A 50,916-nucleotide genomic window follows, 5' to 3' on the forward strand; every position below is an offset into this window, starting at 1 on the left:
GTGTGTGGCACAGCCTGGGCAGTCCGTGGGCAGCCAGGGCTTTCTGTGCTGGCACCTTTTCCCTGGGAGGAATCCTCATTTGGATCAGGCTTGGGGGGGTGGCCGGCAGTGGCGGGGTGGGCTGACCAAAGGGGAACCAGGAGAACTGGCTGCTAGGAAAGACGCTGTTACAGAATGGGTTCTCTTGGTTCCATTCAGGACAGGGTTATTTGTGCAGTAGCCAGGAGGGGTATGGAATGTTGGAGAAAATTGGTCTGCTTTTGAAGGACTGTTCTGCTCCAGTGGTTTGGAAGTTTACCTGTGTTAAGTACAGGATCCTGAGAAAGCGGCAGAATCCTTGAAAGAGAAATGCTGTGGCAGTTCCAGAGAGGAGCAACTTCGTGCAGTGCTCTGGACCCTGGCTACTATTTATCAGACACAGTGCAATACTAAACAGCACCCTCAGAGGGAGAAGGAAAACAGACCAACAGGTGTCGTGGCCACTCAAGCTGCAGGTGAACCAAATTAGCAACCCGTGCCAGTAGCAGTCACTCCTGTACAGAAGAAAAAATTCAAGACCAAATCAGTTCACATAGAGAGGCATGAAGAGGCTTGGGGGAAAAAAACAAGGTGTGAGTGCATTGGCTTGGGGGTTTCTCCTGCCCGAGTCCATTTCTAGAAGTCACCAGGCATTTTCTGTCCATAAAAACCTCCAAAAGCCCAAGATTCAGCCCAAAGAAATCCTCCTTCTCCTCCTACTTCCATCCCTCCTCCTCCACCCCTTCTCCTCCACACAGGACCAGTGCACATCCTTGGTCCTCCCTTCCCCCCAAATTAATCGAATTCCAGGGCAGCATGGTTTGCCAGCATCTGAAAAGAGATTTAACCTCGACAGTTTATGTGATATATAAATAATTGTGATTCGTGAAACAAATGGGTGATTACATCAAAATAAAACAAATGGATTGTAAAACTTAATTACACCCCCATAAAGAAATAAAACAGACCCTTACAAGGTCAAGAGGCCTAAAACTTCCATACTATCCTAAGAATAAAATATGGTAGAACTTTAAATCTTTAGGCGCCTGTTCGTCCAAAGATGCATGAATTATGACCGGTTGTAGAGATAACCCTTTTAGCTCTAGCTGTAAGAAAACCCATATATTAAATACTTAGCAAAAACCTGTAGAATGTATATGTATATGATATAATTAATATGCATGAAGTAGCTAAGATAAATTCTAAATGTACCCTGTAGTAAGGATGTGCAGATTTGGGAAACTGGACCCATTTCTGTCACCCAGCCGGCTGCTTGCTTTTACCATATAATAAACTCTTATTCGAAACTTACAGAAACTCGAGACTTTGTTTATCACAGTTTACAAGACTCTGCGAAAGCCTTTGAGGGCATCAGCCCTGACCTGTGCTGCCGTGGCTCTGGCAGCTGCCAACCCGCAGTTTATGCTAGAGGCTCCCCCACAGCCGCGGGGGCACCGCGAACTGCTGTACACCACCGCAAGGGCTCCAGAGCTCCTCAGTTCAACACTTTCAGAACTTCAGTTACTGTCAGTAAACCCAGCCCCTCTCCCACCGAAGCCCCAAGCCCACACGGGGCCCGCACACCGGGGCGGACCCGCCGGGCCGGCCGGGGGCGGAGTGACACCGCCCCGACAGCGCCCGAACGGAACCGAGCGAACCCGAACGGAGCCGAGCGGAACCGAACCCAGCCGAACGATGCCGAGTGCGGCCCCGCCGAGCCCCAAGGGCGGGCCGGAAGCAGCCGCGGCCCCGCCAGGCCGGGGTCGGGGCCAGGGCCGGAGCCCGCCGGGCTGGAGCGGGGGTGGCTGCAGGCGAGCCCGGCCTCTCCTCGGGATGCTGGTGGTTCCCAGGGGCTGGCGCGCAGGACGGCGCTGCCCAGGGGGATGGGGGGCAGACCTGCGCGCCCGCGCCGTTGCAGCGGGCACAGCCCTGCTCGTGGGTCGGGGAACACACCCCCGCCGGGCATCTTCGTGCCTTGAGCTGATCGGGGTGGCCGGAGCGCGGCAGCCTCCTGGCCGTGTGCCCCGGGACGGGGGCAGGCGCTGACCCTTCGCGGTGTCCGTGAGGAAAGCTGTCCCGTGGAGGGAAGGCGCCGATCCCGGCGGGATGAGCCGGAGCGGCGGCGTTGTGCTGGCAGCGCCCGCCAGGGGGCGCTGTTATAACCGGGGTGGGGAGGTGGGCGGGGATCCCGTCCCTCTGCTGGCGTTGGCCACGCCCCCTCCCGTTGGCATGGCAACGCCGCGCGAGACTCGGCTGCCCGGGGAGAAACTGGGATCGGCCCCGGGAGCCGGGATCGTCCGGGAGCGACACCCGGGATCGGCCCCGGGAGCCGGGATCGTCCGGGACTGACACCCGGGATCGGCCCCGAGAGCCGGGATCGTCCGGGACTGACACCCGGGATCGGCCCCGGGAGCCGGGATCCTCCGGGACTGACACCCGGGATCGGCCCCGGGATCGTCCGGGAGCGACACCCGGGATCGGCCCCGGGAGCCGGGATCGTCCGGGACTGACACCCGGGATCGGCCCCGAGAGCCGGGATCGGCCGGGACTGACACCCGGAAGCGACACCCGGGATCGACCTTTCTAGGTTTGGTTTGTTTGAGTAGAAAATAATTGTGTTATCTCCAGCATATGCTCTCTAATGCATCTCCATGTGTTCTCATCTCTTCACTGTGTATCAGAGTATATTAACTGAAGGCAGCATCATTATAACACAGCAGTAAAACCTGTTAAGAGTCACAGCCAGATTCAGGCATTTCTCACTCTCCTGTTGACTTTCCTGGTAGCTGTAAGCAAGGCACACAATCCAGTTGGCTCCACTTTTCCTCTCTGAGGAAAACGTTAACCTTTTTTTCCCTTATTGAAAATAACTTTAGATTAAAATAGCCTTAGCTGGTTATGCACGTGCCAAGTAGGGTTCCTTTTTTTTTTGCTTTTTTCTTCTGCCACCCTTCCCCCACAATTTTTATGAACTGTTTTGTCACTGTTCTCCATTCAGGAGACTGGAAGGAATTCTAACTGTTGTGTTTATGGTTCTTTGAAGGCTCACTTAGCACACCTTTTGAATGAAAGAAAGAAGAAGAGTAGGTCTTCTAAGAAGAGTAAAATGCTCACTTCGGATAGGCATTCAGAAATGCCTGCTGATGCCGTGCTACTACCCTGTTATCAGCAGAAGTGTGATGGAAAAATGCCCATCAATGACTCCACAAAAAAGGCACAATCAGACAGGTAGAGAACAGAAGCATAAACCCCCAATTATATGTTCATGACTATAGGAATGAAGTTGTAAGATTTGCACTGGGAGCAAGAAATTTCTGAATTCTTGGTCATGGCACTAATGACTTGCAATAGAGTGTCTCCTTGCTCGATGTAAATTTAGTATAATGAGCTGCTGCCTGTTAAAGTGCAGGCTAACAGGCTGATATTTGCAATGGCAGGCATGCTGTGTGGCTTCCCTTTGCGAAAGAAATTGCCTGTCTTCTTCGCTCAAAGCAGTCTGACACATCTTTTTGAACTATATTTCAAAGTATGTTGATGATTTGCATGATGATGGTGATGATGATGCAGTAAGATTGTGTAATGAACAAGAAAGCAGTTAATGCATCCATCCTTTTTACCCTAACCCTGCTGCTGAATTCTCCTGGATTCTCACTGACCCCCAAGGAGAAACACAGTGCCCAAGCTGATGAGAAGAGCAGTGGGCAGATAAAGGCTATTTTCACATTTCTTGCTAGTTCCTCCTTGAGGTTTCATAGACTCTTATACCTTTTAGGGATAGTATGTTTGTGTTCATAGTTTGCATGCACTAAATCTAGCATGTATTGCTTTAATGCCATCATAACAGATTTGAAGTTGGGGTCAAACCACACTGGATAATTACTCAGTTCAGTTCATGTCAGAAGAAGCGATGTTGATTCTTTGAATCATATTCTTTGTAGTTAAAACAATACTTCTGTTCACTTAAATGTTGCATTTTACCAATTAAAGTGAATATTATACTGTTATGCTAGTCCCTCTTCTTACACATTTAATACAAATCAAAGCTTTATTCTCTTCTTTTTTCAGAGAACCTACAACATCTCCAAAGGCCTGGAGAAATGTAGATACAAGTTCAGCTGAGGAAGTCAGAGGCCTACCTGATATAGTTGGTAAAATTGTTTTCCCTTAATGTAAGCTATTTAAATTTGCATTCATAGGAGACACTATACATGCAGCAGTTTTAGCTGAACAAGGTATAAAATCAAGCTCAGAAATGACCTGGCACGTTTTTGATGATTTGTAGGTAATTTTGAAGGTGAAGAGTCTCCTCCTAGAAAAAAAAAAATGGTTGTGAAATTGTCAGTCAATCACAGCTTATGTTTGGATGATAAATTCCAGTTCTGATGTAAGCAGATCTCATTCTTGAAATGATGCAACTCTTTTGCATCGTACCTGAGCTTTAGTTGATAGCTTCCATGCTTTTATCCTGAAAAATCACAAGTTAATAAGAGATGTTTTAAAATACGCTCAAGTATTTTTAACCTCCGTTTGCAAAGATTTCCCCTCCCGTGCTGCACAGTGTAAGAGCTGCACAAACTGCAGCAGTCACAGTGTGGATTTAGGGATTTCTTCCTCGTGCATCCCATGTTCTGCAGCAAGAGTTCCAGGCTCCATCATCCTCATCTCTTTCTTGGCAGTTCCTGAGGAAAAAAGCAGCGAGACCTTGAAATGTGTGGCAGAACGACGGCAAAAGCGTCACGATCGAGCAGTGACCAAAATGCAGCAGGAGCTGGACTACATTGGCAAAGTAAGGCAGGATTTTTTAATCCAGGTAGCCTAGAGTGCTATTCTAAGGTCAGGGCCCAATATTCAAGTGATCACACTGAGTTCCTTCTCTTTTTAGGAGGTGGAAGCCTCTGTTTCGGAGCTTCAAAAATTCCTTCAACTAAAAGTGATGAAATCCGATGAAAAAAGTGAACTTCTGTTCGAAAAGATTGTGTCTGACACGGCTCTAGAAGGTTTCTCCTTTGAAGTAAGGCAGCTCACAGCATTGGCTCACCTTCAGTTATTTGTACCTGCTCTGTGTAACAGGTTCTCGAGGCTCACTGGAGTCTTAAGATTTGTTTTGGGTTTTTTAAGTTGTTTTTTTTTTTTTTTTGCATTTACTTTTCAAAGAGATTGAGACTAATTTCTTATTGCAGGGTTTGGAAAAACTGTGGAATATGATTCACCAGGAATCCTTGAACAGAAAGAAGTGGATTAGGACAATGGATGAATCCCTAAAGAAGATTGAAAGGAGTCGAGCCTCTAAAGTGAGATGCAGCCTTTATAACTGTTACTTAAGGATAAGATTATTATTTGCTGATAATGCAGAGCAAAGAGTAGCTTGTTTCCATAGGAGTCAGAGATCTGCCAGTGATTCTGTTGTGTGGTGATTGCTTTCCTTTCACCAGTAGACCATTCAATCATTTTATACCTGCATAATCAGAAGAAAATACTTTTTTTTTTCAGTTTCAAGGTGTTTCTTTCTTGCACAATTATCTGTACTAGAGGTGAGCTGCTTTTATTTTCATGCAAGGGTTTTTTTAGGTCGAACTGTCACCTGCTCTGTTATTTTTTGGGGCCAGCTGAGAAAGACCACAGGCATGACCTAGCTCAATTTTAGTTTGGGTAGCCTGGGTATCAGCAGGAGTTGTGTTGCAGTTGTGTAGGTTTTAGGCTGACTTGTAAAAGTCATTGGATAACACAGTAAATGTTTGGATAAATAATAGATACCCCTTAAGGAGCTCCTTGCTGCCTTGTTCTTGGAGGCAAAGAAAGGCTGTTTGTTCTACCTGTGCCAGTTTGTCCTCTTTGTAATGCAGACATAGTGAGTAGGTCCAAGAGTATCACCAGTAACTTTTTTATTGATGTTTGTTTGGTTATGAAAAAGACCAGAGATGGTGACACTTCCTTAAATTTTGTTTTTCCTTAAAACAGGCACTGGTGGATTCACTCCAGATATTTGAAAGGAAGCTGGTGTGTTTTTTTTTTTTTTAATTCGTATGGCAGCTTGTCTGCAGAGTGCTCAGTTTTCACAGATATGAAAGAAAAAACAAATGAGTAGTAACAAAGTGGAAAGTTTTACTTACTTTTTAATGAATGATTTTAAAAAATCAGTCTTTGTTATATTTAAGATTAATATTTTAAGGTGTATTTCTCAATCTGTCTATCAACCAACTGAATTTATTTTAATGGAAAAAAATTGTTTTGTTCATGTAATTTTATAACTTGGGAAACTGACATCTGAGTTACACTTTTTTAGTTGATGCTTTTTTTTATTCTTTTGTTGCACAGATAGCAAATATACTGAAAAAGTATACAGTGAAACTGGAGGAAATTTCCTTCTTCTTGGCAGCTGATGTTCACAAGCTCATCAATGAGGAGGCCACGGTAAATGTTTTGTCTGGGGCAAGATAGCAATCTGAATGTTCCCAGAATTTCTTTTTTTTTTTTCCCAGTTGAAATTCATTTTTTCTACTTATCAATCACTGACATATAAAAGAAGTTTCTCTTTTGCAGAATATTCTTTATCATTTGTATTCTTTTCTCCCTCCTTTTACACAGAAGAGACAATTTATGTGGGGTTTTTTATGTTGTATGCTGATAAAATACTCCTGATTTTATTTTTTTAATATGCAGAATATAAACCGAGCCCTGTTGGGTAATGAGAGGGCAACTGCCAAGCTGCTCTTTAATCTAATGAAATCAGAGCTTGAGAAGGAAAAATCACATAAATTGAAATGGCAAGAGAGAGTCAAGGACTGGAAGCTCATCCAAAAGAACCGTGTAATTCAGAGTTTCAGGTCAGAGATTTTACAATCATATTTTGGAGAATGAATAACACAAAGTGATTACTGTTCAGTTGTGTTTTCTATAAACAGTAATGTTTTATCATTTTTTTCATTAAACATATGATACATATCACATGGGATAGCACATATATCACATTTCCACTATACACATCATTTTTTCCATCCTACAGAGAATTTATGGCAAGTGAAGAAATACAGAATCCTCCAGCTGTGAAAACAGAAATGGAAAATATGATAAAGGAGCAGACTGTACTCAGTGAGAGGAGACTGGGGGTTTTGCAGCACATTGGGTATGGCAAAAGAGAAACAGAATTCTTTCTGGAGTTAATAGGGGACTTGGCTACAAAATGCACTTTGCTTTCTGTCAGTGTGTGATTGTAGAGTTCAGAAGCAGGCAGGTCCTAAACTTTTTTTTGGTAAAGCTCTTTTTAATGGAAAAAAATGCATTCTTGGTTTTCAGTGCACCAACTACACTAAATAGGGGATGATGGAGAGCTAGAAATGCAGGAGTACAAAAGTAAATCTTAACTAATATTTGAAGCATGGTATAAATGAGCAGACAAGGACGGGTAGAGAACTACAAGTTGGTGCTTTAGTCAAGCCATTGTTTCTGCACAGGATTTCATTTGTGTAATAAATTAGGGAAGAATCTGGATAGAAATCTGTCTATGTTTGAATATCCATCCTGACAACAAGCATTTTTGGATGCAAGGCATTACAACATTTACAGCTTTTCTTTTAGAATGAATGTAGGAACAAGTTAGTTCCTTGTCAGTCAGTTGTTCAGTGGCCTTGAACAACAGCAGTCTCCTTGGTTTATTTTCATTGCTGAGATGGCAGTAAATAAAATAAAGTGCATGGAAACTCTGATTCATAATTTTATCTTTTAACAACTGACTGGTTTATATGTTAAGACACTTGACTCTTGTCTCCTATTTTGATAGCACCTTGTTGCCTCCAACAGACATGAAATCTGAGATAAATGAATGGTACAGAACTTTGGAGAGTTTAAACCAAAGTTTAGGTAAGTTGAGAAATCATAAAAACAATCTGGAATTCAGGCAATTCTTCCTTTTTTTTTTCCAGGCAGCAATGAAGCAGGCAGTTGCTTTGAAAGTGCATGTTTGCCCTTTTCTTTGTTCCATGTGTTTTCACATACCTTCTCAGTTGCTTTGAGCTGTCAGTAGGACCCAAAGAAGTTTTCTGGGGCGTCACCTCCCTTTGGCCAGCACAGGCACTTGTGGCATGGTGAGATCTAGCAGGAACTGTCTTGGTTAGAATTAATCTGGGGGAGACAGAAGGTTAATTTTGACATGGAGCAGTTCTTAGTTGTACAAAAATACTCCTTTTTACCTGTTGGAGAAGGAGAGGAAAAGTGTTGGAGATGTTGCCTCTCTCTGAGTCCTATAAAGTGCCCTCCCTCTGTGTGTCTGCCTTCTTTTACTCCAGAGCACATCCTGTCGTGATATTTGTAGCCTGTGTAGTAGCAAAGAAGTTGGTAGCAATTGTAAATAACTTGCTGCTTTTAAGCACAATGATAAACAGATTTGTATAAAAAAATCTTCTATAATTGATCGGTTGTGTCGCACAAGTGTGCAGTGCAGACCCGCTGGGATCTGTTCCTGTGCTGAGATTCAGCACAGGGCTCCTGTCATATTTCCATTTCACACTGCCCTGGGAAATACAGGAATCCTGACTGTGGTCTGCTCCATGTTCTTCAGACACCCACAATGCAGAGTGCGTGAAGAAAATGCGCAGCAAGTATGAGCTGGTCCTGGGCAAATGTCAGGAACAAGTGCAGGTCTGCAAGGTGAGCTTTGGGACTTCCTGGAAGGATTGTTGATGGTACAGTGTCACTACAGTAAAAAATGTTTGAGGATCCACCAGACATTGAGATAACAAGTGAAATTACTTTTTAACCTCTGTCTTATTCCATTAGAGAAGTTGCTGTGGTGTTTGTACTCGAAATGTGTAAGAGCCGTAACAAATGGCAGTAATGAAGGAAGTACTGTCCTACATTTATGTGGAGGATGCAAGGACACTCAGCCTTTGTGCTAAGTGTCTTATTTTGGGAGAGAAATTCCCCCTCTCTGACTCAGTTTCTTTCCTTGCCTCCAGTAGAATTGTACTGTTTACAGAATGTGAGATCTGGGGGGTTGAATCTTTCTCTGTCCCTCACAAGAAGAAACACCAGAAGTTTTTAACCCATACTCACTAAAAGCCACACAGTATTTGTTATATGCATGTCAATAACTCATCATTTTTTTGTTTAGATGAGCCTGTTGGATATGAATGTTTGCACAGTAAAAGATGTTGAAATTGTGCACTCTGACATGCTTCACATGACTGAGAAACTAGAACGTAGGTTTGAAGAAGAACTGGAGCATATGGATGTACGTTCATCACATATATTTTTACGTTCATCACATATATTTTTACTACTCCCTGGTATTAGTCTGTTCTTCCTGCCCTCCCACCTGCAGTGCCATCTGCATCTGAGGCTCTTGATGTCACTCTAGAATGAGATCCACAGTGTGAGTGAACACCACAAAGAAAAGAAGCTTGGTGTGATTCAAGGGGAAGAGTTCGTAATGATTTGGTTTACATTTGTAAAATAAATATATTTATATCATAATTTATATTTGTAATATACATATATATGTCAGGGATGAATTTTGTAAAGCCCAACCTGCCTTAAATGATCTCCCAAATTTCTTTCGGTCTCATCTTTTATTATTCTCTACAAGAAAATGACTGGGCAGTCGTTCCTAAAATGATAGATGGCAGAACTTGGTGATTCTGTGCTTTACAGTATCAGAAGAATAAACAGAAGTTTTGATACTCTCAGCTTGTAGAATAAAAATCCACGTTTTTTTTTATCCAGTTTACTTGGATGGTTTTTTTCCTCTCACTGTGTTGAATACTGACAGTGTACTTCCAGGCAGCCTTTTGTCACGTTACATATCCTCTTATTCCTTCATTTCACCTTCCAGCAGTTTAAAAATAACTTAGTCACTTAAATGTTTTTCTTTAGGGAGACTTTAAGGAGATGGCTAAACAGCATGAGCAGCATTGTCAAGGCTTGTACAGCTATTTTCAGGAGGCCATGGCCCTCTGGGATGTCCATAAACTCCGACTGTCCCAGCAGGAAAGTGAACTTCAGAAGAAAGTAGATGAATGCAGATGGGAACAGGATAGCATTATACAGGTACAGACATAAATCAAGGATGTGGTATGATCTAAAGAAAGGGCTTCTTAATGCAAAGAGCCCTCTGGAGTTCAAAATAAAATGAAAAATTTAATCTTTGACTTTAATGCTGGAATTTCTACGTGTCAGTTCCATTCTGTCAGGTACATCTTTGCTAACTGCTTGATTCACACTGAGTGGGCAGTCATATCATATTCTTGATATGGCAGCAGTGGTAAAGATTATATTTTCATTATAAAGAGACTGCAAGTTACTATCATAAAATCTTGTGCAGGTACAAAGTCTGATTGGATGTCAACTTCTCATAGTTATAACAAGCAACTTAGGGTGACAGTGTCAGAAATGTTAATTATGTAGGAAAGGTCTTCATAGGCAATGAGTTTTACTAAGGTAGCTTCCCTTCTTGTTGTAAAATATACATACATAAACTTGAATTCAAATTACTTGAATCCTAAATAGTTATGGAGATTTTAGTATATACTAAATGATTTTTACTTGTGTTTTCTGTGTGGCCTTAGACGATGAAAGTTGATCTGGATATAATTTTGGAAAAAATGAAAATGGCAAGCTGTGAAGAAGAGCTGAAGAATTATATGGAGAAGGCCCTTTCTTCTTTAGATCATATTAGAACTAGGTATGAATTTTTTTAGTGTAAACTTAAAAAATAAAGCATACTTTAATGTTGGTTGTACTACTTAGACCTTGTTTATGCTGTATTGCAAAGATGTGGAAAAACACTGCTTGCTACTTCATGTAAGACTGTAAAATGAAATAATGTACATACTGAACAAGGTTAAGGCAAATAATACTTATAGTTTATGAGCAGGACCAAGGAAGACTGGTATCACTCAAAAACTACACCACATGAGTATTGTTGTGCCTTGTCCATGCCTTATTCAGAAGTTAAAAGTAGTAGTTCAGATTCTTGACTCACAGGAATCAGAAATTGGTCTGCACCATCACCTGCTGTCTCAGGTTTGATCTTGTTGGAAGTTGCAAGGACTAGAATTCGCTAAGAACTTTCAGATAGCCAAAATATTTATTTTGGTAATATTTCTGTGACCTGTTTCATGATTAGGCCTTTGCAGCTATAAAAGTCATTATAAAAACTGACACATACCATGCTCAGCAGCAGGTGTGAGGATTAAACAGGCTGAGAGGAAGCAGCTCTATTCTCACACCCAGGAGGTCGAGTGATGTGGACCTTCACACACCTCCCAGTGGGATTGTGGTCAGAGCTCTGGAGTTGGTGCTCTTAATGCTCCTTAGAACGATTTAAAAAAAAAACAGAGGTAATGGAACAAGTTAAAATACAATGTGAGGTTGCAGAAAGGCAATGTAACCTATTGTTATGATCCGGTTATTAAGATTATTAGAAATGCCTCTGCCAGAATCAAGGTGCAAACAAGAGTTAGTCAATAGTATGGGTTTTATTTAACAGTAAATGTGAGGCAGAGAGATAGAAAGAAATAGGAAAAAGGACGGGGGAGAAAGAGGGTGACAGAGAGAGATTAAAATAGAAAATGTATCACCAGTCCATGAAACCCGGCAGCATCCCATAGGTCCTGTTCTTCTGGTCTTCTCAGTGGTGAGAGTCCCACAAAACTTAGAGTCCAGTGGATTAATATACATTAAGGAGATGCTAATCACCTCCCTTGGGGTGGGGAAGCTTTGCAGTCTCCTGTGACAGGCTCGTTCAAAGCTGAGCACCAGTACAGAACAAATATGGAGGACAGTAATTTGACCTCTCATTTTTAATATTCCTTACATAAGCACAGATTTTGAATGATTTCCCGTCCAAAAGGAAAGATGTGAAAGGCTTTATTGTGAATATTTCTTAATTTTCGTACATTTGTATATTTGTAATGGACTAATCTCTACTAATAAGCCAAGATGTGATTGTATTTGGTATAAACATATCAAGTGCAACATTTAGCCTAAAGGTTTTATGAGATTGGTGAGACAGATTTGGATTTAAAGGCACTGTAGTCAAATTTATTTTATTTTTATACATTATTGAATCTCTTAAACAGTGACCTTAAATTTGACAGGAATGAGACACTCAACCAAATTGTAATGGATGAAGTAATGGCTTACCCAGGAGCTATTTTGCAGGAGTTGATTTCTTACAGCATATCCATCAGCCAGCATTTTAATGTGAAGGAAATATTCAAACAGGTAAAAAGAAAATTTTATCTGGTTAAAATCTTGTTACAGACTGCATTTCAGCAAATTCATTTGCCTTTTAAACAGAAAACTGCAAGGTAACAAACTTATATTAGTGAATTTGAGTGTCACAGGTTCTTTAGACAATAAGTGATCCATTCAAGACTATCATAACTGACTGACATAGATATATTTTGAGAAGGGATGTGGATTTCTTACTAAGAGGTAAATCTGTATTTTCAAATGGTATGGGGTGTTTTTTTTGTTGTTTTGCTTTTAGAACTTGCAAGGTGAGCTGGCCTCCATGGTTCAAGATCAAAGTAATACCTCAATGGTACAAACAGGTATTTTTGCTTGCTTTTTTTTCAATCTGTATCTCTTTGGATTGCAACCAGTAGAACTGTGCTTTAACTGTAAATGACTAGTTGAGGCAAGAAAATGAAAGAGAGGAAGTTGTAGAATATCCTGAGTTGGAAGTGACCCACAAGGATCATCCAAGTCCAAACTCCTGGCCCTGCACAGACACCACAACAACCCCATGTGCCTGAGAGCATTGTCCAAATGGTCCTTGAGCTCTGGCAGCCTTGGGGCTGTGACCACTGCCCTGAGGAGCCTCTTCAGTGCCCAGCCACCCTCTAGGGGAAGAACCTTTTCCTGAGATCCAGCTAAACTTCCTCTGACATAGTTCCAGCCATTCCCTCGGGCCCTGTCCCTGCTCACCCGGAGCAGAGATGGGAGCTGCCCTTCCACCACCCCTCGGGAGCTGCAGACCCCAGTGAGCTCTGACCTCAGTCTCCTCCAGCTGAACAAGCCAAATTACCTCAGCCATTCCTCACAAGGCTTCCCCTCCAGTCCCTTCACCATCTGTGCCTCTCTCCTTTGAACGCTCCCTAAAAGGTTTAGATCTTTCTTCCGTTGTGGCATCCAAAATTGCCTCCAGGACTTGAGGTGCACCAGCAGAGAGCAGAGAGAAGAGAGCAGAGCAATTTTTCAATTTCCCTTTTTCTGCAAAGAGGACAGGTGCTTTTTCTGGCTGCTTTATTGAGGCAATTGGCTGGCTCTTGATTTATCCAACTATCATTCCAGAAGGGAGACCAAAACTGATGTTTTTTCCCCGATCAGATGGAGAAACAAACCCAGCTGAGCATGAGGAGAGCTTGGCACAGGAAACTGAAGAAACAGAGGAGGATGGAGAGAGCATTCCTCATAAAAGTGAAGACACTGAACATGCAGAACAAGGGGTAAGTGTTACAGAGATTAAGTGAACAAGAGAATAAATTTGAAGGTGAAGGCAGTCTTGCCCAAAATAAGGAGGAATAGGAAGTCTTTTTGCTGAGGATGAATAGAAAGTCTTTGTTTGCTTAGTTTGTCAAAGCCCATAGGGATTTAGATCCTTTTTATGGACAAATAGAGTGTATAAAACCATTTACAAGCACTGCTTTTACCTTTGTAAAAACTCTTTGCATAGTTTTTTTTTTTTAATCTGTCTTTCTTTCATCACAGTGTTCTTAAGCCATGGTGAATGCTTTAAGCTGTATTTGTACCTAAGTATTGTTTTTTCAGGTCTTTAATTCCATTAATTTATTAACATATCAAAACCCATCTAAAACATAGGTGACTTTGCCTACTGAGCCTTCCCAGCATATATAAATATATAAATATTGCTGAAACTGTATAAGTGTTGTCCAAATTAAGAATGAGAATGTTATTCTAAATATCCTTAGGATTCTTACATTAGCTTGTGCTGTGTTGATTCCATGCTGATACCTTTAAAGGTAGCAGGTGATGATTTCCAACTGTTCACTAGGCAGTGTCCAATAGCAGCAAGGCAGAAAGTGCTGAAAAGGCCATGGAAATATTTTCCACTGCTAGTGGAAACATTTACACTGCCCTTGGAGTTGAAGAGGCAGGAAAGACTGACATCACGGAGAATTATTTTACAAAATATGAAAAGGAAGAATCACTTCCTGTGTACCTGAAATATGTGCTTCTCAAAGAAACCGTGTTTGTCAAGCTGAAGAAAAAGTGAGTAGAAAACAGCTTCTTTACGTAATAGACAAATTTCAGCTCTTTAGAAGAAACATTATACTGAAGAGGCAAAAATTAGCTAATTATTAGTATATAGTTGGATATTTTAATTATAAAATTGTAATTGTATAATTATTATGTCATTCCTCTTTTTTAAATCGATACAAACATAAGAAGATGTTTATATTGCTTTGTAGCCATCCTTTCAAAGTACCACAAAAGCGTTTACCTTTACAGAACATTCATATTTTATGGAAATTTATTAAGTGAGAAAACAGATTACAGAAAGACAAGTAAAATTCCCAAATTCCCTGCAGAGCCATGAAGGTAAAATGCCTGGTACTCAGTAGTAGGCAGCTAGCTCAAAAACTTGACCAGTATTGTGCAAATGGTACTGAAAGCATATCTTCCTGTAGTCAGAAGTGAAATTCTTAGAATTAATGTATTTAGTAAATTCTCATTTATTATTTACTGTTCCTCGCTGTAGTATTTCTTTTTCAATCGTAGGATTCGCCTCTGCTTTTTTGAACACTTGGAGAAATGGTTTGCAGAATCCTTGTCCAAATCCCGGGTCTTCGTGGCTGCCAAGGAAGAGGAGCTGAATTCAATACTTCTGCTGCATCATCAGTTGCATCAACAAAAGCAGGAGGAGATACAGACAAATATCTACGATGTTAGAGCTGGTACTGATTTTTTTTTTTACTGACTTTTTTTAGAGGTGATCATAAGTGGGCCAAAACTATTTCAGCATTACTTGACTCAGTTGTAAGGGACGACTGAGCAAGGAAGCAGTTGAGTGTGTACAAATTCCCAGTGCAATATGTTGCTCATCTATTTTCAGAATGACATTTCTACACCTCTGTGTTATGTTTGGAAAAATAAGACAGTGGTGCCTTGATCAACAACTGCATTGTGGGAGACGTAGAACACTGTATTGTCAACGTTTGTGAATTCTCATTCGCCTTGAAATTATTTAACAGGAGTTTTTATTGTATAAAAAAAAAATAATTTTATAGGTGTTGCAGAGAAAGAATTAACCAAGTTGAGAGAGCTGACCAGGCTTTCAGACCAGGCTTCTGAGAACAGGAGAGGAAGGATTTAGCTCTGTGAAATATCACTGAGCAACTACAGAGCAGCCACTAATCAAAACCTTTTTCGCGTGAGAATTGTCTGGGTTTTATGGTGAGAAAAAAGTACTTTAGACAGGTTTGTTGGTCTTTAACATATAAAGTAAAAAAATCTCTCCTGGGAGAACAGGCAAACAATTTTTCAATTTCCCTTTTTCTGCAAAGAGGACAGGTGCTTTTTCTGGCTGCTTTATTGAGGCAATTGGCCAGCTCTTGATTTATCCAACTATCATTCCAGAAGGGAGACCAAAACTGAAGTTTTTTCCCCTCACAAAACCAGGGAGAAGTGTATTTTCCATTAAAAAAAAAAACAAAAAACACTTTACTTTTGTTACAAGACTGAGAACAGAGATATAATGAAGATGTAGCAATGACCAGAAATAAAGGAAAAAGAATGTTTCGAGCAAACAAGAGACATTTGTGTTTGGAATGGATTAGGAGCTGCTAAGGATATATGTTTAACACAGAAGGAAAGCCAAAGAAACCAAATGGAATGTGGTTGATTTGTATGGTTTAGTTACTGTGAGGTCTGGTTCTGTTTATTTTGCTGCTGCTGTTGGTCGTAGGTTGACTGGGCACTGTGGTAGTCCACAGCAAACAGGGAATAATATCCATACTGGAAAACTTCTTTTCTTCTCAGGGGAACTGTCACTTCACAAAGAGCGTCTCGAGTGCCACTGTGAGGGGCTGGAAGAAGGCCTGAAAAAGGAGAAAGCTGAATTTCACAAATTTTTGGATCAGTTAAATAACCTCAACAAAAACTTCGGCTCCCGAATCCGTAACTTGGAGTATGACTTCCTCCACGCTCCTATGACTGAGCAGTAAGTGTGCCACAGGTGTTTCTGGCTGGAAGTCTCCCTTGTTAAATACTCCTGATTGCTGTCTGAGATGTTTCTGGTTTGCATTCTGAACCTGTTTTATACATCATTAATCTTCAGTGAGGAGTACTTTATGAAACTGGAAAAGATGTAAAGAATTTCATTCTCTCTCCCTGGAAAAATTAAAATCAGGGCTGAACATGTGGAATTTTTCATCTCTTTTCAAAGTGCTGGCAGTCTTTAAGTAGAAAAGATGTTTCACCTGTTTAGATTTTTATCCACTTTACTGAACCTGCACAGTAATAGTAATTGGCTAATTGATTTTGAAGAAAACCTCTCAGTAGCATCAGCTATTGCTGATACCTTCCATGTGTTCAGTCAGACCATCCCAGCTCAGGGGGTTGCTTTCAGACTTCACTTAATCACTTTTGAATTCTGACATTTGTCCATGTCTTTACAGCCAGCAGTCGCCAGATCATCGTGTGTGTTCCTCTTCTGACATGTTTTCCCTGTCTTTTATTATTTCCTATTAGATCAGCTCCTTCCAGGAACAATCTGCAGTCAGAGCTCCTCAATCATCTGGAATCAGTTGGGGTTACTGTGAGGAGTTACCAGCACCATTTGGAGGAAGCTTTAGGGAAACTAAAGCGTTCAAATGTGGATTTTCTCAAAACTTGCAGGTATAGAGATTTCATGGAAGTGTTGTTTATAAATAGTGACCTATTTCTGGGCATCAGCGTTTGCTGCATAGGCAGAACAGTAAAATTAAAGTTCATTTCGTTATTCATCTAGTTTGCTATTTAAAAAAAATATTCCATTAAGCTGCAATTATTATGCTGTTTTCATCACATTTGTGTTGATATCCACATTTGAGGGCTGCTTAGCTAAAATAGTCTTGGAGAAAAAGAAGAGTCACAGCTTTCCACTTTTGCTTTCAGATTATTTTCAGAGGGAGGTGACTTCTCTTCTGAAGAAGTAAAGTTTTTCAACAGCTGTCTTCAGAAAGAAAGTAAGCAAATTGACTCTCTGGAAAGTTTAATCAAAACAGATGTGGAGAAAATGGAATCAAGCTCCTTGGAGCAGGTATGCAGAGTTTTATTCTTTCAAGTTATGTTTTCTGTTGATATATGTGATTTGCAGTCAGCCTGCTTTCCAGTTATAACTGTAAGACTGTTCTCTTTGGCAATGACGTGATGGAAAAAAAAAGAAATAAAAATGGTGAGTTCTATTATTTAAGTTTTAAAAATTAAAAAAATTACCTAGTCCTGTCTCTTGTTTCTGGCTTTCTTAAAGGCTACTGAACTTATCAAGCAGTCTGAAAGAAAATTTGCTGATGTCTCTGTGGGTCGAGCCTTTATGGAGAAGGTCCAGAAATCTTTGAGATGGCTACAACAGCAAATCAAATCAGAGGTACAAAGGGAAACATCAGAACTTTGCTTAAATTCCATATAATAATAATAATTTATTTTTTTTTTAATTCTATTGAAGAGATTTTGGTTGAATTCAGAGTGGACAAACATTAAGTGACTTGCTGTGTTAATTCAAAACCTGTTTTCTGTCGCTGTCAGCTTAAAACTTTATTTTTACTGCTGCAGCTGTGCTTGGAACACTATGGGCCTGCAGCACATTGAGTATGTGCATCTGAATTGGCCAGCATTTTTGTGTGGTACAGTGAAGGACATGAAGTGTTGCTTTTATGAATTACTGTTTTCAGCTTCTCCTCTGAGTACCGGGGATTTTTTTACCTGTTTTTTTATCAGTGGTTCTAGTGGTTTGAAAGTGGAGGCTCTGAAAATCCCCTGAATGGGGATTTTACTTCCCCACTATCTGCTTCTGCTTTAGGTAGCAAATTCCAATTTGCAGTCAGTGACATTAAAGTCTTACCTGGAGAAGCTCCAGCAGAAGAGAGATGCTTGTGCTCATCCTACTGCAGATAAAGAAGTAAGTTCTAAACAGCACAAAATGGTATTTAATTTGAGTTGTTAATAATTGTTATTAGACTCACTGTGCATGATTGCATAAACTAATATTTTTAAGGTAGACTGGTGTTTTTTCACATTTAGGGGATGGGCAGAAACACAGAATTTTTGCTCAGGAAGGTCCCACACCTCTTTTCCTCTTTACCAGACCAAAACCTCAACCTCTATGCTATCTCACTGCTTCCATGTATGTGTAGATAATCTGGTGACTGAATAGAGGCCACTGATGTTGTTTGCAAGAGTCAGCATGTTGGAAAAGGCCAAAATACCTAGTTTAATAAATACCATCTGTATTCCCATATCTTTAAGGCTTCAGCTTCTGAAGAGTTGTATGATTTTGCTAAAGAGGTGTTGAAAGAGCTGAAAAAGAGAAGCCAGTATCTTGACTGCTTCTTAGAAAAAGCAATGATCCCACATGACAATGTAAGTATCTGCATTCCCTATATTTTATTTAATGTTGAGAGAATTTCCCTGAGTAGATGCTTTAAAAGTTTTTCAGGATCCGTGCTTTGAATTTTCAAATGAAGAAAGAATCTGCATTGTGCCAAGCTGCCCAAGACACATTAGGACATTTTATTAAGAGGTTGAGTAAATCAGCATACAGCACCAAGTTTACAAAATGCAATGAGTTGCTCAGTTGAGTTTGTTTTTAAGGCACTATTCATAGATACATATTTAATGGATTTCTTTAAATAATTTTAAAAAATCAAATGTGTCCTGAAGAGATTTTGTTTTTATCAAATGGGTTGTGTTTCCTTTTTTCCTTTTCTGGAAAGTCTGTCTTTATTTTGTAATCTCAGTGGATCATTGTTTTGAGGGTATACCTTTAAATACTGTTGATTATTTTGAGAACCTACTCTTAACTGCTTTGAAGTGTTTCAGAGTTGTATAACTGTAATAACATTGCTACTAGAATGACAAAAAATTGGATTTCAGCCTGTGAAGCAAAATAGTGTCTGTTTGGAAGATCTGCTTTAGTAGTCAGTTACTCTGTGGAATGCTTTCACTAACTGCCTGCTACAGCCAAGACGGCTTCATTTTTCTTCCCATTTCAGGAGGACGTTCCCACTCTTGCCATGGATGGGCTGTTACAAGATTCCATTGCTCCTGCTGTTCAAAGAGAGAGCCTCAGAGATGAGAGCAAAAGGATGGTAATGGGGCTGGATCCTGAAAAATTCCCCGTGTTAAATCCCAGCAGAATGGATACGTCAGCACTTGATGATTTGGCAATAAGTGTTATCCAGAATTTAGCTGGGTAAGTACTTGTTTGCCTAAAGGTATTTTTCTGTCCTTCATTTATATTTTCTTAGCTCCATATGCCACTTCTCTCCATGAGGCTCATGATATGCTACAAGGGGCTTCACAACAGTATTTTTTAAATTTACATTCCAGAAGCGTATAAAGGTTTTCCTGAATTCATATTTTGTAGAATACTTTGTATATCCAGAACTTGAATAGACTGTTTGTAGATAATACTGCTTCATACTTTCTGATCAGTCTAACTTTAAAAATCAGTCTAGCTGAGACTGATTTCTTTTTAAAAGCAAGATTTCTAACAGCAAAAAATACCCCCTTTTGAGTAATAAGTGACATCTATTTTATAGCAGAATGATAAAGTTTAGATGTAGTGATTTAATTTTTGTCTTAAAGGTGATCACCTTAAAAGGTGATTACATGCTACACAGTCGACTGAAACGTGTGCAGTGAAGAATATGAAAAGTGTTTGATTTGCAAATAGTATTTTAATGCATTTTTGCTTGTAGAAATTCCAAAATTTCAGGTAAAGAGTTAGTTAGTCCCATTAAAGTACTGTCAGTTGTAAAAGTAACTCTATCTGTTAAATATGATCTCAGAAATTTAACCACACTTAGCTCATGGTAGGGATGGAGAACTTGCCCAGGTCTCTATATAATGTAGTATGTAGTACAGAACATAAGGTAACAGGATATTTCTTTTTTGTTTTAGATTTGTCCCACCCAAACAATCTCCAGATTTAAATCAAGAGAGAAAAGATCGCTCACGTTCATTAGGACCAGGTGTGCCTATCTGTATTTCTTTTAATGCATTCTGTTCATCTAAACTGTAGGTCCTATCATTTTACTGCACAAGTCTAGCATGTTCCAGACCAGTGGCTTCCCTGCTAGTTCTGAGAGTCCCAGAACTGGTGCATCCCAGATTTTTTTCTTGGACATCTTTACCTTGCAATAGTAAGATGATTTTTGGCTCTTAAACCAATGAAAGCTGCAGAATGAGATAGTGTTATGAAGAATATCTCTGTGATAGCAAAAGGGAAAAGGAATAGAGAAAAGAATTGGAAGAGAGGTCATGAAAATATGTAGGGAATCAGGGATACTTCTCAAATTGTGTTATCATCCACTCAAACGTGAGCACAGAGGTAATCCCAGGTGCTACCTGTGTAGTGTTCTGATTTCCCCATCTCTCTTCTGGAGAGCTTGACCTCTCCAGCCATTTTTAAAGGTATCCTCTATCTCTTCCACATTTCCAAGTCCCTATCACAGCCAAGACTATGAATGTAGCCCACTCATTCTCCTTATTCATGTTGTTCACATTCTCCTACCTTCATGTTGGTTTATATCTCCTCCCATCTCTCCATTTTCTTTGGCATCCCCAGAACATAACCTTTATTGCTGTTGCCACTTCTGGGTTCCTTCAGTTATGATTGTTCCTGTAGTTGTGCCCTACATATTGTAAGGAAAACAAGAACACAAAATTCATATCCATATGAAAAATACTTCAGTTGGCATTTATACAATATTCTTCATCTTTCCTTGTTAACTAAAAACCATTCTTCCTCCAGTAAAGAAGAAGGCATCCAATGCACGTGCAGCTCAGACCACCAAGAAATCATCTTTGGATGAAACGAAGGCAAAAAAAAGGTGAGACCCCTGAAAGGAGGAATTCCACTTGAAATATTCCTATGCAGAAATTTTAAGTAAACTTTGTGCCCTGCCTGTTCATTGAAAGATTCTTAATGCTTTATTGAATGAGCCTTGTTTTTCCATCTCTGTTTGTGTCCCCATGATCAACTTTGTTTTGTCTGTTTGGGTTTTTTTTCCAGATTGTGGCTGGGAAAACGTTTTTCTTTTTCTCCTTCATCTGCTGTTGTTTTGGATTCTGAAGTTGTTGAAATATAGACTAACCTTTAAATCAGTGTGGCTTAATTTTCAGGTGTGGCATCTAAATAGTTTGTGTTCAGCTTAGTCCATAGATGAATGAAATGAGCTACTGTAACAGTGAAAACAACAGAAAAGTTTTGAACAGCTGAGAGTTTGGAAGAGAATCCTGAGAATCTTTTTCCATCAAAAAATTATTTTCATATGGTTGTGATTTAGGAATGGTGTTCCCCTATTTAGTGTTCCCACTGAAAAAGTCCAAGCACTCACTTCCCTCTCCTCCTCCCCTCCTGGTGGGCTGACAAGGACAATGAGGTGAGAAAACAAACAGTAACAGCAACAATATGAATAACAAAGTGTACAAGAGAGGCAAAGGATTCACATGTGATGCCCACCACAAGGAAAGCCCCGACAATACCCCTTTCCCTGGCCCTGGCAATCACAGGAGGTGGTACAGAATAACCTCCAGGTCCTGGCCATGCCTCCTCATGACTACTGCAAAAATGAACCCTGTCCAGGACACACATAATACTAGTTTTAGAGTTACATTTTTCTGATTTTTTTTTTTTCTTCAGTCCATCATATACTCCCATCATCAGCCAGAGAAGGAAAACACTTGTGGATAGTATCAAATGAATGTTTTTCTTTCCTAGTGAAAAGAAAAGCACCAAATCTGTTCCTAAGGACAAGACATACCAGATATTTGAAAAGAAGCCTCCAAAGTCTGAGTAAGTCATGTGTATTTGCAGAAGAAGAAGTTAATCTGAAAAAAAACTCTGTCTATCTAATCTATGTATCTATCTATCATTGTGACCTATAGAGTTCACTATTGAATTTTGAGGTATTTAACCTTGATATGTATTGGTCAAAGTGCTTCCAGAACAGTTCATATAAAAGATCATCTGTTTTATTCTGTTTAATGTCTGAAATGGGAGGTCTCATTGGAGCCCATTTTGCACATTTACAAGAAGAGGGTGGGGAATATAAAATAGCCTCTCTTTCCATTATTTTCACATCTGAGAAGACCAGTACATTTTATACACTACGTTCTTGTGCTCAATATTCCATTGATAGGAGTAAACATGGAACAAACAGGTCCCATTCCCCTTCTCTAAGAAAATTATCCTATCTGTGCAGCTCTACAGAACTGAGATATTTCGTATGTGCCATGCAAAACTATTCAAATTAATGTCTAAGATGTTTAAGCACTTGGGAATTTTATTTCCCACTGTGTTTCAAAATAGTTCCAGTAAACAGCTAGACCCACCTTCAAATATTTCTGGTTTATCCAGAGTGCATGGTCAGTTCTTAAGGTAAGTTTTAGGCACAGGAAGTTGGCTAGAATTGCTTTTTGATGTGGCAGTGCTCTCTAGTGATCATTTACAATAGCTGCAAGTCCTGGCTGCTTCTGAAAAGAACCAATGCTAATGCAGGGGAAGGATCTTAGGCACTCTGAATATTTGTTTGGGTATGCTCTGAAAAATGTATTAAAATTAACCTGAACAGAATATTTGAATAGCAGTGAATATTGCCAATGTGATAATTTTACAGCGTGATAGTATTTTATTTATTTATTTTTAATTTTGTTGGTTTTCAGTACTTTTAAGGGGATTATTATGAACATTCTCTGGACGGGTAGCAACACCTTGCTTGACCTTGGTGAGGTAAGAAAACCTTGTGTTCTTCAGTCACTTTTGCTTTCATAGGTCCACTCCTGTGTCAGAGAAATAATTTGGTTCTTTTCAGTATTTGTCAGACCATCCAATAATTTTCCTTCCTTCTCCTGCTGTTACATACCTAGATGTGACACATTTGAATGTGTTATCAACAGTTTATCTGGGTTTTTGTTCCCTTCTGCAGGATTTTTATGGAGAAAAGACACCTCAGATGGGAATACCTAAATATCTGCCAGAGACTTTTGAACGTTGGGCAGAAAAGCTCAGACAGAAACTACTGTCATACAAAAGACAGGCAGATGATTACTACAATTTCTGTCTTAGAGGTAAATTGACTCCTTTAAGACTTTTAATTTCTTGTGTGTGTAATTTTTCAATATGTAAGCTGAAAATTGCAGTGACCAAGAATTAATGTCGTTGTCTTAAGCCATCAGACTCAGTGGAAAAACTCCAGTTGATTTTACTGGAACTTGAGCCAATATTCTTTTCTGAGTATTCTCAGCTACAAAAATCATAGCAGAAGGGCACTTGACTAAGTTGAAAGACCTGTACAGGTCACATCTTTAGGCAAGTGTATGTTTCTCAAAGCAGTGGACCTAGGAAAAGGAATGGCAGAGACAGAATCTCTGAGAGAGAAAATTCCTTGCAGTGTGTATTCATCTGGACTGAGTGGGTTTTTTTTTCCTTGCAATTAATCCTTCTGTGTCACGTACACACCCTGTTTTTTCCCCAAAGAATTTCGGGATCAGCTGAAGTGGTTTGAGGAGGAGCTCTCTTCTGTCTCCCAGTTGGCAGTGGATAGTCTTTTAAGAGAACATGAGCAGAAACTCAGCTCTTCCACTGCTCAGATTCAGCACCTCTTCAACAGACAGCTGGGAGAGTGGGAGGATATCAAGGTATCTATCATGGATATACTGGAATGCTTCCAGTGTAAGCAATGCTAAATGCATCTGCTAAAATTTTCTTTTTCTCATTTTCACTCTTTGCTTCATCAGTCCCTGCTGAGCTGAGGTGTAGTTTCTGTGTTTGCAGTTAGTCTGGGTAGTTTTCCTGGAAGCTTTGAATTTCCTGGAATTCAGTCCTTTTTCTCCCTTCTTCCAGCACTGGTCTGCTCTTTTCTTATCTTGCCAACTCTGCCTGTACCCTTACACTTGGGACTGTCAACTCTGCAAGGGCTGTGACCTTGTGGTAGGGCCATACAGCTCCTACTGTATGGCTGCACTCCTTTGTAGGAACTATGATATATGGATAATGAAATACTATTATTTACTATTATTCATAAAAGAGGCATATTTTTTTTCCAGTAATGTCAGAACTCAGAACAGAATCGTAATGGAGATCATGCAGAAAATGCTGCAGTAACTTCAGGTTTTGTTGCTCTGAGTATTAAGTTAAATTCAGGAAAAAAATTACAAATATAGAGTTATAAAAAAGTATCTTCTTTACCACTTGGTAGGAGAGATGATTTTTTACAGAAAAGAAACCCTGAAGTGAGACCACAGGCCCTGTCCTCCAGCAGAGAGGCAATTTAGTGCATACTGCACTGCAAGGTTTATCTCCAGAGAGCCACGGAGTAGCTCTGTTTTCTTTGTCTTTCTGAATACTTTTATATAAAATGTTTTACTTCTTCCTTATTGTGACTAAAAGTACATTATTTACTGAAGGCATTTCTTTCTCATGTATTTGCTTGAAGACTGTGCACCGGAGAAAATTACATTACTCCCTGGGACACCCAAACAACTCCCTTCAGCTGGAGGCTTTGTGCCAAGAGGAAATAAATAGGCAAAAAGATCAAACTGAGGGTGTTCACCTCAACACAAAGATGCTGCAGGTAATTGTAAAGCCCTTGCTTACTGTGAATTTAAATGTTGCATTTGGAAAGGAGAGTGCATTTTGGGTACATTTTTCCTTCCCGTCTAAAGGAAACTTGAAAATGTTTTCAGTTTTGGGCAATCCTGGTCACATATCGTTCAACTTTTAAGTTATGTGTTATCAGCATTAGATCAATATTGACATAAATACACATGCACACATAGACATGTATAGATTTATTGTGGAACTAACTGATCTTGTGTATCATTCACAGAGCATGCTGGCTGTGAACTTAATGGTAGATAGGAGTGTTGGCTGCAGGGGTGACATCCTCTGGTTAGTTCTCTTATTTGCAGACAACAGATGCCTGAAAGGGTTTCTTTCTTCTCTGTGCATTTCATTAGTGCAGATAATTGACACTTTTCCACACAAGATTAAGTACTGGAATAAGCAGAATTTACAGGAGAGATTCAGGAATCAAAACACTTTTCCCCCTCCACCCCAGGGGTTTATTGAAGGTTGGTTGCCCAGCACTAAAGCTCTTTATTTGCTTCTCTCAGGCCACTTACTCCAAATTCTATACTGTCTGCAGAGTATATATATTTTTAATTCCAAATTAACAGCTCCTTCTAGTCTTAACTCTGCCTACAGACACAGAAACACAAATACCCTCTTTTAGAATAACACCTGGCCAAAGCACTTCCACCCAAGGTACCCGAATTCCAAAATGGCCTTTGCTTTGGGAAGAAGGATGCATTTACAGACAGCTGTTTTTCTCAGGTTTAACACAAATATATATCTGATGGGTACCTATGCACAGAACTCCACAGTTTTGTGAACTTTAAATGGTCAGGCAGTGTTAAGAATACTGCAGAGAGATGCTTTGAGACCCTTTTATGTGCAACTTGGAGCTTTATGTCTGTTATCTGCACCTGCTGCAGAATGTCAAGGTTGGATACTTGTGTAGTTCTTTTGGGGCCAAATTAAAGGGAGATCAAATTATCAAAAGAATTTCTCTCACTTGTCTCCAATATCCCAACAGGACTGTGCTGCTGAGTGTGCTCAGAGCTTTTTTTCTGCACTGGCTGCCCTCACTGAAAAGCTGCTCTTGGAATTAGATGAAACCATCACTGTTGATGACATACAAGTAGCAGGTAAGTAAAGAAGAAATTGCTTGTTCAGGCCTTCTCTTCCTTTTCAAAGACTGCAGCAGACTGCCCCTAGGAAGCAGAGGCTTTTATATGCTGTAATATTTTAAATGCAAAGATTTGTGTAATGAAGCCCACAAAGCTGTTTCTTGAAAGTGTAGAGCATCGAGCTGCATGTAGTTACTCCAAAACAACCGTGTTTCTGCCATTGTTTTGTTTTTGCTGAGTAGATCTTCTATTATCTTCCAGACACTGAAAGAGCTAGAGAGAAGATGTCGACTTTAATCCATCGGAAACAAAGTGGACTTCCTCCAGAAACCTCTAAAGTTCAACAGTTAATCAAACGAGGGAGGGGGTAATGTTTGAAGATACTGAACACTGTTCTGTCTGATTTCTCTTCTCTAAATTGGTACCAGGCACTGTCTTCATAGTTTTTTTGCTGCACTTGATGAAGCTGCTGAATACTTATTGTTAAGGGTCAAATACATGCAGGTAGTCCAAAGATATCAGGCAGTGGAAGGATTTAGGAGAATTTATTTTCAAAAGTTGACAACACAACATATCAGCACAAAACTGCACCGGGCCTGGGAAAAGACATGCCTCCTGTTCTCCTCAGGGCTTTTACTGTCCCTCAAATGTGTCTGTGACAACTTATCTTTTCTCATACCAGAGAGAGCTTCTCCGGAATGCAGGAAGAGAAACATTCCAAAACTGTCTCTGGGAAAGATGCCTCTTTCCAGGCAGGAAAGCTTTCTTAAGTGAAAAACCCTAATCTCCTCCTAGTAAAATCTTCTGGAAGGGTTTTCTACACTTGCACTATGCTCATTCTTAGTGATGTCATTGAACTAGTTATGGGGCAGTTGGGGTGGGTGGTGATTTTAAAGAAAGAATTACAATGGATCCAAATAAAAGTGAATTACATATTGCAGTGTAAAACAATACAATGTCATGGCTATTACTATGCCATTTGCTAGCCCCTAGTTATCAGTTCAGCACTTTCAGATCTATGAATATACTGTGTATTGTCATTCAGAAGATAAGAATTCAACACTGTGCAGAGATCCTGAAGTCTTAAAAGAAAAGGTGGTTGTACTAAACAAGTAAGTTTTTAGGGTAAGCTTTTGTGGAGATTAAAAACAAAATAAAAATGATCTTTTGCACTTTAGTACAAGTAATGTTAATTAGTATGATACACTCTCTTTTCTAATTTTCTCTCTCGTGTGTTTTTTGGTTGGTTGGTTTGGTTTTTTTAAAGGACTTGGCCAGGAATACCTGAGACTACTCTTCCTGAAGCTCCAGCCTATGTTCTTTGCAGAGGAACTGCAACGGTTTCAACAGCTCAGACTACCCTGGGCCATCTAGCAGTGATGGATGCAAGACAAGCTGCATACCAGGTGGGTCTGTGAGTGGGGCTGCTGCCTTTGGGGGATAGGTTTTTTAAGAAGAAACCCACAGAATCGTATCTACGTGTAAATTTTAACATACACAGTGTTTTCAGATTTTAAAGCCATATTATCCACGTGTAGAAGTCCTGTCTTGTGTCCGTTTCTTTGTGATATTGTCAGAAGCAGACAGGGTTGGTTTCTCAGGGAACCCTGACAAAGGGGAATTGTTTCAGCAGAGAAGCATGGATGGTGTCAGAAACAGGGCACTGCATTCAGCAGCATCACAGTTCCAAAAGCAGCTTCTGCCCCAATGCTGCTCTCCAGTGCTGCTTTCACTCACCTTTCTTTCTGAAGCCTACAGTTTAGAGTTAGATCACAAAGGCTGATTTTTCAATAACAGGTAAAGGGCTGTAAAATACCTCATACCTATCTTATATCCAGAAATAACACAGATCACTGTTTTCACCGTAAAAGTGATCACTCTTTCTTCACTGAGGCTGCTAGAAGAATGAACATGTTGCAGACACCTCTGACCCTCTGACTGGCACTGATGATCACTTGCAGAACAGTTAGAAGAATATTCACTTGCAGAACATTTGCTCAGCAGTTAGAAGAATATTCTTATGTTAAATCATTTGGAAAGAAATGATCAGTATTTATGCGTCTGGTGTGGACTAGTGAACTGAATTAACTTTTAAAAAATATATATATTTAACAGGGAAATGTAAAATACACTGTCAACAATGGCAGATGTCATCAAAACTATCAATTTGCATGAGTGTTTTATGTATCTGGTCCTAGTGCCCAAGCAGCTGGTTACAGCACAGCTTTGAAGGGAACCTTTTTGGTTGGATACAAACAGTTGGATACACGCCACAAAAATATTTTCCTGCATGTGTGTTGCATTAAAAATACAGTATTTTATGTTTTGAAGCATGGACTCTTTAATACAGGGCCTTTGAGGTTTTCACAGTAGACTACAAGTTTCTGTTTAGATGAAATACCTTTTTAGCAGCTTGATAGTAGTTCAGGTCATACTTGTGAGTTAAGAAGTTCTGGCAAGAGCCTGAATGCATCCCCTGTTGCAGATGCATGCTTGGGTCTCAAGGGTAGGCAACTCTCTAATCTTAGGAGCTAATGGAAGTGAGGTGAAGATCTTGCATTTTAGCAAAAGTTAAATATTGCTGATAGCTTAGTTCCAGACGTCTTTAAAAAGGGAACACAGAGGGGACACAGTGAACAATTAATTATTCACATAGTTCTATTGTCAAAGGTAGAAAATAAGTGGCCTCTATGCAGTCTTCTGGCACAATGGATCAGGACCTGGATTTAGGCAGAGTAAAATTATATTTCATCACCACCAATTGTGTCCTTTATTGTTTGTTATACAGAAATACAAATGTAAGCTTGAGCAGCTGTTCACCCAGATCAAGGAAGAAAACACAGCTCAGCTGCTGGCAATTCAGCGTTGGCAAGAGTGGTGGGAACAATCCATCCAAAAGATAAAGCAACTCTACCTCTGAGAGCAGTCAATTGTGTAAATTGACAAGTTTGTACTAATGTCAGCAATGCTACAGAGTTAGTCCAATAGAGTTTTTTCTTTTATCTTACTAATCTGCTGCATTGAAAGAAGCTAATTTTTGCCTTTTTGCATTGTGTTACCACTCTTGTTTCCTCATATGTATTTTTAAGACAATTAATAAACTCATCTTTACAATTTACATGATCTCTTGATTTGGCTACAGTATCATCTGTTACTATTCACTTATGAGTATTTGTCCACACAAACCCTTTGTGCAAGGGCTCTTAATGCATATTTATTAGCTGAGTTTGTTTTGTTGCAATTTTGCTGCCTTCAGCTGGCTTGGTCTGAAAACTCTCCAAGGCATGGAGGAAAACCATCCCTAACTATGCACCCTTGTATCAAGGCCTCTGTGTCCGAGCAGCTCTGCATGGAGATCTCTGATTGGAGACAGCCAGCCTGAAAAAGAAATACATCTTGTGCTGTCTTGGTTCAACAAGCCTTGCCTTGCCATGCCTACCCCCTCCCATGGCTTTCCTTGCCTCTTCTGCTTCTCCCATGTGTTGCTGACCCTTGCCCTCCCCTTCTTTCATTGTCATACCTTGTCTGCCCCTGTCTTACCTTGCCTTGCCCCTCCCTTGCCTCTCCATTGCTCTTCCTTTCCTTGCATTGCCTTCTTTGCCCTTCCTTTGCCCCTCTCTTTCCCTTGCTTTGCTATGCCTCCCTTGCCTTGTCTTGCTTTGCCTACCTTTGCCTTGCCTTGCCTACCCCTCTTATGCCTTTCCTTGCCTCTCCTACTTCTCCTTTGTGTTGTCTACTGTTGCCCACCCCTTCCTTTCATTGCCATGCCTTGCCTGCCCCTCCCTAGCTCGCCTTGCCCCTCTCCATTCTTGTCTTGCCCCTCCCTTGCCTTGCCTTGTCCCTCTCTTGCATTGCCCCTACCTTTTCTTGCCTTCCTTTGCCCCCCTCCCTTCTCTTGCCTTGCCCTTGCTTGCCCTTGTCTTAACTGTCCCTCCCTTACTGTGCTGTGCTTTACCTGCTGTGCTTTACCTGCAAGGCACCTCCCTTGCCTTGCCTGCTGTCATAGGTTTACTTGTTCTAAAACACCACGCAGGGAAATTTACTTTCCCCTGCATTGCTGTAAGGGGAGGGATGTTTAATGGGAGAGGGTATTTTTGCCTTGGGTGATTGACCCACACAAAAGAACTAACCTGGTCCTCAGAGATGGCCACAAGCCCTGTGCCAGCCAGGAAGCAGCATCTGTGGCCTGCATGTGTGTTGCTGTCACGATTCCTGAGAGCTGGGAGGTGCCTCTGGACCGGGCTCCTGTGGAGCTCCTTCAAGGTTTCGCCACTACCAAGACGGTTGGGGGGGCTGCGGGAGAACCTGAGGGAAAAGGACTGCTCTTTCTTAAAGCCCTGCACTGTAATATCCACTCACACTGCCAGAATTCCATATGGACAAAGATTCCTCGCAGGGAAAAGGTGCCAGCACAGAAAGCCCTGGCTGCCCACGGACTGCCCAGGCTGTGCCACACACTGCACCTGAAAGCCAAAGCTGAGAAGCTTTCTGTCCTGGGGCACGGGGCTGCTGGCCCCTTTCGTCAGCCCCACCCCGCCATTTCTGTGTCCAGATTTCAGCCCTGCGCCTCAACAGCCATTCCCACGTCCCCAAAACTGATGCAAATGAAGATTCTTCTCAGGGAAAAGGTGCCACCACAGAAAGCTCTTGCTGCCTGTGGAGTGCCCAGGCTGCCCACCAACTGTACCAGAGAGCCAAAGGTTGCAGGCTTTCTTTCCTGTGGAAAAAGTTGTGTTGGTTGCTTACAGTAGTGCTGCTCTCCAACTGCCAGTCCAACTCCCAGAATTTAACACAGAGTAATTACATTTTTAGAAGTAGGGACAGGCTACTTCCATTGTTGTTGCTTTAAACTGAGATTTAATAATTGCATTTATCCTCAGGAAAGCACTGCAGCCCTCTTGTGGTATGTTTGCAGAAGGTTTCTTACAGCTGCTCTGAACTGATGTTGCATTAAAATAATTCTGTTTTTCTCCTCATGCTGACCTTGGGCAATCTGAGTGCTCAGGAAAAGTCTGTCTAAGCCTTTGTTTCTGGTGAAGGAGCTGGTGTCCCATATCCAGCATATACTGAACTGTAAAGCTCTGGGTTTCTTTATGTTCCTGCATTCACTAAGGAAAACTGAAGCTTGACAACACTATGAAGTCATTCTTCATCTAAAGTAGGGGAAAAAGGGGAAAGGGCTCTCAGCTGGCCACATCAGGGCTGTGCTCCAGGACTGAGACATAGAGCCGAGACCTGTTTTATCTGAGTGCTCCTCAGAGATGAGCTTGAGACATGTCAGGGACTCTTGGACACTGTACAGCTGAGCCAATTGCAGGGCTCACAGAACATCCCAAACCAGATCTGAAGTAGGCTTTGCTGTGTTTAGGCTTCTGCTGCTTGCTAGATAGGAAGGCTACTGGGTGACTTTCAGGCATTGAAACTCAGCCCAAGCCCTGCACTGCAGTTGCTGTCTCTCATTTATGCAATGGGATTTGACTTTTTCAGTTGGGATTGATCCTCCCAAGAACCTCCATGTGTCAGAGGTGACTCATTCTACTGGTGTGGTTACCTGGGCTCTTCCTGCAGCACAGATTGATGGCTACTCCCTGACCTACCAGGGTCTGGATGTCACAAGCGAGGTACAGTGAATTCCTTGAATTATTCAGTCCTGCAGACCTCACTGAAATCACCCCTGTGATTATGGGCACTGCCAGTTGGATCTTGCAGGTATGTGGACCACAGGAAAACAATTTTGAGCAGAAATCTATGCTATCCATAACCCAGGAAGGGAGAGTTTAAGGAAGGAGATGTGCTGCTGTCATGAGTAGAAGTTGTGGAAGGACTTTGTGACAGTGTAATGCCTCTTCCCAACAGATCCAGCTGCAGAAAAGAGGGTTACCTCTTCACTTCTCTACCTGGAAGGACAGCACTCATTAAGGACAGAGTGTCCTATGAGTTTTTTTTGAGACTTAGCCCTAAATCTTCCTTCTGAGAAGACGGATTCCATGTTTGAAGGATGGGCAGTTTGAACCCTTCAAGAAAAGCCTGTAAATTCATATGGGGTATGAGGCACTGTGGTCCAGGAAAGCTAAATGCTGTCCAGAGCTGGGTTGACCTTTGATCTGTGTTACTTGGCAGGAAGCACAGCTGGGTCCCAGCAAACAATGGTTTGTGCTGGAAGGCCGGGAACAAGGAGTGAGGTACACTGTCTTTGTGAAGGCCCACAAGGGAGATCACCAGAGCAAAAGGACAGTCAGTACCTTCTCAACAGGTAGGAATTGGCCTTGCATGTTACATTTTCCCTGTGCTCTGCAGCTGTTGTGTTTAGAGATTACAGATGGAGTTCGTGTCCTACAGGTGCACTAGGAAACTGTGATCATAAGCAAACCGTACGGCAAACCAGTGCTGTGCCTCCTGGCTGGGTGTCCTTTCTGAGCCCCACCATCTGGAGGCTTGGAAGCACAGAGGGACAGTGTGAGTGGAGATTGTCTCTCACTTGGCTACCAGGACTTGCCAGCAGCGCTGACCAGCATGGGCAAAGGCTGCTGGTGAGCTGCCAGAGGGCAGGAGAGAGGATGATACGCAGGAGATCTTTCTGCACATCCCAGTTCTGGTAGGGCACAGCGGTGTAAGTACCCTCAGGACAGTGGGTAGCTGCCCAGGTTGTTCAGAGGTCAGGAAATACAAGAGTGGCAGCAAATCAAACAAATCTCATGCCAGCCTGCTTTGAGAGACTCTCATACTGTGCCAGTGCCCACAGAGGCTGCTAATTGTGGATTAATTGTGAAATGCAGAGAAAGTAAAGTCCTTATTTTCTGACACTCTCACCTTTACAAACAAGGGGCTCCTCTTCCCACTCTCACTGTGAGCCAAGGCTGGGTTGTTTTGTATGGGCAGACAGTGACAGGACAAGTGGAAATGGTTTTAAACTGACAAGAGAGCAGGTTTAGATTAGATGTTAAGAAGAAATTCCTTATGAGGGTGATGAGGCACTGGCAAAGATGACCCAGAGAAGCTATGGTTGCCCTATCCCTGGAAGTGTTCAAGGCCAGGTTGGATGGAGCCCTGAGCAACCTAATCTAGTGAGTGGCACCCCTGCCATGACAAGGGGATTGGAACTAGATGGCCTTTAAGGTCCCTTCCAACCCAAACTGTTCTGGGATTCTTTGGTTCTATCTCTTACAGCCCCTGGGGACCCCATCCATGTGCCAGCTCCCAGACAATGCAGAAAGCTGCCAGCAGCAACCTCCTGATGCAGCTGCTCACTGTATGAGGCCATAGAGGACCTGCTGCTTTCTGCACTTCTCTTCCAGTACCTTTGTCCACAGGAACTTCCTGAGGGAGTGAGATGCCTCCTCCAGCTCCATGGCTTGCTCTGCTGATGAGTTTTGCCCCCTCTCTTCTCCCAGTGAGCCTCCTGTACCTATATCCCATGGACTGCAGCCAGGTACACCATTTACCTGACTGGGGATGGCAGCAGGCCACTGCATGTGTACTGTGACATGGCCACTGATGGAGGAAGGTGGCTCCTCTTCCTGCTTTTTGATGAATGTACTAGAGAGCGCCTGGCACTGCTGTCAGCTGAGGCTCCTTTCGCTCTGCTGCACTCCTGTGTCACAGCTCCTGCCCGGATACAGGGCCATGTTTTAGGGAGGGTGGTGAATGCCACAACAGTAGCACTAAACCAGAATTTTTCACTCTTGTTTCTCTGGAAGGACACACAATAGAAAATGATGCTTGACCTCTTATCTGCCTTCTCCAGTAAGAGGCTGATCTTGTGGCTGCAGAAATGATAAGAGGTGCCTCCTGACAAGCCCAGAGCCCTAAGCTTTTCTTTTCACACAGCAAAAAGTTATACCCTAAGCCTCGCAGTGGAAGAAGGAGTCATCCCAGAAGGGTTATGGGTATGGACAGTTAATGCAGTTCAGCTGGTGCCTGTTAGTATTTAAGTGCTAGTGCTGTGAGCACACACCTGCACCCAGCCACACAGGAGGTGCTCAGTGGCTAGAAGGAATCTGGGGGCAGAAGTACAAAAATATCTTTATTACCTTTTTCACCTTTCTTTTTCAGTGGTAAGTGATTTTCTCTACTGAACTAAAATGCTGTGTGTTACTGCCCAAGCCCCTCTAACTTTGGTGGAAGTTCAGAAACCTGGATCTTCTCTCTAAGCCTGTTTTATCTAAGTGTTTAGATCATGCTGATTTGTGGAAAGTAGGCACTGGGGTGAATACTTAGTTGTGCAAATTTTACAGCTTATGTGCAGCCAGAAAATGGAAATGGATTCCTGAGTGTGCTCAGATGTAGTGCACCGTCACAAGGTTGGATTTGGTGATACTGGAGGTCTTTTCCAACTTTAATGATTCCATGGTCAACTAGAGTTGTCTGTTCCTGAGTGCTTCACCTTTTTGTCTGCATTTGAGTTGGGGTGAGAATTTCTCACTTCCATCCTCCTTGTTTTTCCTCGTTCCCTCATGAGCTCACTCCACAATCCTTGCTTTGCAGGTGTTTCAGAAGCAGAGCACTGGTGAGGTGGATTTCTACCAATGCTAGAAAAATTATATGGAAGGCTTTGGAGATCCCATGGGGGATTTTGGCTTGGTACAGTACATGGGTATAACCAGTGCAGACCTGAAGATTGGCTTTGTAGAAGCACCTTAACGGTGGAATATCCAACCTTCTGATCCTGAAGTCTTGAACTGCCAGCTTCTGTGTCTTCCCTTGCAATGCCAATGAAGCACTGAGGGATCTTCAAAGGCCCACTAAGTATTTCCACTGACAGTTTTGGGCTTTGGAGCAGCCCCAGAGCAAGCCAAACTCTGTAAAAGTTTATTTCAGGCTTGTGTGTTCTTATGAGAGGGGGAAATAAAGAAATTTTATTTGTGGGAATGCAAAGACCAGGAGACTCCACACAACTTTGTGTTCTCAGTTGGTTTCTGTCTGTCTTGTTCTGTTAGTGAACAATGTGTGAATTAGAGAACCCAGCACTAAATAGGGCAAGGTTTTTGGAGCAAGAGTCTTTAAATGTTCTGGGAAAAATAAAGTCGCAGTACAGCCAGCCTTATGCTGGTTAAGGCTGTTTGTTTTTTCTGATTCTGCTGTGCCTTGCCAGAAACTGAGATAAGACAGAGTAAACTTGGCAAAATGTCACGACAACATCAAGCAGGGAAGGAGGGGGGGGCAGGAAATAGCTGATTTAACTCAAATGGCCATGGGGTGAGAGTCTAGGACCACAAAGGTGAACCATTATAAGAGTAACTGGTTTTTATTTCTAGGTCTTGACAAGCTGCACGACCTCACGAGCAGCAGCAGCCTCGTCCACTACGAGCTCCGTGTGGATTTGCAGACAGCCAGTGAATCCGTCTGTGCTGTCTATGACTCCTTCCAGGTTGCCTCAAGCAGGGAGAGATACAGGCTGTCAGTGGGGAATTACAGAGGCAGTGCTGGTGAGGAGGGCCTTGTGCTGTGCTTGTGCTCTGCTCAGCACAGGGAAGCAAATGCTGGGGACCTGTGTATTTGTTTTGCCAGTAGCATGGGACCTCCTTCCTCAGGTCAGGTTAGACCAGATGTGGTTCTCTCTGAGGAGAAAAGTGTCTACTTCTCAGCAAGACTGAAGAGAGTGTATTCATAGGCCTGTCTCATGTTGAAGACAGGAGAAGGAGTTGGCTTTTTTATGGGGAAGAGAGCGCTCTGTAACCCAGGGAAATGCCAGCTGAAAAGGCAGACTGGGAGGAGTTTCCATGAGGTAACCACTGCTGATGGGGCAGCAACCTCTGGGGCTCCCCAGCTAAGAGTGGAAGAAAAAGTGGCTTTTACTCAGGATGGGAGTTTGCTCAACAGCACTGCTGGCTTCCACCACTGGTAAATCCTTACCACTGCCATTGTGTCCATAGGCTTTCATTTATCCTTTAATATCCTCTTGCTGTAAGGTTTAGATCTTCAGCTGGGAGGATCCAGCCCTTGGATATGCCCTCTAATAGCATTGCTCTAGAAATTAGTGTGCAGACCTCTCATTTGAGAGGGAAAAGATCTGCAAGAAAACTTACAGCTGTTATTCCATCCTCCCTGGATCCAGAGGGCTTGAGCTCATGGCTTCCTGGTTCTTGTGGGCAGAGATACTTTTGAGGTGGAGCTGTCTTGAGGGGAACACCTAAAGGAACACTCACTAGGAGCCTCACTAGGATGCTGGCTCACTGTCCTTGGCTTCCAGTGCATGCCTTGGAGTTCATCTTGCTGTGCAGGCTTATTTTGGGCTTGAAGATGGCTCCAGTCCTGTTGTGTTCCAAACTGGATAGAGGTTTGATTTATATTAGGAGTGTCTGAAAGACTGATTATAATTAAAGTCTCTATGTATTTGAGGGCTAAATGGTATTTAGAGGAGGGCCATAGTAGACTCCTAGCACCTGGTCTGGGCACTGCAATAAAAGAAATTCCTTGGTCTGTTCCCAGGGTGTGAACTGGGAGCCATGGTAAGGCCATAAATTCTCCATTCCTTTTACAGAGATGAAGATCCATCCTCAGTCATCCAGTAAGGAGGCAGTCCTGGGGAGGAAGAAGAGGTCTTTGTTAAGAAATATTCAGTTGTTATCTTTGTCAGGGAAGAGGGAGAAGATCAGGGCTTAAATCGAACCCTGTGCAGGGACAGTACCCAAAGTTCACTTCAGACAGTTTTCTCCAGCACACAGGGGACAACTGCTTACCTGACACACAGGGACATCTGGACCTGCAGCACATCCTGCTTCCAGCCTTTGGAGCTCCTGATGGGTGATCTCCCAGAGGCTGGGAGGGGGCTTTTGGGGAATATCCTGCTTGTAGATGGCCTGTTGGCTAAACATGACAAAGACCTGCTTGATCCAATATTTACAACTTTGATTAACTTTACGTAAAACAAGCTTTAACACATGCTGTTCCTTCTGAAACCCAGGCTGCAGACTCCTCTTCCTTCTATCCTTCTCTGGTGCCATCCACTTCAAACTTCAAAAAAATTAAATTTGAACCAACTAACAAATAATAGCCCCCTAACTTACATTGGAGAGAGCTTTCCTGAGACTATTCCCTCTCCCTGTCTTGGTCTGTTGTTCCCCTTGTTATTTGGGAACATTCTCTACTCTTCCTGCAGAGCTGAGTTTTGGGAAATGTTGCCAGGCTGCTGGCAAGGCTCATTAATCCAGATGAGTTCTGTAGACTGGGTTCCTCAACCCTTCAGTATTGCATCTCTCCAGGTTAAAATCCTGCTATTTTGCTTGTATCTTCTTGTCTCTTGTGGTCCAAATTAAAACCTGAGCAGCTGTGCAGTAAGTTGGTGTTCACACTCCGGAGTGAGGCCCAGAACAGGGTGAGTATAAAGGCTACTCTCTTCCAAGCTCTGCTCACCATCCCAAACCTGCCTCTCCATTCTGCTTGCCTAAGGGGCTGCTTGCAGACCATAAACAAAATTCTCTGTGTGACTGTTCCATCTGCTGCCTTCTGCTTTTTCATTAGCAGCGTGGCAGGTAGTGATGCTGAAATGATAACACTTGTCATCCACCTCTAAAATGAGCACCTCTTGGACCTAAACTGATCCTGCACGCTTCCCCTCAAGCCCCAGTGCATGCTTTCACATTTGGCTGCTTTTTTATTTTAACTCAGTCATAAAGGTGAGGTCTATTTTCTTTCCCTGAGCAGATATTAAAATTCTGGACCACCAGCTCCAGCCAGGGAAGAAGTATGAACTCACCAAATGCTGCTTGCTCAAAGGCTTCCTTGTCTGAACACATTGGAACATGGTTGTCCTATGTCTTAATGGCCTTTTCTATGCCAGTGCTAAGCTGAATAATTAATTTTAAAGAATCCTTCCCTGACTTTGGAGGAAATAATAAAATTGCAAATAAAGGAGGCCTTAAAATATTTCTATCTTCTTTGCTTTGGGTGGCAGAATTATTTTTCTTCCCATTTAAACGAAGCATTTTGTATGGAGAGAGAGCATTACCCAGTCCCAGAGTGGGGCTATGTAAATTAGGTCTTTGGGGTCTGCTCCAAAACAGTGATGGGCACTGTGTGATGTCTTTGTGACCTAACTCTGTGAAGCACTGAACTGATCTGTGCTTGCTGGGACCTGGCTGAGGAGAGCGAGCTCGAGAGTTGTCTCCCAAAGGTGAGAACTAAGTTCTTCACAGGACTTTCAGGGCTGTGGCTCTTGTGTGGGTGGGCAGGCAGAGACTCATCTGAGCTGTGTTAGGATATCCAAGCCCTGGGCTGGGGGAAGGAGGAGACTAATGGTGAGAGGAGAGGAAAGGAAAATTGCACTTGAAGTGCTCTGCAGGCTCTGTGCTAAGAGCATGAGAGAAGGACACAGGAAGGCGATGAGGGCTCTTTACTGTGAAGTGCTTTCTCCCTGCTGCCCACTTGTCTGTAGGCAAGGACAGGTTTCAGTCTGTTCAGTTAAAGGGCACAGTGAAGTCATCAGGAATGAGACTGAGAGGGAGAGGAGGACTGATCTCACGCACAGCCCCTCTAAAAGTAAGTCCATGCTCTAAAAAAAAAACATAGGTGTGATTTTTCCCAGCAGCTCTTTCTTGTGCAGGGACAAAATATAATCCTCTCCTAGAGCTGAATCCCAGCTGGAAGAAGGGAATATTCTCTTAAGCGGTACGAGCTTTGCATTTCAGAACTAAAGGCAGATGGGACACTTCAGTTTCTGAGAAGGGTTTACTTGTTGCTCCTGATTATGTGCCCTTCTTCCACCAGGAAGGGCAGTCAAAGGGGCAGCTGCTGGAAAGATATTGTGGGAAGTCAGTACTCCCGAACAGCCACAGGATGGCACCGTCTCTTCACACTAGTGCAGGAAAAGCTTCCCCGTATCCAGCTGGCGTCTTCGGAAAGACCTTTTTGGGGTTAACGAGTCTGTGTTACAGCCTGAGAGGCTGGGACTGCTCAGATAATGCGGCTTGTTTGCCTTAAGGAACTGGCTGTTCTGGTTTTGAGGCTCAGGCTGGTAGTAGTCGATGGGTAGTTCCATAAAAATGTCACATACTCTTACTACCCTTGTTTTGCTGCAATAACCGGCCTGGTGACAGTAATGCTGGAGGGCCAAAACGTTCTTGAAACCTCTGCCTCGCTCTGAGATCACTTAAATTTTATATACTGGTTTGCGACACTCCCAGAGGCAGAAATTTGAATCCCAGAAGGATCCTCTCTGCTTTGGCATCACTGTGTTAATGAGGATTGTCCTGTTGCTGGGTCCTACCAGCCAGGACCCATGTGTTATGACATATCTGGGACCCCAGAGAAATGCTGCAGGATTTACCCAGGAGGAGGAGGAGGAGAGGATGCCTCTTCCTCTGTGCTGTGATTTGGAGAGAAGACTCAAGTGTCTTACTACACTGGGCACTTGTTTGGGAAGCAGTGGTGTTACTTTTGGTTGCTGCCCTGTGCTTTGTTGGCTGAATAAATAGTGGAACAGCCAGTGAAGATCCAATTCTTTCCTCATAGAGGGATTTAATGGGCCTCTATGTGGGGGTACATTTGCTTTCCCTCAATCTCTGGAGTGCTCCAGGATGCTCAACCTCACCTCAGTCCTGTATATTTCTAACCTAGGATGCAGATTCTGTCTTTTCCCTCTGCAGCCCAGGCTACCCAAGAACACCTGGCCCTGAATCCCATGTCTGACATCTAGAGAGAAGCAAAGTGTGCACTGCTCCTTCCTCCCCCCAAAAGTGTGCCTTTGCCATTTCTAGCTGCTCCTTGCTGTGGTCCTGCGTGCCTCCTACACCCAGCCTCAGCTCTGGAAGGTGCAGCTTGGTGCCTCACCCAGGTGAGAAGCAGGTTTTTAATTTCCACCCTCGTGGAGGCAGAGCTCAGTGGTGCAGGATTTGGAAAGGCTCTGCCCAGGAGAGCTGTGTGCCTGGTTCTGGGACTTGCCCAATACAGACAGCAAGCTGCAGACACTTTATCTGATCCAAACCAACTGGGGTTAAGCAGCCCATGCTGCTGACCCTCTGCAAGGAAAAAAAAACAACCCTCTGCAGCCCACCTCCTGCACCACAAACACAGCTTTTCTTCTTCCCACTACTTTTTGCCCTTGAGTGGAGGAGCTTGGCTGTGCTCATTAACAAGGCAAGGCCACTCAACTTGATTAAGTTGAGCTGTTTCTTTAAGAAAACGTCTCTGAGCTGCACAGCTGGCTGCAGGCAGAGACTGCACGGCCTCTGCCTGCTGAGCTCTCTCTGGCTCTTATCTAGGGCCAGGACACAGATACAGGAAAGATCTCCCCACGAAAATAAACACAACCGAGAGATAGAGACACAGCGTTTGTTTGCAGTTTAAGAGCAATTTATTTTTAGTTTAAAAAAAAATAAATTGCACAGAACTCGTTTTGTTGTGTCCCCCCCCACCCCGTTGCACGGACTTGTTTAGGCAACTTGAAGGCTGATACTGAAATGCAGTTGTGGGAGGCAGGGTGAAGGTGTCTGGAGAGTGGGAGCTGTATGACAGAGTTTGTCTACCATGCATCTCTGGAGCCAGCCCCAGTGCTTTTTTGGGGTGGGGAGGCTTGGACCATCCGCTGGTCAGGTGGATCAGGTCAAGGCTGTATCCTGGTCCCTCCCTGCCCAGCCTGGCTGTGGTCTGAATGATGATTTTGGAGAGCTCTTGAAATTCAGACCTGGCTCTGAACTCCCTGGATTTGGAGATGTGTGTGATGTAACACACTTTCTTGGCAGTTCTCTGGTTCTTGTAGGAATTGGTTGCCCTTGCCTGAAACGTTACCTGCTATCCCTTCTGGAGAAGGACCTTCCTGCAGGGAGCCCTGAAAAGCCCAGCACCTCCACACCAGGTAGGCTGTGCTCTGCTGGTGCTGGCTGCCTCCATGCCCCTGCTTGTTTGGGAAGCTTCTGGCCACCCATGGTGTTTCCCTTTACTCTGATTTTTTTTTTTCAATTCCTCCAGGCAGCACCACCCTGCCTCCAGGGCTGCTCCTGCCTCTGGATCGCAGCAGGAACTCCTGCATGGGCAGCATTCCTGCCCACAGGAGGAGGCTGCTTTGGCCACCCGCTGAGCACGGAGGCAGTACCTGGCTGGGGGAAACGAGGGAAGGAAAACCAATATGAGTGCAGTGCTAATTCCCCAGGATCCTGGCTGGACTGGGTGTTTGGGACACAGACCGGAGCCATTCCCGCGTGTAATCCTAGGATTACATGTGGCAAATCCTAATTTTTTATACCATTATACGTTGCTTCCTGTTTTGGAGAAGAAGGGACTCACTAATTTCAATGGTAACAAAGCAAGCTGGAAAATAAGGCACATATGGGGTCAATTTAAAGGGCTGTGTGAGGAGGAGGCTGTTCCCAGCACAGCCACACAGCAGCCAAACCCCGTGATGTGATGTGGCCATCCTGGCCCTGCCTGTGTCGGACAAAACAGGCTGTGCTGGGACTGGGTGGCACAAGCAGCCGCTTCCAGGCAGTGGCTTTGTCCCCCGGGCCAGGGGAAGGTGGCATTGCCCTTGCCTGGGCTGGAAGCGGTCGTGTCCGGCAGCTCCGTCTGGGCTTGCCCATGTGGGTTTGGCTGCTTGTTCCCCAGATGTCTGGCTCTGCCTGGCACCTCTGGTCTGCTCCAGCAGCTTAGGAACTGAAAGGAAACCGAAGGAAGGCATCCAGTGTACAGAGAGGGCAAAAACCAGATGTGGTGAGGCTTCTCGTCACACACATGCATCTCTCGCTGGCAAAACAAGCTGGGGGAGACAGAGACTGGTGGAGGGGAAAGACACAGGAGACTCCCAGCCCACGGGTGGGCACACAAGTCTAGGGGAGCAGTGACAAAACCCCAGCAGGGGTGAGAGCTGTGGGTGGTTCCATTAGCTGCTGTGCCCGGCTGAGCCGTTGTTCCAAGGGACATGAGGATGGACAGGGCTGCAGGGTCCAGCTGTATGATGGATCCCTGGGGAAGGGATGACTGTGGACATGGAGTTTACTTTGCTCGTACAACACATTCCAAATCCCAGAGCTGTCCAGCCTGACAGCTGTAGAGAAGCCCTCAGTGTGGCACACAGAGGTGCCCATGTGGCATCAGTTCGTGGGTCTGTGTGTGTCTCCTGCGTGGCACAAGGGCTGCAGGGAGAGAGGACGGCTGAGTGTGCCAGGACAGCGTGTCTGCTGCTTCAATACCGCTTCGGAGTGCCCAGCCCTGCTCCAGAGGGGCCTTTGGTCCTGCTCTTCTTTAGTAGTCATTCAATAAATAACCCTAATGCCCGTAGCTAAGCTTTTACACAGCCTCAGCTTGTGTTTCCGCTCTTGCAGTAGCGTGGTGGGCTCTTTAATGGCAAGTTTGTATAAAACAGTCTTTCAAGGAAGGGGTTTTTTTAAGTGCTGGTGCAAAAGGGCTGGTCTGGCAGCCTCCTCTCTCCTCCCTGCCTCTAGCCTGGGTGGCCAGGCATCCTTCTCCTGTGCTGCCTTAGGATGGTGTCATGAGGTCTCTAAGGTTGGGCTGAGGGCATCTGGCTTCAGATGCTCTCAGGTGCTTTTGGTTGGGTAGCCAGGGAGATGGCACATCTTTGAGCTGTGGGGTAACTCGGTGCTTGGCTTTCTTTGCACCTCCAAAGCGAGCTGGGTTTGGACAAAGCCCAGACAGTCAAGCTGTGCCATTCCCACGGCAGGGCAAGCAAACGAGGCGTGTCTGTGCCTGCTCCACTCATGGCTGTCCGTGTTTGAGCAGGGGGAGCGTGCAGGTGGTCTTTGGGTGCACGTTGTCCTGCGCACCCCTGTCTGTGCCACGGTGCCTGTGCTTGCATAGGAGTGCAGAGGGAGAGCCTCCCCCCCGTTCCCTGGGTGCCAGCCTGGTGAGTGTGCGCTGTGCTCGTGGCAGGAGGCACGTATGGCCCAGTGGCAGGTCACCCTTGCATGCTCACCTGTCCTTTGCAGGGGTCTCTGCCCCTGGGCACGGTGTCAGGGTGGAGGAAAAGGGGCTTGTATAACCTGTGCCCGCCTGCCTCACTCTCTCTGCTGGCCCTTCAACACGCTGGGCTCAGCCTCTGTCAAAAGTCACCACAAAGTGGCAGCAGCTTTGGCATCTCCCCGCCCCTCCTGGTGCACAGCTGTAAGGACTGGTGGCATCTCAGAGGAGAAGGCCTGAACACCCTGCTAGATGGGCAGGGAGGGTCTCTTGTCCAGCAAGAGCAGCTTGGGCTGAGCCGAGATCCACAGGTCCTCTTCATCCTGCTTCTTCTTCTTCTTCTTTTTCTTCTTGTTCCTCTCAGTGTGCAGCTGCCCGTTGCTGCTGGGACCACCTTTCCTCGAGCCTTCTCTCCTCCGTCTGCAGAAGCAGCAGTGGCAGCAGATGAAAACGAAGGCGATGAGGACGACCAAGGGCAGACCCAGCAGCACGGCCAGGCAGACGGTGTTGAAGATGCCTTCCTCATGCTTGGTGCGGATGAGCTCCAAGATGGAATTGAAGAAAGAGCTGATCTTCTGCTGCATGTCGGCTTCTGAGCAGGCTGCTTGCTCTGCAAAGGTCCCCTGGGATACCTTCAGCTCCTGTAAGCAGCTCGTGGGCTCCACAAGCGTCCTGGGATGGTGCCTGCAGAGACAAGAAACTACAGGGATCAGGTGCCTGCTCCCTCAGCAGTTTTCTCCATGGAGCTGCCAGCACAGCCTAAGCCTCAGCAGGGTAAGATGTCTTCTGTCTTAGAGGGGTCTGCGGTCATGGGGGATGGACTATGCTGCCTGCCATGTTCCTTTGGGTTTCTCCATCTCAGAAACATAGCCTTCTATATCCTAGGATTCTTTTTTGGTGTGGGGGAAGGACAGGGAGGGCTTTGGGCATCCCTTCTTGCCTTGGCATCTGGCTGAGCACAAATCCTGCCCCTCTGCACTTACATCTCAGGCCTCGCTGAGCACCAACAGCACCGAGCTCTTATTAGTCCTTTGTAGGGCTTGTTTCTCAGCAGAGGAAATACTTCTGCAGGAGGAGCTTTGCTGTCTAGGAAGGGACTTGCCTGATTCAGGTAAGGGACCACCATGGAGAGCAGTGCCACCGTTGGAGGTAGGACTCCACATGTCACAGGTCTCTCCTTACCCCCAATCCATCCTGGGATGGGGTATCCTTGGACAGACTGTTTGTCATGGGCTGGGATGGGCAGCATAGATGCAAGGAGTGCCTGCCCCAGGCACCACACAGGGTCGTGGTCTGGTCCTGCTGCCCCGACACCCAGGGCACTGCCAGCAGGTTTGGGGTGGGAGCTGTGTTTAAACCACCTGGATTTCTGATGAGAACTATGGTCATGGGACTCACAGGCAGCACTCAGGTGGGTGGACCCTGATGGGCTGCCTCTCTGCACCCAGGGCTGGCCACAAAGGCGGCAGCAGGGGAGGATAAGGGTTGGCTGGGGATGGAGGAGCTGCCGCCGCCGTGCCTCACCTGGGAATTGCTCCAAGGGTTTGGGTAGGGCTGAGGAGCATTTCTGTGGCCTGACGTAAGGTTTTCCTCTTCCCTCAGGGAGGGAGAGGTGCTGCTGAGTGGCAGGGCTCCCAGGGAAGCCCTCCTGCAGGGGCAGGGAGCTGCTCAGGCTTTCCTCCTCCCCTGGGGCCAGGCAAAGCTCCTGGGGGGTGTCTGAGTAGGGCAGGGGGCTTTGTGGGTGAGTCTGCAGTTCTGGTTCAACACAGGGGTCACCCAATTAGAGGTTGTACAAATGAAGAGCTGGCAGGGCAGTATCGGGCTCTAACACCCTGTTTCACCCTCACTCAGCATTTTACATCGGTGTCTTTGCCAGCCTTTGAGATTCCAGCCCCGCAGCCTCTTGAGGGAATGCTGAAATCCCCGTGTGCCCAAGAGGAGAAACTGAGGTGCAGTCAAAGGAAAACCAACACTTCCACGTAACAAAAACGTGAAAGGCACAGCTTGAATTCCAAAGGTGTCCCAGAGGGGTCGCTCCACTTGTCCCCCTGTGACACCGGCTCCTTGACTTTCCCTCAGGCAGCTCTCACAGAGCTTGGGGACCTTGGGGGAGGGACAGGGGGACCCAGGCTGGGGCTGGTTCCAGCTAAATCCTCCTTGTCCATAGCACTGCCCTTCCTTCCTTCCTTTGCACCGCATTTATTCCTGCTGTGGCACCTGCTAAGGGATGCTCTCTTGTACAGAGTATTTTGGGATCCTCCAGTTCACCCAGCCAGCACGTGCACTGCTCATCCTCCCCCTTCACTCCGCAATTACACCACCCTCCTAACGAACTACCGAGCCACCAGCCTTGCCCAAAAAGGAACCACCAGTCCCACCCAGCCCTAACCACAGCCTTAGTGCCGCTGCTGAGGCAGGAGATGCTGGGCAACCCCCAGAAAGGTAGCTCCCTGGGGAAAACCTGCCTTTGGAAACACTGTCCTGGGACCTACAAGGCTGTGCAGGGTCTTGTTTCACCAGTCACCCCTGGCTGCTGGCTTTTGGACCTGACTGCCAGGACCCCAAGAGCTGAATCCCCAGCAGAGACACAGAGGCCTCAATCTGGGATTCTAGAAGTGCTCAAATCCTGTTAGAAGTAAGGGGTTTATCCTCCGTGCCCCTCACAAAATTTATTGGTTTGTTCTGCCCAAGAGTGCAGCTGAGCTGGCCCCAATTAGCTGGTGGTTTCTTTTTTGAACACGAATTTCTGTGGGTGCCTTTTAAAAAACCTCTCATTTGAGATTTACCAAATGAAATGCAGCGCTCTGGGAGGTGGTTTGGCCTTTGGCTGAAAGAAGTTTATTATTATTATTATTATTATTATTATTATTATTATTATTATTATTATTGCTGGATTTTTGTCCAGTCTGCTTCCATCTTTCAGTTTCTATTTGCCAGAAAAGGAATTTATATATATATATATATACATATATATATATATATATAAAAAATATATAGAGGGGGGTTTTTTTTGGAGGTAGATAAGCAGAATGGCTTGCACCCAGGAGGAGGAATGCTCTTGTGAGAGGCAGAAGAGCCTTTTCCACCCAACCTCTGTTGCTGAGCAGCTTCCCAGCCTTGGGAAAGCAGCTGGTCCCCACATTGCCTCATTCCACTCAACAGAGGACAGTAACATCATCATCATCCCCACCTGAGAAATCATGGGCTACCACTCAGAGACTCAAATCTCATCCATCCTCTTCCTACCCCCTGCCTGCAGCCAGTGGGGCACATCCCAGATCTGCTTTTGCTCACAGGGGAGATAAGCAAGAGGCACTTCTTAAAGCTGATCCCTGTCCTGACCTTCATCCTCTCCGACGCTTCTTTTTTGGGGCAGCTGTAGTAAAGGTTAAACTGCAACACAAACAAACAGAGCAGCTTTTCCTCAGCCTGAATCATCCAAGTGGTGCAGGTTTGCCATTTATCCATAAATACCCTGACAGCTCATTATCCAGGCATGAATACTGGACGCCTATGATACACTTGACTCCAAAAAAGAAGTCAAAAAACCAAACAAGCCCAAAACAACAACCGCCTTAATTTCAGACAAAACAGGATGTACAATTTTATTCCTGCGCGGAGCTGCTTTATATTTATTGCCTCTAAACTTCTGGGGAGGGAAAGAGGGCTGGAACTTCCTTTTAAACTTGTAATTAATTGTTTGCAGAGGAAAAAAAGAAAGCAAAAAAAAAAAAAAAAGGCAAAGCCCTTTGAAATGTTTCCACTTTAAACTGGAGCTGAATGTGCCACAGAGGCCCTGGCTGTTTGTTCCGGGGAAGTGCCCAGCTGGGGATGTGTGGCCACCCTGGGCAAGCCCAGATGTGGCTGAGCATCCCTTGGAAGGGGAAGGTGGAGGTACCTGCCACCACCCTGAGCAAGCAGCGCCCAAATCCCAGAGCCATCTTCCAGCGTGGCCACGCAGCTGCTTTTCAAATGCTTTTCAAATGCTTTTTCTTTTTGGTGCGTGCATCGCTTTTTGTTTTGTAGATGAAGGGATGTCTGTGTGCTAAAGAAAGGGGTTCTTCATATTTAAAAAAAAAAAAAAAAAAGGTGGGGAGGGGAAAGTAGAAAAACTGGTGTCTTTGGAGCCGGCAACTCCGAGGGCAGAGGGGTTACCCAAGGCCACCCATTGCCAGCTGAAAGCCCCAGTGCACAGTGAGGAGCTGCATTTAGGAAAAATCCGTGCTGCTGCTCAGTTGGGTGTAACAGTAACATCTCCCTTTAGAGAAGGGATGAACGGGGACAGCTGCCTCCACACTGTGGTCCAGGACGGGTGTGGACCACCAGCTCAAAGCACATGGAGCTGCCACTGGGAGGTCAGCTGGTTTTTGGGTCAACATATGGGCCAAAGAAACAGGGCCAGGGAGGCACTGGGAGACAGGGCTGTGTCTTGGGGAGGGCAGTGAAGCGCCCTGCTAAATGAGCTCTTTGTTTTTGGGCAGCCGGTGCTGGCAGAGTCAGGGGAAAGCTGACATGGAAACTCGCTTGGGAACTCCTGTGGCCAGGGATGGACGGCTCCGCCTGACAGCAGCTCTGCATGGTGAGGCTCTATGCCACTTGTGTAAGTTTTAATCCAACACGAGGTCCTCTAATCCATCTTGGCTTCGAAAGAGCCAGTTTGCAAGGGTGGGGAGCATGTGCCACTCCTCCGGAGTTACGGGCGGCCGTGGGTGGAAAACAAGCTCCCTTTGAGGGCAGGTTTGCGATGGCACCGCAAACCCATCGGCGGCGCACAGGGCTTGCCTGGCTGAGGGGAGGGGTAAAGGCTGCCAGCCCGAGTGTGGGGAAACCAAAACAGAGGGGTTGCCTTGGCAATGCTGGCTTGTCCACATCCTGTGCGCTGCAGAGCGACCGCAACCGGGGACGGAGGTAGAGTTTGCAGAAAAGCTGCAGTTTGCTAGAAACTGCTACGCTGGGTCACCATGGCAGAGGGGAGAGAGCTGGAGGTGTTTCAGGGCCTGATTTTGCTGGTTAAGGTCTTTAGGCTCAACCCTCAACGGGCTCTTATGTCTGCATGAAGTTCCCTCCAGCCTAACAAAGCTCAACCTGCTCCTCTCAGCTGAGATGCTGCCTGGCTCAGGCAGGAATGGGGCTGCTCTGAGGTGCCCCCTGCACCCATGGTGAGAGCAGGGGCAGCTCTGGGGGACAACTGACAACTTGCTAAGTAGTGCAGAGCAGGAATCACGTTATTAAACACAACCACTTCCTTCTGTTACAGGCTTTATGTCAGCTTTATACCGACTTTCCACGGCACTGACAGCTGTGGGTCAGTCTGGGAGAGGCTAATTTCTCTGTCGCAGCCTGTGAGCTCCCTGATACACCCAGCAGAGACACAGCTATGCTGTCACACGAGTGGCATCTATTTTCCCCACTTGCACCTGCAGACTTAAAGGAAAACTGGATGAAACCTGACACCGAGGGTGTGCAGTTTCCTTAGCAGGGATTGCACGTTGCTGTTTCGGAAATGGTGACTAAGAAGAGTTTTGCCGTCGATCTCCCAGAACTCACAGCAAGCTACAGAGACCTTCCTCACACGTAAAAAGCAAACACCCAAAGCCACCACCCAGCAAACACGACCAGCTACAGCTTCGTCTCATCCCCACCACCATCAAACCTTCCTACCAGAAGCCACGCGTAGATTCTTTCATCCCCTAAAGGGAGCGATTTGGAAAACTACTGATACGAATGTTGGATAAGAGGGTTAAAGTGAAACTATTTTGCAAGCTGCTGCCTGGAGCCCACTCGGCATCACCGGCTGCACAGGCGCGGCTGCCGTCGGCCCGGGATCGCGGCGACTCTGGCCAAGGGACCAGCTTTGAGTTTAGGTGAGCGCCACTGTCACCCCCGGCAGCACCGGGAGCTCCTCTGAGCCGTCCCGGGCTCCCCCAAACTACGGTACAGGCAGTGCAGGAGGGCAGCAGCCCCCACCCGTGGCCCTCGCTGGGGTGGATCGCGTGTGGTTTTGGTCACAAGAGGCTCAGATGGCTGTCGGAGAACTTGTGGCTGCCCCATCCCCGGAAATGTTCAGGGCCAGGTTAGACAGCAGGTTGGAGCAACCTGGTCTGGCAGATGGTGTCCCTGTTCCACGGCAGGGGGGTTGGAACTAGGTGGTCTTTAAGGCCCCGTCCAACCCAAACCGTTCTAGGATTCTGTGCTGTTCAAAATGTGTGGATGCAGCCTCTGGCTCCGGTGCCCCGAAACCCCGGTGATGGGCAGGCCGCCCCTGACACACCTTCCCTGAGAACTTGTCGCTCCTCATCGCCATTTCCCCAGTGCCACCGTCCCCACCGCCCCTGCCCCGGTGCCCGCCCCACTTCACCCCACGAAGCAGAAGAGTTGTCCTTAAAAACTTATTTTAAAAAAAAAAAAAAAAAAAGGAGGAAAGCCCTGTATTTGGGTAACACAAAGCCGTAACGCCCAGGAAAGCCCAGCCCTGGGACTCCCTCCCGGGTACCCCCCCTCCCCCGACTTACCTCTGTGCCGCAGCCCCGTCCCGGCAGCTGCTCCGGCGGCCGGAGGAAATGGGATGGCCCGTCCCGTCCCGTGGAGTCCCGCCCGCCCCCGCCCCTGGCCCGGCCCACCTGGGGCTGTCCCCCCTCCACGGCCCCGCGTGTCCCATCACGGAACCCCAAAACTGCGAGGGGAGGGGCACACCCCGGGCGCTGCCAGGCTGAGGGGTTAGGCTGGGAGAGAGGCGGGGAGGGGGCACAAACCGGCCCCGAAGCTGCTGGGGGGAGGGAGGGAACCAAGTGTTTCCCTCGCTTTGGTGCAGCGCAGGTTTGCCAAGAAGCGTTTTTGGAGGACGGCAGGGAGGGTTGCGGGGTGGCGATGCTGCTTCTGTAGTGGGGAGGACAGGGTAGATAGAGCTCCAGCTCCCCAAGAGCGGTGACAGGAGTGCCAGCCACCCTGTGCCCTGTGACCACTGCCACCCTGTACCCCATCACTGCCACCCTGCCACCACCACCCTGAACCCCATCACCACTGCCATCCTGCACCACATCACCACTGCCACCACCACCCTGAACCCCGTCACCGCTGCCACCCTGCACCCTGCCACCACCACCCTGAGCCCCGTCACCACTGCCACCCTGCACCCTGTCACCGCCTCCTTGTACCCTGTACCCACCTGCACCCTGCTGCTGCCATCCTGAACCTGGTCACCACCCCCCCCACATGTTGTCACCCCTACACTGCCCTGATATCCACCCTCTGTCCCTGGGAGGGGGACACTGCAGCCAAGCAGGAGGTGATGGAGGATCCCCACGGGAGGGGACACCCTGGGGGCTGCCCCTACACCTGGCAGCACTATGGGTGCTGTACACCCATGGATAATGAAGGATGTTTCAGCCCAGGAAGGGGGTTAATGGCACCCTTGGCAGTGCTGGGTTAAGGGTTGGACTCGATGATCTCAGAGGGCTTTTCTGACCTAAATGATTCTATGATGCAACATTTTTAAACTGTGATCCTGGTTCCATTAGGATTTCTAACTCCACCCTTCACTTGCTGCTTTCTCTCCATCTCATTTCTTTTTATCTCCACGCTGGGGATATCCAGGAATCACCGGATCCCATCTGCTTTCCAGTCTGGGGGCTGAGCAGCCTCCATGCAGCGTTGTGGTGCTGACAGCTGGGCAAGCTGCGACTAGAAAAATGTTTTACTGGAATTTTTCTGGTTGGCTCGAATCCTTTTGGATTGCAAAACCCCCACACTTGCCCTCCTTGCCCTCCTTCATGCTCCAGAGCCGGCAGCTTTGCTTTTCTGCTTCAGCCTTGGCGCCGACTTGTCAGGCTGGGGTAGCCAGGGCTGCTTGACCCTTGGAGGCTGCTGGAAAACAGCCCCATGTTCCCAGTGCTGTGCCTTGGCAGCACCAGGAGCAATGCTGTGGTGGGAATAGGAGGGAAGAGGGACAGACAGGAGGGTGGAGGGATGGAGGCAAGTTGTCTGCCAGCCTCTACTGCTCTCCCTGCTGCTGCCTTCACCCACCTGCTGGGGCCAGAGGGGTGAGAGACCCCCAGAAACACACACTGTAGGCTACAGCTTGTGCTAAGCACCAGCTTGTAGCCTTTGGGAAGGTATTTGTGTCCTGTGGGAAGCACC

The 50,916-nt window shown here is 45.0% G+C and overlaps 2 protein-coding genes across 2 annotated transcripts; one reads left to right on the forward strand and one right to left on the reverse strand.

The window, feature by feature from the left end:
- The first annotated feature begins 2,598 nt into the window (after nucleotides 1–2,598).
- On the forward strand, nucleotides 2,599–29,056 carry CCDC180 (coiled-coil domain containing 180). The gene is made up of 37 exons (XM_027658349.1): nucleotides 2,599–3,246; nucleotides 4,084–4,166; nucleotides 4,695–4,804; nucleotides 4,901–5,029; nucleotides 5,199–5,309; nucleotides 6,334–6,429; nucleotides 6,679–6,842; nucleotides 7,022–7,141; nucleotides 7,796–7,875; nucleotides 8,573–8,661; nucleotides 9,125–9,244; nucleotides 9,886–10,059; nucleotides 10,578–10,693; nucleotides 12,111–12,237; nucleotides 12,506–12,569; nucleotides 13,166–13,188; nucleotides 13,239–13,466; nucleotides 14,033–14,250; nucleotides 14,761–14,936; nucleotides 16,021–16,201; nucleotides 16,732–16,878; nucleotides 17,137–17,281; nucleotides 17,492–17,608; nucleotides 18,041–18,139; nucleotides 18,487–18,600; nucleotides 19,233–19,432; nucleotides 20,143–20,213; nucleotides 20,996–21,074; nucleotides 21,965–22,039; nucleotides 22,909–22,975; nucleotides 23,172–23,313; nucleotides 23,723–23,883; nucleotides 24,681–24,818; nucleotides 25,842–25,953; nucleotides 26,197–26,302; nucleotides 27,203–27,341; nucleotides 28,724–29,056. The coding sequence occupies exons 1-37, from the start codon at nucleotides 3,125–3,127 to the stop codon at nucleotides 28,853–28,855; spliced, it is 4,575 nt and encodes a 1,524-aa protein (XP_027514150.1). The 5' UTR covers nucleotides 2,599–3,124; the 3' UTR covers nucleotides 28,856–29,056.
- An 11,179-nt stretch (nucleotides 29,057–40,235) lies between these two features.
- Nucleotides 40,236–49,331, reverse strand: KIAA0040 (KIAA0040 ortholog). The gene is made up of 2 exons (XM_027658601.1): nucleotides 49,293–49,331; nucleotides 40,236–43,464 (listed from the first exon to the last, which is right to left on the reverse strand). The coding sequence occupies exon 2, from the start codon at nucleotides 43,362–43,364 to the stop codon at nucleotides 43,029–43,031; it is 336 nt and encodes a 111-aa protein (XP_027514402.1). The 5' UTR covers nucleotides 43,365–43,464; nucleotides 49,293–49,331; the 3' UTR covers nucleotides 40,236–43,028.
- Nucleotides 49,332–50,916: the final 1,585 nt, after the last annotated feature.

The sequence above is a fragment of the Corapipo altera genome, unplaced genomic scaffold (assembly GCF_003945725.1).
Source record: "Corapipo altera isolate COAL_440 unplaced genomic scaffold, ASM394572v1 79, whole genome shotgun sequence".
Lineage (NCBI taxonomy): Eukaryota > Metazoa > Chordata > Aves > Passeriformes > Pipridae > Corapipo > Corapipo altera.

Coding starts and splice junctions, on each gene's coding strand:
- CCDC180 (XM_027658349.1), top strand. CDS start 3,125: ATGCTCACTTCGGATAGGCATTCAGAAATGCCTGCTGATGCCGTGCTA. Junction 8,662..9,124: donor AACAAGTGCAGGTCTGCAAG/GTGAGCTTTGGG, acceptor TTTTTTGTTTAG/ATGAGCCTGTTGGATATGAA. Junction 22,040..22,908: donor AAGAAGCCTCCAAAGTCTGA/GTAAGTCATGTG, acceptor GTTGGTTTTCAG/TACTTTTAAGGGGATTATTA.
- KIAA0040 (XM_027658601.1), bottom strand. CDS start 43,364: ATGCAGCAGAAGATCAGCTCTTTCTTCAATTCCATCTTGGAGCTCATC.